Source organism: Elephas maximus, chromosome 10 (assembly GCF_024166365.1).
Source record: "Elephas maximus indicus isolate mEleMax1 chromosome 10, mEleMax1 primary haplotype, whole genome shotgun sequence".
Classification (NCBI taxonomy): Eukaryota; Metazoa; Chordata; class Mammalia; order Proboscidea; family Elephantidae; genus Elephas; species Elephas maximus.
In genome coordinates this window covers 26,894,353-26,966,441 of record NC_064828.1, presented here as the reverse complement: position 1 = coordinate 26,966,441, position 72,089 = coordinate 26,894,353, and the positions used below count along the sequence as shown (strand labels likewise).

The window sequence follows — 72,089 nt, the reverse complement described above, 5'->3', positions numbered from 1 at the left end:
CCCTGAATCAAAACTTGGTATAGTGGCATCTGTTTGGTGCAGCCAAGAGTACATTCCCATGCCTTAGTTGCAAAGAAGCATGGGAGAACTAATACCTAGCAATATAAGCTCCAATTGTGGTAAGATAAGCTCCAAGACAGATAACATTGTAATTTCCTCAAATATAAAAGGAGATTGAAATACTAGCCAGCAAAAAAAGAATAATATCGACTCTAACAACTCATTCATTTTTACTTTACCATAATATCCCTGGGTTATGTTCCCTCTAGAGGTTATACAAGGTAAAAACTCAGCTAAATGATCCACCTATAGAATGGCAGAGAAGTGGGAGAGGAGGAGAAAAATTAATAAATGACTCCATGTGTAGTTAAGGAATTCACTATCTCTTGATTTAAAAGAAAAAAAATGTTGCCATTGAGTTGGACTCATAGGGATGCTATGGAACAGAGCAGAGCTGCTCCATAGGGTTTCCAAGGAGCAGCTGGTGGATTCAAACTGCTGACCTTTTGTTTAACAGCATAGCTCTTAACTAATGAGCCTCTGGGGCTCCATCTCATGCTAAGTAGTGTTAAAAGATGCTGTGCTGCCTATAGTTTATTGCTCCGTTTTCTGGAGTTCTAAGAGAAAAAAAAGTTCCGGGAAAGGAAAAGAAATCATCCATCACTTGAAAACGCCTCTAGTAGCTACAGTGAAATTGAATGTTGCCTGTTCTTCCTTCCTTTTTAGAACTGTAGTGGATCAGGAAAACTCTTCAGTTACTCTTCAACGTGAAGCCAAAAATTCTTATCTGGGTCCATGGATCTCCAACTGTGTGCAGAAATATATGCTTATGTGCATGAAAGCATTTTTCTCATAGAAATTCCAGAGTTTAATGCACAGTCTCACACACACACACACCAAACTTGAAAACTTTCTTAGCCCTTATGAGAGCTCCTGGAACCCCTAGAGGTGCTGTGGTTGAGCACTTGGCTGCTAATCAAAAGATGGGAGTCTGAAACCCACCTGCTGTGCTGCAGGAGAAAGCTGTGGCAGCATGCTTCTGTGGAAAGATTTACAGACTTTGAAATTGTGTTCTATAGGGTCACTGTGAGTCAGAATCCCTCAACGGCAGTAGGTCAACAGGTTATGAGAGTCCCGCTATACAGTCCTTTTAATTGCTCTTGTTACAGCATCTTATATCCCATAAGGCAAGTTCATCATCAGGGCCATAGCACAGCTTCTCCCTGGACCAAAATTAACCAAATAATTAAGATCCTCATTTCCATATAGGCTTTCAGAGTGTTCGAAAAAGACTTTTGTATGTAAAACTAAGGTACCTAAAGATAAAACATTTTTGGTTTGATCTAAATGTTGTGTACGTAGAGTTTTCAATAACCAGAGCTTGGCTATTCTAGGATGAATTATATTCAATTTTAACTATATTTTTTTGTTTTAATTACACAAATAACTTATTTTACAATGAGTAAATTTTCATCGTAAAAAGACAAAACTGTACAACTATACATACAGAATAATGAAAATCCCCAGGTCTCTACACACCTACTTGTCTCCTCATCAAAGTGTTCAGTTTAGTGAGTATATTTCTAGATCTTTCTCTGCGCATTTACACATAAAAATATAAATTGTGAGTTGAAGGGGTATATAAATTGGTTTCTACTTAAGTGTTGTTCTACAACGGGCTAAACTTCCCACCTCCCTACTCTCAACTAAAAAACTAAGTGTGAGGGAAATTTCCTTGAGCCTTTTCAAGGGCTTCTAACTTTGAGTCTGGGAAAAATAAGGACATAGGAGCAGAAGATACAAGTCTTCAGGACAGACTCTTTCCCAAGAGGTGTTTCATGGATTTCTGAGGTCACTAGCACCACCACGTGGCCTAGGCAGTGGGCCCTTTTCCTACCTGAATCAGAATTTAAACCAGGAAAACCTATGAAATAAGAGGATAATTTTTTGCTCTCTCCAGGCAAAGAGACTTTATTCTGGAAAATTAAGGCAATTCCCCTCTTTGCTTAACCTGTAAGCATTGTTTGAGCTCTGTAATTAATCTTCAGGTGTCTTCCCTGTTGGGCTGTGTTGTCCTATACAATAGCTACAAGCCACGTGTGGCTATTGAGTACTTGAAATGGGACTCATCCTAATTGAGATATGCTGTAAGTATAAAATAATTACAAATGTTGAAGATTTAGCATAAAAGAATGTGAATATCTCATTAATAATTCTATATTGAGTATATGCTCAAAAAATATTTTGAATATGTTGGATTAAATAAAATACTAAAATTAATTTCACACCTTTCTTTTTTACCTTTTTTATTGATAGATAATTATATTTTAAGTTATTTAATTGCATTTCATTTTTTTAATTGTACTTTAGATGAAGCTTTACTGCACAAACTAGTTTCTCATTAAACAGTACACATATTGTTTTGTGACATTGGTTAATAACCCCACGATATGTCAACAGTCTCCCTTCCCGACCTTGGGTTCCCTATTACCAGCTTTCCTGTCCCCTCCTGCCTTCTAGTCCTTGCTCCTGGGCTGGTGTGCCCCTTTAGTCTTTTTTATGGGCCTGTCTAATCTTTGGCTGAAGGATGAACCTTGTAGTGATTTATTACTGAGACAAAATGGCAGTGGGTGGTAACATGACAACTACAAAGTTTAAAATAATATCTGTGGTTCATATTATATTTCTATTGGGCAGCACTGATTAGACTGATCTCAAAGAGCCCAGTAGCTTTAAATACCATTGATAGGTTGATAATTCTTAGGTTTTTTGTCTCCACTGCTAACCTCGTTCCTTACCTCCAAACTTGCATACCCAATCACTTATTAAAATATCCATTTGGATGTTTATTAGCCAGTGCAAACGTTAAGCATACATTCCCATCACGGAGAGCATGAGTGGTGCCTAAAAATGGGCAAAACATAAATACAACAGTTTTAAGCTCAGGTTGTAAAATGAAACTTGTAATGCATTGGCTGGAGATAGTGAGTCAACTGAAGTATTGGAGCACATATTTAGTAAGGTAGAAATAAAGTTTGAGCACAGGTTGAGAAAAACCTTGAATTACAAACTAAGAAATTTGGTACTTATCTTACATGTAGGTGTGGAGACTGGTAGAAAGAATGTTTAAGAAGATGATTCTGGAATTTAATATAGGGGATGTCAGAGACAGAGAGGCCATTCAAGTTGTTATTACACCATTACACTTATGGAGTACTAGGACCTGAACAAAACTGATGAGATTGCAGGGCAGAATTTAACGACAAGCTCAAAGTGGGGTGAGAAGATGAGGAATTATAAATGCTTAGATTTCAAATCTGGTTCATACAAATCAGCAGAGCCATTGGAGAATAAGAATGGGAAGAGCCAACTAAGACTAACAAATTTAGTCTTAGGCATTTGGATTTGAAGTAGATATTCATGTAAAAATACATAACGGGAGTCTGTGGTTGTTTGACTAAAGTTTGGAAGTAAAGCTACTGCTGGGGTTACCCTAGAACCAAGCTTTAGCTCAAGACTTCCTCATGAAAGTCAGTACTGTAAATTAAATCAATGTGCTAGAAAACAAGAACTAGAGAAGAAACTCCCTCTGAGGGAAAATTATCCAGAACTACATAAGAATAAGTACACCTAAGGCCTGGTTAGCAATGATCTCACACATTCTGTAGCTCTTTGGCTTAGAATATACACTGAGTATCAACCTTCATGCGTCTGCATATGGAAGATTTGGACCTACTGAATAAAATGATTAAAAGTCCCCACGTGGTGCAGACAGCTTGTGCTGAACTATTAACGTAAAGGTTGGAAATTCAAATCCACCCAGTGGCACCATGGAAGAAAGGCCTGACAACCTGCTTCCACGAAGATGAAGTAAATAAAAGTCTATGGTTCAGTTCTTCTCTTTAACATATGGGGTCACCATGAGTTGGAATTGCCTTGACAGCAGCAGGTTTGTTTTTTCAGGAAAGTGATACTATTGGCAAAACGTGGAAAGTTAATCAAGTCAACAGAATATTACTGAGGAAACTTGTTTGTGTCCAAAACTACCTTTGAGAGATATACTAGTAGTGCTAAAAATAGTTTGTGATATTGAAGGTTTTCTTCGGTGTGATTTATTATTGGTAAACTATTTGTGTATTTGCAATACATTCACTTGTTGCTAGCTCTGAGAAAGAACAATTTGCTTTGATAAAGACAGAATTTTAGGATGTTGAAACACACCAGGCAGTATCTAATGAAAACCAAGAGAATAGCCAGGAAGGAGCTCATTTATACAGAGATATATGAAAATCTTTTTAAATTGGATTTCAGTGGAGAATTCTATGTAATTCCAGACATATCTGGAACATAACAGTAGTAGTTTCCTAAAACTAAATCATGAACCTAATGAATTCTTCTAAACCGCTTTCCTAATGAATGAATATAGATTAAAATGAAGGAAAACAGCATGATCTCATTTGTCTCATGATCTTTCATCTTCCTAGATATCAGTGATGTGTTATTGAACTCAACTCTTGAATCCTTTAGAAATTTCCCACAAAAATACATATAGAATGTTCTTTAATGCCTCCTTCATATCTTTCTTCTGGAAGTTATAGATCAACGGATTAAAGAATGGTGTTGCCAAAGCATAGGACAAGGTCACAAATTTCTGCATCCCAAGATGGTCTCCAGAACCTGGGCTAACATACATCACCATGACTGAGCTCCATAGAACACGGATGCCACGGCAAGGTGGGAGGTACAAGTAGAGAAAGCCTTATGCCTCCCGCAGCCTGAGGGCACCTGCAACACCACTCTGAGGACACAGAAGTAAGTGCCAAGGATGTACAGGAAGGTGAGGATGACAATGAGAGAGCTAGTAATACAACAGGTCAGAGTAGTTCCAGATACTGGAGCACAGGACAATGCCAGTAAAGGTGCCAGATCACAGAGAAAATGGTCAATGGTGCCTGAGATATTAGGGTCAAAGATGTCAGTAACCAGAGAAAACCACCTGCCTAGCAGAAACCCACTAACTGGGCACATAAGTCATGGGTCATTATGGTGGGATAGTGCAAAGGTCTACACATAGCAAGAAATTGATCCAAAGACATCACCGACAGAAATAAACATTCAGCAGCACACATGGAGAAGAAGTAGAACTGGAGCAGGCAGCCAGCATAGGAGATGCTCTTGGTCTGGGAGCTGATGATGGCCAACAATTTGGGCACATCAGAACTGACGTAGCAGATCTCCAGGAAGGAAAAGTTAGCCAGGAGTTTGTACATGGGCTTGTGGAGTTCCCTGCTTGACCACACTGCAGAGATGATAGACAAGTTCCCCATGAGGGTCAGGAGGTAGATGAGGGAGAAGAGCACAAAGAGGAGGATCTGGATCTCTCTGCGGCAGGGGAAGCCCAGGAGGATGAACTCACTCACAGACCCAGAGATATTACTGGTCTTCAGGATCCTCATTGGTCTCACCTGTGAAGGCGACAGGATAGTAGTAACCACAGAAATAATTACAGTATTTTTCTTCCTCCTGGTAAAGAGATATGTGTTTCTTTTCCCCAGTTTGAGTTTGTGAGGTTAGAAGGGTTGGCTGCCCTTTCTTCTGTATTCCTCATTTATTCAATAAACATTTATTGAACGTACAATATTTCCAGGCACTGTACTGGGAGATGTAGAAAGAACAATAAATAAAACAAGCTAAGCCCTTGATCTTATGGAGCACGTTTCAAATACCCTTTGTTCAAAGCTACCTTAAAGAGTTACAAGGTTGCTGTAGGATTTCTATATGGAGGGATTTTAAGAGTTTAAATCTAATTGGAAGAAATGCTAGAACTTTTTCCTTGAAACCTACTTTGTATAGCAAGGAAAATGTTTTATATGTTTGTGTCAACTTCATGGGGGGCTGCTAGAGATTATGGGCTGCGTGTTAACATCCCTCCACCTGCATTATGTGCTTCCACTGACACAGTAACAGCAGGATGTGAAAATTCAAAACAAAATTTTCTGTTGTCATTCAGAGACATGGACATTATATTCAGTTGGAAAAAATTGGGGAAGGCTTTTGAGTGGGTAATGGACCTTGGTAGCAAAGGATAGAATTTTCCAAAGTAAAATAAGGAGCCAAGAAAAGATTTGATACAAGAAATAATGTTCAGGGAAGAGTCCAAAAGAATGAAAGTTAAAATACTTGTAAGAGAAGGGTGAAGTATAAGTGACAAAGATAAAGCCACATGGCAGAAAACTCCCTGCCAGTCTGATTAGTTCAGCTTTAGCTTGTCAGTCAATGGAAAACAGATGATCTAGAAGACAAAGATAATCAGAGCTTTATCTAAGTAGCATTTCACAAGACTATTTGGTACAGGGCAAAAAAATAAGCAAGGATTCTCTTGGTGGTTCAAGTGGTTAACAAGTCCAATTGCTACCCAAGAGGCTGGAGGTTTGAGTCCATCCAGAGGTGCCTTGCAAGAAAGGCCTGATGATCTACTTCCCAAAAATCAGCCATTGAAAACCTTCTGCAGCAGTTTTATTCTGACACAGAGGGGGATGGCCATTAGTTGGAATAGTTGATTCCCCATCTCCCTACTTTTTTAAAATCATTTTAATTTAAATATGTCATGAAATGAAGTAGGTACTACTTACAAAGTTTTCGTCTCCTGTAAGTCACATACAATCGCAGGTTTGCTATGCAGATATCTGTGTGAAACAGAACAGTAAACAATCCAGTTAGTCTTCTCAATTATTGCCAAGTCTTAGAAAACAAAATTCCCTATTTTTCCATCTTCTAGAAATACAATTCTTTTGAAGATGATCTGCACAGACCAAATGAAAATTAGACAAAAGACATTTTATTTATCCCATGCCTAATAAGTGTTGTGTAATAGAATATTCATGAAGTTTTATATTTCTTTTTCATATCAATATATGAAACAAAATGGACCCTGAGACTTAGGAGAGAAGTTACTACTCCATGTGCCCATGTATCCTAAATGCAGCCAAAGGGTCTGAGATGTTAGCTCTTTGGTAAAGCACTATTTGGTTCCTTTCTTCATGGACGTCCCTTTGTGATTTGACTTAGGGAATACAACCTGCCAAGCATCTCTCCATTACCCATCATTTATCCCTTCCAGATTATGAGGTCCTATCTCTAGAGACCACAACCCCAGGAGCAATTAACATGCATCACATAGACCTGAGTATGTTTCCTCTTCAGTGATTACCACGTTGAAGATGAAAATATGTGTGTGCATACATACATGTGTGGACTCACACACACACGCACACACATGCACATTGTGGATTGCTAACACCGTAGTGCTTCCTCCAGAGTTACTTCTCCTGACCAGCATAATTTACCCTTTGGCTAACAAAGCTTTTCCACATGAGATGCATCTTTGCTTTCAAGCTTTGTTAAGCTTGGCATTCTACACCCAGAGTCTCCCATTCCTATTGTCCAAATGGCAGTTTAAAGACCTCGTCCACTACATCCAGAATGATCCTATACCGAGACATCCACAGTGCTACCTAATTCCATTCCTTAGAAACTCCTATTCCCATATATACATCAAATAGTAGGGTAGATATTTGTCAACCAAGGAGTTAAGAAATCAGTTGTGTGACATGGACATGTCCATTTCCTCTTCCTCAAGTCTAGGCTACATTTCTAAGCCTCGCTTGCAGTTAGGTGTGATCATGGTACCGAGTTCTAGTCAGTAGAATGTAATGAAAATGGATGTGCAATGCTTCTGGTCTTATTCACACACAGTCCTTGATAATCTCTGATGCAACTGAGCATGGTGACGGTGAAAGTCGCAATTAAATGTGGTAAAGCCAAAGGTGGAGAGAACGTGAGTTCCAGAATCACAATCTGAAGCATGATTACCTGCTGATCAAGAGTATCCATTTAGATTTTAAATGAGCAATAAATTGACTTCTTTTATGTTTGATCCACTAAAAAAAACTATTTTACTTGGAGAAGAGCAACATGACCAATTGAGACAAATGTTTACATTTTGAAAAATGTATAAAGAAACAATCTGTGAGTGAATATATAAAAATTTATATATTTGGGGGTTGTTCTCTTGAAATATCTAATTTTAAAACAGCAAGAAGAAATTAAAGAAATTATTTTTATGAAGACCATGCATCTACCAGCAGGGAATAGAAAGTGAACGCCAGCAAATAAATTTACCAATAAATCACCATTAGGTTTTATTCAGAGATGATTTACTTAAAAATTGTGATCTTTGATGATCCGCATTCACAGCAAGCATAATCATTCTTCCTTTAGCTTGAGCCGAAACCTGTGGAGCAGGAGAGGAAGACAAGGCGATATAAAGAAATCAAAGTTAGGTTTAAACTTAGAAATATAGGGGTAAATATTAAGGTAACCACAAAGGAGACTAACAATCCTACTCATCAAAATAAAACACAAGAAAAGAATACAAATTCAGCAGAAACAAAATCAACAACAAATAAGAGGACAATATATAAACTAATCAGCACAAAAAACTAAGCAGGAAAAAGAAACTGTCAACAATATACAAAAACAGACAACAAAATGATGGCACTGAACTCATATCTATCCATAATTATGCTGAATGTAAATGGTCTAAATGCACCAATAAAGAGACAGAGAGTGGCAGAATGGATTAAAAAACATGATCCGTGGATATGCTGCCTACAAGAGACACGCCTTAGAATTAGAGACACTAACTAAAACTCAAAAAAAAAAAAAAGGATGGGGAAAAATACATCAAGCAAACAACAATCAAAAAAGATCAGGAGTGGCAATATTAATTTCTGACAAAATAGACTTTAAAGTTAAATTCACCACAAAGGATAAGGAAGGACACTATATAATGATTAAAGGGACAATACACCAGGAGGATATACCCATATTAAATATTTACACACCCAATGACAGGGCTGCAAGATACATAAAACAAACTCTATCAGCATTGAAAAGTGAGATAAACAGCTTCACATTTCCAGCAGGAGACTTCAACACACCACTTTCGGTGAAGGACAGGACATCCAGAAAGAAGCTCAATAAAGACACGGAAAATCTAAATGCCACAATTAACAAACTTGACCTCATAGACATATACAGAACACTCCACTCAACAGCAGCCAAGTACACTTTCTTTTCAAGTGAACATAGAACCTTCTCTAGAATAGACCGCATATTAGGTAATAAACAAGCCTCAGCAGAATCCAAAACGTTGAAATATTACAAAGCATCTTCTCTGACCGTAAGGCCATAAAAGTAGAAATCAATAACAGAAAAAGCAGGGAAAAGAAATCAAACACTTGGAAACTGAACAATACCCTGCTCAAAAAAGACTGGCTTATAGAAAACATGAAGGATGGAATAAAGAAACTCATAGAATCCAATGAGAATGAAAACACTTCCTATCAGAACCTTTGGGTCACAGCTAAAGCAGTGCTCAGAGGTCAATTTATATCAATAAATGCACACATCCAAAATGAAGAAAGGGCCAAAATCAAAGAAATGTCCCTACAGCTTGAACAAATAGAAAGAGCAACAAAAGAAACCCTCAGGCACCAGAAGAAAGCAACTAATAAAAATTAGAGCAGAACTAAATGAAATAAAAAAAATAATAATAGGAAGCAGAAAAACAACTGAAAGAGTTAACAAGACGAAAACCTTGTTCTCTGAGAAAATTAACAAAACTGACAAATTATTGGCCAAACTGACAAAAGAAAAACAGGACAGGAAGCAAATAACTCGAATGAGATATGAGATGGGTGATATTACAGCAGACCCAACTGAAATTAAAAGAGTCATATCAGATTACTATGAAAAATTGTACTCTAACAAATTTGAAAACCCAGAAGAAATAGATGAATTTCTAGAAACACACCACCCAGCTAAACTAACAGAGACAGAGGCAGAGCAACTAAATAGACCCATAACAAAAGAAGAGATTGAAAAGGTAATTAAAAAACTCACCCCTGCAAAAAAAAAGCCCTGGCCCAGAGGACTTCACTGCAGAGCTCTACCAAACTTTCAGAGAAGAGTTAACACCACTACTACTAAAGGTATTTCAGAGCATAGAAAAGGACGGAATACTTCTAAACTCATTCTGTGAAGACAATATATCTGTGATACCAAAACAAGGTAGACACCACAAAAAAGGAAAATTAGAGGCCTATATCCCTAACGAACTTAGATGCGAAAATCCTCAACAAAATTCTAGCCAATAGAATTCAACAACATAAAAAAAAAAAAAAAAAATTCACCATGACCAAGTGGGATTCACACCAGGTATGCAGAGATGCTTCAACATTAGAAAAACAATTAATGTAATCCATCACGTGAATAAAACAAAAGACAAGAAGCACATGAGCTTATCAACTGATGCAGAAAAGGCATCTGACAAAGTTCAACATCAATTCTTGATAAAACACTCAGCAAAATAGGAATAGAAGGAAAATTCCTCAACATAATAAAGGGCACTTATACAAAGCCAATAGCCAACATCATCCTAAATGGAGAGAGTCAGAAAGCATCCCCCCTGAGATCGGGATCCAGACAAGGATGCCCCTTATCACAACTCTTTTTTTTTTTTAATAATTTTTATTGTGCTTTAAGTGAAAGTATACAAATCAAGTCAATCTGTCACAATCTGTCTCCATACTCCCACTTACTCTCCCCCTAATGAGTCAGCCCGCTCCCTCTTTCCAGTCTCTTCTTTCGTGACAATTTTGCCAGTTTCTAACCCTCTCTACCCTCCTATCTCCCCTCCAGACAGGAGATGCCAACACAGTCTCAAGTGTCCACCTGTTACAAGTAGCTCACTCTTCGTCAGCATCTCTCTCCAGCCCATTGTCCAGTTCCTTCCATGTCTGATGAGTTGTCTTCGGGAATGGTTCCTGTCCTGGGCCAGCAGAAGGTTTGGGGACCATGACCACCAGGATTCTTCTAGTCTCAGTCAGACCATTAAGTCTGGTCTTTTTATGAGATTTGGGGTCTGCATCCCACTGTTCTCCTGCTCCTTCAGGGGTTCTCTGTTGTGCTGTCAGGGCAGTTCTTGGTTCTGGCCGGGCACCATCTAGTTCTTCTGGTCTCGGGATGATGTAAGTCTCTGGTTCATGTGACTCTTTCTGTCTCTTGGGCTCATAGTTATTGTGTGACCTTGGTGTCCTTCATTCTCCTTTGATCCAGTTGGGTTGAGACCAATTGATGCATCGTAGATGGATGCTTGTTAGTATTTAAGACCCCAGACCCCACATTTCAAAGTGGGATGCAGAATGTTTTCATAATAGAATTATTTTGCCAATTGACTTAGAAATCCCCTTAAGCCATAGTCCCCAAACCCCCGCCCTTGCTCCGCTGACCTTTGAAGCATTCAGTTTATCCCGGAAACTTCTTTGCTTTTGATCCAGTCCAATTGAGCTGACCTTCCCTGTATTGAGTATTGTCCCTTCCTTCACCTAAAGTAGTTCTTATCTACTAACTAATCAGTAAATGACCCTCTCCAACCCTCCCTCCCTCCCCTCCTCATAACCACAAAAGTATGTGTTCTTCTCAGTTTCTACTATTTCTCAAGATCTTATAATAGTGGTCTTATACAATATTTGTCCTTTTGCCTCTGACTAATTTCACTCAGCATAATGCCTTCCAGGTTCCTCCATGTAATGAAATGTTTCACAGATTCTTCACTGTTCTTTATCGATGTGTAGTATTGCATTGTGTGAATATACCACAATTTATTTACCCATTCGTCCGTTGATGGACACCTTGGTTGCTTCCAGCTTTTTGCTATTGTAAACACAGCTGCTATAAACATGGGTGTGCATGTATCTGTTCGTGTAAAGGCCCTTATTTCTCTAGGGTATATTCAGAGGAGTGGGATTTCTGGGTTGTATGGTAGTTCTGTTTCTAACTTTTAAAGAAAACGCCAGATAGATTTCCAAAGTGATTGTACCGTTTTACATTCCCACCAGCAGTGTATAAGAGTTCCAATCTCTCTGCAGCCTCTCCAACATTTATTATTTTGTGTTTTTTGGATTAATGCCAGCCTTGTTGGAGTGAGATGGAATCTCATCATAGTTTTAATTTGCATTTCTCTAATGGCTAATGATCGAGAGTGTTTTCTCATGTATCTGTTAGCTGCCTGAATATCTTCTTTAGTGAAGTGTGTATTCATATCCTTTGCCCACTCCTTGATTGGGTTGTCTTTTTGTGGTTGAGTTTTAACAGAATCATGTAGATTTTAGAGATCAGGCACTGCTCGGAGATGTCATAGCTGAAAATTCTTTCCCAGTCTCTAGGTGGTCTGTTTACTCTTTTGGAGAAGTCTTTAGATGAGCATAGGTGTTTGATTTTTAGGAGCTCCCAGTTATCGGGTTTCTCTTCGTCATTTTTGGTAATGTTTTGTATTCTGTTTATGCCTTGTATTAGGGCTCCTAACTTTGTCCCTATTTTTCCTTCCATGATCTTTATCGTTTTAGTCTTTATGTTTAGGTGTTTGATCCACTTGGAGTTAGTTTTTGTGCATGGTGTGAGGTATGGGTCCTGTTTCATTTTTTTGCAAATGGATATCCAGTTATGCCAGCACCATTTGTTAAAAAGACTATCTTTTCCCCAAATAACTGACACTGGGCCTTTGTCAAGTATCAGGTGCTTATATGTGGATGGATTTATATCTGGGTTCTCAATTCTGTTCCACTGGTCTATGTGCCTGTTGTTGTACCAATACCAGGCTGTTTTGACTACTGTGGCTGTATAATAGGTTCTGAAATCAGGTAGAGTGAGGCCTCCCACTTTCTTCTTCTTTTTCAGTAATCCTTTACTTATCTGGGGCTTCTTTCCCTTCCATATGAAGTTGGTGATTTGTTTCTCCACCACATTAAAAAATGACATTGGAATTTGGATCGGAATGCATTGTATGTATAGATGGCTTTTGGTAGAATAGACATTTTTACGATGTTAAGTCTTTCTATCCATGAGCAAGATATGATTTTCCACTTTAGTAGGTCCTTTTTAGTTTCTTGCACTAGTACTTTGTAGTTTTCTTTGTATAGGTCTTTTACATCTTTGGTAAGATTTATTCCTAAGCTATTTTATCTTCTGGGGGCTACTGTGAATGGTATTGATTTGGTGATTTCCTCTTCGACGTTCTTTTTGTTGATGTAGAGGAATCCAAGTGATTTTTCGATGTTCATCTTATAACCTGAGACTCTGCCAAACTCTTCTATTAGTTTCAGTAGTTTTCTGGAGGATTCCTTAGGGTTTTCGGTGTATAAAATCATGTCATCTGCAAATAGAGATAATTTTATTTCTTCGTTGCCAATCCGGATGCCCTTTATTTCTTTGTCTAGCCTAATTGCTCTGCTTAGAACCTCTAGGATAATGTTGAATAAGAGCGGTGATAAAGGGCATCCTTGTCTGGTTCCTGTTCTCAGGGGAAATGCTTTCAGGCTCTCTCCATTTAGAGTGATGTTGGCTGTTGGCTTTGTAAAGATGCTCTTTATTATGTTGAGGAATTTTCCTTCAATTCCTATTTTGCTGAGAGTTTTTATCATAAATGAGTGTTAGACTTTGTCAAATGCCTTTTCTGCATCAATTGATAAGATCATGTGGTTTTTGTCTTTTGTTTTATTTATGTGGTAGGTTACATTAATGGTTTTTCTAATATTAAACCAGCCTTGCATACCTGGTATAAATCCCACTTGGTCATGGTGGATTATTTTTTTGATATGTTGTTGAATTCTATTGGCTAGAATTTTGTTGAGGATTTTTGCATCTATGTTCATGAGGGATATAGGTCTATAATTTTCTTTTTTTGTAATGTCTTTACCTGGTTTTGGTATCACGGATATGGTGGCTTCATAGAATGAGGTTAGGTAGTATTCCGTCATTTTCTATGCTTTGAAATACCTTTAGTAGTAGTGATGCTAACTCTTTTCTGAAAGTTTGGTAGAACTCTGCAGTGAAGCCGTCCGGGGCAGGGCTTTATTTGTTGGGAGTTTTTTGATTACCTTTTCAATCTCTTTTTTTGTTATGGGTCTATTTAGTTGTTCTACTTCTGATTGTGTTACTTTAGGTAGGTAATGTTTCTCTAGGAATTCATCCATTTCTTCTAGGTTTGCAAATTTGTCCAAGAGTACAATTTTTCATAATAATCTGATATGATTCTTTTAATTTTAGTTGGGTCTGTTGTGATGTGGCCCATCTCATTTCTTATTCAGGTTATTTGTTTCCTTTCCTGTTTTTCTTTAGTCAGTCTGGCCGATGGTTTATCAATTTTGTTAATTTTTTCAAAGAACCAGCTTTTGGCTTTGTTAATTCTTTCAATTGTTTTTCTGTTCTCTAATTCATTTAGTTCAGCTCTAATTTTTATTATTTGTTTTCTTCTGGTGCCTGATGGATTCTTTTGTTGCTCACTTTCTATTTGTTCAAGTTGTCGCGACAGTTCTCTGATTTTGACTCTTTCTTCTTTTTGTATGTGTGCATTTATCAATATAAGTTAAGCTCTGAGCACTGTTTTTGCTGTGTCCCAGAGGTTTTGATAGGAAGTGTTTTCATTCTCATTGCATTCTATGAATTTCTTTATTCCCTCCTTAATGTCTTCTATAACCCAGTCTTTTTTCAGCAGGGTATTGTTCAGTTTCCAAGTATTTGATTTCTTTTTCCTAATTTTTCTGTTATTGATTTCCACTTTTATGGCCTTGTGGTCTGAGAAGGTGCTTTGTAATATTTCGATGTTTTGGGTTCTGCAAAGATTTGTTTTATGGCCTAATATGTGGTCTATTCTAGAGAATGTTCCATGTGTGCTAGAAAAAAAAGTGTACTTTGCAGCTGTTGGGTGGTGTTCTGTATAAGTCTATGAGGTCAAGTTGTTTGATTGTAGCAATTAGGTCTTCTGTGTCTCAATTGAGCTTCTTACTGGAAGCCCTGTCCTTCTCCAAAAGTGATGTGTTGAAGTGTCCTACTGTAATTGTGGAGGTGTCTATCTCACTTTTCAGTACTGTTAAAGTTTGTTTCATGTATCTTGCAGCCGTGTCATTGGGTGCATAAATATTTAATAGGGTTATATCATCCTGGTCTATTGTCCCTTTAATCATTATGTAGTGTCCTTCTGCACCCTTGGTGGTGGATTTAACTTTAAAGTCTATTTTGTCAGAAATTAATATTGGTACTCCTACTCTTTTTTGATTGTTGTTTGCTTGATATATTTTTTCCATCCTTTGAGTTTTAGTTAGTTTGTGTCTCTAAGTCTAAGGTGTGTCTCTTGGAGGCAGCATATAGACAGATCATGTTTCTTTATCCAGTCTGAGACTCTCTGTCTCTTTATTGGTGCATTTAGTCCATTTACATTCAGCGTAATTATAGATAAGTATGTGTTTAGTGCTGTCATTTTGATGCCTTTTTATGTGTATTGTTGACAATTTCATTTTTCTGCTTACTTTTTTGTGCTGAGATGTTTTTCTTTGTAAATTGTGTGTTTCTCATTTTCATAGTATTTGACTTTATGTTTGCTGAGTCGTTATGTTTTTCTTGGTTTTTATTTTGAGTTATGGAGTTGTTTTTCCTCTTTGTGGTTACCTTAATATTTACCCCTATTTTTCTAAGTAAAAAGCTGACTTGTATTGTCCTATATCGCCTTGTATCCCTCTCCATATGGCAGTTCTATGCCACCTGTATTTAGTCCCTCTTTTTGATTATTGTGATCTTTTACATATTAACTTCAATGATTCCCTGTTTTGAGTGATTTTTTCTTTTTAAAATTAATCTTAATTTGTTTTTGTGATTTCCCTATTTGAGTTGATATCAGGATGTTCTGTTCTGTGACCTTGTGTTGTGCTGGTATCTGATATTATTTGTTTTCTGACCAATTTCCTTTAGTATTTCTTGTAGCTTTGGTTTGGTTTTTGCTTCTCTAGGCTTGTGTTTATCTGTAAATGTTTTAATTTTTCCTTCATATTTGAGAGAGAGTTTTGCTGGATATATGATCCTTGGCTGGCAGTTTTTCTTCTTCAATGTTCTATATATGTCATCCCATTGCCTTCTTGACTGCTTGGTTTCTGCTGAGTAGTCTGAACTTGTTTTTATTGATTCTTCTTTGTAGGAGATCTTTCTTGTCTCCCTGGCTGCTTTTAAAATTTTCTCTTTGTCTTTGGTTTTGGTAAGTTTGATGATAATATGCCTTGGTGATTTTCTTTTTAGATCAATCTTAAATGGGGTTCGATGAGCATCTTGGATAGATATCCTTTCGCCTTTCATGATGTCCGGGAAGTTTTCTGCCAACAGATCTTCGACTATTCTCTCTGTATTTTCTGTTATCCCTCCCTGTTCTGGGACTCCAATCACACTCAAGTTATTCTTCTTGATAGAGTCCCACATGATTATTAGGGTTTCTTCATTTTTTTTTTTAATTCTTTTATCTGATTTTTTTCAGCTATATTGGTGTCAATTCCCTTGTCCTCCAGATCCCCCACCCTGCTTTTTAATTGCTCGAGTCTGCTCCTCTGACTTCCTATTGAGTTGTCTAATTCTGTAATTTTACTGTTAATCTTTTGGATTTCTGAATGCTGTCTCTCTATGGATTCTTGCAACTTATTAATTTTTCCACTATGTTCTTGAATAATCTTTTTGAGTTCTTCAACTGCTTTATCAATGTGTTCCTTGGCTTTTTCTGTTGAATGCCTTATTTCATTTCTGAGGTCATCCCTGATGTCTTGAAGCATTCTGAAAATTAGTTTTTTATATTCTGCATCTGGCAATTCCAGGATTGTATCTTCATTTGGGAAAGATTTTGACTCTTTAGTTTGGGGAGTTTTAGAAGCAATCATGGTCTGCTTCTTTATTTTGTTTGATATCGACTGCTGTCTCTGAGCCATCTCTAAGATATTGTAGTGATTTATTCTATATTTGCTCACTGAGTATTATCTTGTTCTGTTTTCTTTCAGTATACTTAGATGGGCTGCTAGATTGCACTGTCTTGATTGTTGTAGCCCTTGAATCACTTATGTCCTATTACCAGCTGGTCTGGGCTGTTAACAGATGTATAAGCCTAAGAGTCCATTCACTACTCTTTAGTAGAATCTGATTTTGGGTTATCAAGTGTGTGGTGCAGACTGTCACCTATCCACCTAGAGAAGTAGTGGTGATAGTTGTGTGCACCAGATTCTAGTAGCAGCAGGGATTCACACTCCAGGGGATCAGGATACTGACAGGCTTCCCCCAAGTGCCAGTGAGGTAGGTGTGTCTCTATTCCTAAAGCACTTTGGTGGGTGGGCTCTGCAGCTGTACCTAAGAGCCCCAGTGCAAGTACCTCTACAGATTGGTAGGTGTCACCCTCCTTAGACCCCTAAGGCAGGAGGCTAGGTGGTCTGGGGGAAGCTTCAGGCCTCAGTTCCCTGATGTGGGTCAGTGAGGGCTCTGTTGAAAGGCAGAGATATCAGACCTGGGAAACTTGTCTTTTCAGTAATCTGCTAAAACAATTACAGTCAGATGCCTATCAGAATTGCCTTTGCATTGTGATAGCCACCTTGTTCCCTGTAGGGATGAAAGCCCAAGACTGTGGATCACATATGTTTGGCTGGAGCTGGTTCTGTGTTTTTAGTCCAATTAGGGAAGGATTTTTGGTCCTTGGGTTTTTTGTAGCTGCTTCTCTCAGGCCAGGAGAATGGGTTAGGAAAAGACCAAAAAAAAAAAAAAAAAAGAAAGAAAGAAAAGAAAAACCGCAGCGCACTTTGCTCTCTGGCTCAGGAAATTCCAATGTTAATGAAGCCACCTGGGAAGGGGAGGGGAGGGTTCAGATAAACAGGAGAGAGTAGCACCCCGGAATATAGACAAAGTTACTTATCTTGCTTGGGATGACTGTTTTATCTGAGATTCCCGAGGGGTGTGTTGACTGTGTGGGCTGGCTGGGTAGAGATTGCCCCCAAGGGTCAGGTCCGTGTCCTGTGCTTGTGCTGTCTCAGAAGCCGTGGTCAGTTCCTCTGCTCCCAGTCCAAAGCCCAGCGTCAAGGTTCCCCGGCTGGGACTTCACACTCCAGGCTCCAAAACCAGTCGCTGCCTCCTGGTGACTCCTCCTCCTGTCAGCCGTGTCGCTGCACTGCCTGCATGTACTGGCTGGGCTTCCCCCGAGGTCACTTCTGGGGGCTAGGGCTGCATCCCGTGTTTGCACCGTCTTAGGATGCCATGCTCAGCTCCCCTGTGTCCAGTCCAAGGCCTAGTGCCAACGTTTCCTGACTGGGACGCTGGCTCCAGGCTCCGAAAACAGTCACTGCTTCCCCGTGGTTGTTTGTTCTCAGTCTCTGTCACTCACGTCAACGCTTTAGATCTGTGTTTGATGGTCAGGGTTCTTAGATTGTCATGTATGTGATCGATTCACTTGTTTTTCCGAGTCTTTGTTGCAAGAGGGTTCTGAGGTAGCTTCTACCTAGTCAGCCGTCTTGGCCCTGCCTCAAGAGGAATACCTTATCACCACTTTTATTCAACACTGTGCTGGAGGTCCTAACCAGAGCAATTAGGCTAGATAAAGAAATAAAGGGCATCAGATTTTAAATAAGAAGTAAAAATATCTCTATTTTCAGATGACATGATCTTATACCAGAAAATGCTAAAGAATCCTCAAGAAAACTACTGAAACTAATAAAAGAGTTCAGCAGAGAATCAGGGTATAAGATAAATTTACAAAAATTGGTTGGATTCCTCTATGCCAACAAAAAGAACATCACAGAGGAAATCAGTAAATCAATATTATTTACAATACCCCCCAAGAAGATAAAATACTTAGGAATAAATCTTACCAGAGAAGTAAAAGCTATACAAAAAAAAAAAAAAAACTACAAGACACTACTGCAAGAAAGCAAAAGAGACCTACATAATTGGAAAAACATACCTTGCTTATGGATAGGAAGGGTTAACATTGTAAAAATGTCTATTTTACCAAAAGTGATCTATAGATACAATGCAATTCTGATCCAAATTCCAAGGACATTTTTTACTGAGATGGAGAAACAAATCACCATCTTCATATGGAAAGGAAAGAGGCCCTGGAAAACTAAAGCATTACTGAAAAAGAAGAACAAAGTGGGATGCTTCACCCTACCTGATTTTAGAACCTATTATACCACCATAGTAGTCAAAACTGCATGGTGCTTGTATGACAACAGATGCATAGACCAATGGAACAGAATTGAGAATCCAGGCATAAATCCAACCACATATGAGCAACTGGTATTTGACAAAGTTCCAAAGTCAGTTCAATGGAGAAAAGACAGTCTGTTTATAGATGGTGCCCGGCTACAACTGATGACTGCCCTGATGGTGAGCGCAACAGAGAACCCTTGAGGGAGCAGGACAGCAGTGGGATGCAGACCTCAAATCCTTGTAAAAGGACCAGACTTAATGGTCTGACTGAGATTGGAAGGACTCTGGAGATCATGGTCCCCAGACCTTCTGTTAGGCCAAGACAGGAACCATTCCCAAAGCCAACTCTTCAGACAGGGATTGGACTGGAGTATAGGATAGAAAATGATACTGCTGAGGAGTGAGCTTCTTTGATCAAGTAGACACATGAGACTTTGTGGGCAGCTTCTGTCTGGAGGGGAGATGACAGGTCAGAAGGGTGAGAAGCTGGCCAAATGGACACTAAAATAGAGAGTGAAGGGAAGGAATGTGTAGTATCATTGGGGGAGAGCATCTAGGAGTATATACCAAAAAATATAGCAAGGTGTGTATAAATTTTCGTATGAGAGACTGACTTGACTTGTAAACTTTCACTTAAAGTTCAATAAAAATAAAAAAAATTGAAAAATTGTAAGGACAAATTGAAGGATGAGAGCAACTGCAGAAAATATCTCAATGAAAAAGAAAATGTGAAATGTGAGGCTGCTTTGAAAAGCCACAGTGGTGTCTGAGAGAAGGCAGAAACCAGGACATACTTTCATCGGAGAACTGTTAATGCCTACAACTGAGGAGCAAGCAGTACAGATAAATGATGGGCATGGGTACACAAAGAAAGGGCCAAGGAGGCCATGTTAGAGAGAGATGGGAGTTGTGGGGTCATTGCTTCAAAGTGACTGAAGGAAGTATGCTGCAAGGGCAGCGTGTGTGCTCAGACATAGTTACAAAGACTTCATAGAAATTGACTTAGCTAAAAGTGAAAGCTAAAACTTTCAAACCAGAGATCTCTGCTTTTGTAGAAACTAGAGCGTGGGTACTGTCTGAGTTCTCCAGTGCTGCCATCACACGAATACCACAAGTGGGGAGCTTTAAAGGGTAGACATTTAAAAAAAAAAAAAAAATTATTTTTATTTTTATTTTTACATTTACTTTCTCACAATTCTGGAGGCTGAAAGTCCAATTTAGGATCTCAGCCACATCCATTCTTTCCATGTAGGTAGTCCAGGGCATTCCTTGGATCCTTGGTGATTTTCACATGGCACCTGTCTTCCCCCAGTGTCTGTGTCTCATCTTTTCTGTTTATAACTCAGTAGTGATTAGATTTAAAACCCACCATACTTGGGTATGGTCTAATTAACATAGCAAAAAAACCCTATTTCCAAACAGGATGATATCCACAGGTGCAGGGTTTAGGATACCAACACATATGGGGGGAGGGTGGAGGGATGCACAATTTAATCCATAGTAGGTTCAACCAACCAGACACCCAAACATAGACACAGGAGCCAGGGAGACAAAGAAATTGGCACTGTGGGGCATTCTTCTTAGAGATGGTATTTGTGGTGCAACGTCAGCTTCCAGGGACAGCAGTGCTGGGATGGCCAGTAGTGGGGAAATGCAGACTCAGCTCGAGAATCCAGGCTTCAGCTTTGAGGTCAGTGATGTCCTCCACAAAGTTGGTCTGAGGAGTAATTTTGGATGTGATTCTGGCAGTATAGCTTCCCTTTGTTTCCGCCATTTGCCTGAGTCTCATTCTCCACTTTTCACAAAGAGTCTCTGGGTTGCCAATAGCAACCAATCCTGTAGAAAAGGATGGGGAAACCTAGTACTGTTATCTGGCCTGACTGGTGCTGAAGACAGTAACACTGGGTAGTATATTAAGTGATGGGACTCAGCATCTTATAGCATGCAATGACTAAAAAGTTCATCAAATGATCACCTGTGGTCACTCTGGAATAACAGATCTATTAATATAGCAAAGCTTTGGGTGAACCATGTGGCAAGTAATATTTGAAGACCATGAGAAATTTGAAGACTGTGAAGTGGGTGGCTATGTCTTATAGTACTGGACAGTACTGAGAATGACAGAGTGGAATTGCTAAGTCCTTGGCCAAAGGTACAGGGACTTTCCACGGGCTGCGCTAAAAAAAAGCTTTTTTTTTTGTAGCCTTTAGCTTATAGCTATAAAAAAAAAAAAAAAAATAGATCCCCAAAAGCCAAACCAAACCCACTGCCATTGAGTCGACTCTGACTTATAGCGGCCTCACAGGGTTTCTAAGGCTGTAAATCTCTACAAAGTAGACTGCCACACCTTTCTCCTGCAGAACCACTTTTGAACCAACAACCTTTTGGTTAGGGGTAGAACTGCTCCATAGGGTTTCCAAGGCTGTAGTCGTTATGGAAACAGCCTGCCACATCTTTCTCCCTTGGAGCTACCGGTGGGTTTGAACTACTAATCTTCCAGTTAGCAGCTGAGTGCTTTAAACACTGTGCCACCAGGGCTCTTTATAGTACGGAATAACCCCCATCCATTGCCTTGGAGTCAATTCCGACTCAGAGCAACCCTAAAGCACAGAGTAGAGCCACCCCATAGGGTTTTCAAGGCTGCAATCTTTACAGGAGAAGACGGCTATTGCCATCTCCCTTGAAGTGGCTGGTGGGTTCGAACCACCGACTTTTGGTTAGCGGCCAAGTGCATTAACCACAGTGACTAGGAAGTATAATTTGTAATGAACTTTAAGATAAAACTTTGGATTTCAAAGAATTGTTGTTCCCACGCCCCGTGTTCTCTGACCACTGTTGACAAGAGTGCATTGGCGGAAAGGTTGAGAAACACCATGCTGGAGCATTTCTTCCCTTGGCACACAGAAGGTCCTTCCTCCTCACCCACCTCATTTCAGCCCCTGGGGGTTCTCTTATTTTAAGTAGGTTGGCCTCTCAGCTGATATTCTTCCTGTTCAGTATGGGGTTTGGGCACAAACATGGAAATCTTGGAGTTGTTTTCTTTGCACACTTTTCTGTCTGAGGCTTTGCCCTACATCCTTCTGAGAGGCATACATTGCTCTGTGGATGACATGGAAGTCTCTGCACACAAATAAAATATGCTTAGGTTATTGACTTCTATATATACTCCAAGTGATATTAGAGTTGTCATAGTCAGTTTGGGGAGGATGAGTTCTACGTATTTCCTGGCACATCTAGGAGAGAACCATCCGTGAAGGAGGCCTGAAGGGCTGCGGGGCGGCCTCATGTCTTCTGTGGTTGCCGTCTGATGGATTTGCTTCTAGTTTCAGTAAGCTTTGTCAGGCAAACTTTAAAATTCCTCTGACCAAAGTTAATTTACCACTTGTTTCTGTGCTGTAAAAGTGGAATATTATTAAATAGGCAGAAAATGACTGTCACACCTGGGAACGTAGGGGTAATCTCGGTATAAATGTAATCTTTAGTCAGTGACAACATGAAAGAATTCAAGAATTAGGAAAGCTGAGGAAAATTTTACGCCATTATATGAATTATAAAACATTGTTTTAATCTCCAGAATATATGGTATATAGAACTCAGTCTGAGCTCGTATACTCAAAGCTTCTCATATTTGTCTGCAATTCATAAGTACCTTCAATCCATATGGAGTGGATTGACATCTCAATTATTATCACAGGTTATCATCAAAGGAAATTTCAAAGTGATTGCTGCTCCAATGTCGTGTTAATCCAACAGTCTAGCAGAACTTTGCTACATGTATCACATTAATAATTAAGCTCCTTTTGAAGAACTAGTATGAGCCGAGCAACCAGGAGACTATTACAGTTCACAGTCCAAGGTGTATTGACATAAAACAATTAGGAAGCAATGTAAGATTGAATCTAGTAGAATTGACTGCTAGATTTTGTGGTATTCTTCTCAGTGCTGAACAGCCTGCCCTCAAAACCTGCCTTAGAGTCCCCTTTCCCATGGACACATTCTAGTACGACTTATCGAGTTTTCTCCTGGAGGTGATTAGGCCATTTAAAAAGATTCCAATAAAGTTAGGACCCAATTAAGTACATGTGAAGAATAAATTAATGTTTATTTATATGACTGTACTCTGCATGAATAACTTGCAGGATTAGAAATCAAATTGAGGAATTTAGATATACATTTGGCTAGTCTTGATGATAGAGTCAGTACCCTAGATATTTATTAATTTATTTATAGGTTTTTGGTTTGTGTCTATTGTGTACATTGCCCTGGCTTGGGCATTGAGGGAGGAAGCAAAAGATATCTAGGTTTTAGACTTGCTCATAAAAGAACAGCTAAGCAGCTCTATGAAATAGTATGCAATTAAATGGCCAAATTGCAGATAAAGAGAAGTTTCAGGGAAGGGAGAGTTCAAGGAGACATCAGGTATTATCTCATGGAAGAGAAAGGGTTGATTAAGATTTACTTCAGTAGATAGAAACCCTGGTGGTGTAGTGGTTAAGTGCTATGGCTGCTAAGCAAGAGGTCAACAGTTCGAATCAGCCAGGCACTCCTTGGAAACTGTGTGGGGCAGTTCTACTCTGTCCTATAGGGTCACTATGAATTGAAATCGACTCGACGGCAGTGGGTTTGGATTTTTGGTTTTCAGTAGATAGACGGGGCAAGTCTCATGGTCAGGAGAAGCACTATGATTAAAACACCCAAACTCAAAACCAAACCTGCTGCCATCAAGTCAATTCTGACTCCTAGCAACCCTATAAGACAGAGTAGAAGTGCCCCATAGGGTTTCCCAGAAGCAGCTGGTGAATTCAAACTACTGAACCTTTTAGTTAGTAATCAAGGTCTTAACCACTGTACCACCAGGGCTCAGTTGGGAATAAATATGTTTAAAAGAAGTAAGAAGGCTGATCATTGTGAAGTACAGGGTCATACAGTGGATAAGTGGGAGGGAAGACTGGACCTAGCAGTCTATTGAATAGACTTTGAATGGCAAATGAAGAGTTTGCGCTTCATTCATAATTGATAGAGATATGAAGCACACTCTGTTTTTGGTGTGAAAGAGAACCTCAAACAATGAAAGATGTCCATTGCTATTTTTTTATTTTTTTTTGAGGCTCCTTGGCCCATTGTCTTTAAGAGTATTTATTTTCTGAAGTTAGAAGATTCCTCCCTCTCTTGAAAGGCTTCAGGAACATATGCTATCGATTCCTTCTGCCAGTCAAGATTAAAACCAGCAAAAACACATCATAGAAAAAGTACATATAACATACATACAACAAACCTACATAATTACTCAGTGAGCTATGCATATTTAAAATGTTTTACTGAATATATCATCAGTGAACTGAACTTGAACTGCCAAAAACCAAACCAAACCCAGTGCCTTTGAGTTGATTCTGACTCATAACGACCCTATAGGACAGAGTAGAACTACCCTATAGGTTTTCCAAGGCTATAAATCTTTAGAGAAGCAGACTGCTACGTCTTTCTCCACGGAGTGGTTGGTGGGTTCTAACAGCCGACCGTTCAGTTAGCAGCTAAGTGCTTTCATCACTGTACCTCCAGGGTCCACTGAACTGTTAAGGAACAGTGAAAGAGAATTCTCTCTCTTAGATATGAGCCAGAACATGATGTACTGATGCCATTCTCTATGGTTATTACAAATAACACAGGCCAGAAGTGACAAACTCAGTTTCCCTTCCAAAGTTGTCTCAATTTTGGCTAATTCATAATCTCAGGACTTTCTTTAGAGCATCTTTCATGTCCTTGTTCCTGAGACCATATATAAGGAGATTTAGTAGGGGAGTCAGTGCTGAGTACACCAAAGTGACGATCTTCTGCATCCCTGCTGGGTTCCCTGATGTTGGACTCACATACATAACCATAAGACTTCCACAGAATAGAGACACCACCATCAGGTGGGACCCACATGTGGAAAAAGCTTTAGTTCGACCAGTTCCAGAGGGAACACGAACAGCTCTGAGCACCAGGGTGTAAGATCCCAAAATGGAGAGAAAGAGCCCAAAGATGGTCATTGAGTTGAAGGTGTAACAGATAAGCTCAGTAGAAGGTGCAGGGACACAGGCCAGTGCCAACAATGGGCCTGGGTCATACACTATCTGGTCAATGATATTGGGTCCACAGAAGGGAAGTTGGGAGATTAGGACAATGGGGACTGGATAGCAGAGGAATCCACTCACCCAGCAATCATAGACCAGGATCACACAGAACTTTGCAGTCATGATAGAGGGGTAGCGCAGTGGGTGGCAGATGGCCAGGTACCGATCATAGGCCATAACTGATAAGAAGAAACACTCAGTTGTACCCAATGAAAAAAAGAAGTAGAATTGGAGGAAGCAGCCAGAGAAGGTGATGGTCTTAGTCTCAGAGAGGATGTTGACCAGCATGTTTGGGATAGTGGAGGAAACACACCAGATCTCTAGGAAGGCAAAGTTTCCCGAGAGTATGTACATGGGTGTGTGGAGCCGTCTGTCCCATTTCAATGTACAGGCAATAGCCCCATTCCTCAGCAGGGTCAGGAGTTAAACCACCAGGATTAATGCAAACAGGAAGTTTTGTGTCTCCCTTGGACCAGGGAAACCCAGAAGGACAAATTCAGTCACGACATGTATCGTTCTGTTCTGGGCTCTCAAAGCTGTTTAAGAAGCAGAAGAGACCAAGGAATGAGTAATAATGAACATTAGTAGGATAAGCTAATAATTGGTTGAAAATGTACTAAGCATTTTCACACATTATCTCATTTGGTCTTCCTCGTGGCCCCTTGAGCTATAGGAAAGTGTGTTTTATTGTCTTTTTTTTACAAATAAGAAAACTGAGGCTCAGAGAGATTTAAGGAGTTTATTTGAATATGCAAGGCCAATAATTCCTAGATACACTGGCCTTTTCGGAGGATGGGCTGGAATAAACACCAGTTCATTTAAAATGTTCCTGCAACTCGAAGTCTCTGTTTCAACTTTAATGGTAGACTCAGGGCCTCTTGATAGCCTACATATAAATATAAACTCTGGACCCACTCCTTCATTTTGAAGCAAAATTGAGTGTAAATCTGAAACAAAAATATCTGTCAAGTTGCCTTCTTACTCAGAGTTTCATATGCAGACATCCAATATAAGCAGATGGGAATGGAGCTAGGTGGTAACCTTGAGCTCCCTTGCCTTCACTGCTCCCAATGAGATGCTGCAGAACTCTTAGGGTTCTGTAAAGCAGTTCCCAAATCACCAATCTGGTTCCCTCTAGATCACATCTCTCAGGTGGCATCTGGATTTGCTCAACATTTCAACCCATTTCCCACTTAAGGAAACCTGGTTCTCTCAAAGCACTTCCTTATATTGCACAAACTCTGTTTCCCGTATTACTTCTATACACTGATGCTGGGTCTCCTCTTTGTAGCTACACAAAATGAATCTAATTCCTCATCCATGGGGGCAGGGGGATTAAATTACTGAAGACAGCCGTTATGTGTCCTGTACATTGTTTCCTTCACCACCATTTCCCGGGGCTTGTTTATTCCAGCAGCTGTACTATTCCACAACCCCGCAGTCACAGCTGGGCACCTGAAGCACCTTGGTGTTTTGCTGCTGCTAAGTCAATTTCTCTAGGATATACAGCCATGTGCCTTCATTTTGGCCAGGAATTAAGCCCTAAAGACAACAATTTACGTTGCTTCATAATCTTGCTTTTACCTAAATTCAGTAATGTTCAATAATGAATAGAGGGATCTCCTTAAGATGTGCACAGACCAAAAAGATCTTTCTGACGATGGCTGAATCAGGAGTTGAGACAAACCTATAAACCTGGATATTTTGCTAGCAAAGTTCTTGAAATTATTGGTCCCAGTTGATTTCTGTGTCCTAAACTTTGCCAGCTAAAACTCAGAATGTTTTGCTAGGTAAGTCAGGGTCCATATTTTTAGTTCAGCCATATATTGACTTTAAAACTAGAATAAATGACCATATTATTTATTTAGGTCATTGTTAAGATACTCACTGATAAACATCCTTATGCCATTTATACCATCTGCAGAGAGCTAGGGGCCTGCTTCTTAGCACTTGATAAAACCTGGAGCAAACCCAGAAGGATAAATGTCTTATGGCCAAGGTTACTTTGGATATTTGCATTAACGTTTGTATTTAGAATGATGAAAAATATTATCTTTAATAAACATGATTTTTGTGAAAATGTAAATTTTGTCCAAGAGATTTGTTTCATTGGAATGTAATTGTAATGACCTGTGCACCCAAATTTCTAGCAGAGAGATAATTTCCAATATACTTCCTACAACTATACTTATATCTGTCAGACCGCATGCTGTCATTGTTGGTTTGAAAATATAGTTACCGGGCTTGTAATAATAATAAAAAAAATTAAATGCCAAATATAGATTTCAGAATTTCCTCCATTTACTTATTAATTCCCTAAGCTAAGGTCTCTAGCTTTTCCCCCTCCCCAAAAATATATTCTCAAGGGCAGGTGAAAGATAGAAATTCCTTTAAGAAGAAACAACTTTTTTTGAACGCTAGAAATAAAAATTTTAAAATAGAAATACCCTAGAGAGTAGACACATTGGCATGAAAGCCTTCTAGGAAAACTTATAAATGATGATAGAAAGTTCTTTCTGAATTTGTAATAGAGAAGGAACCAGATGCTAGAGGGTAGGGTGGGGAAACAAGAATAGAATGAGGCATAAAAACTAACTCAAAATGGATCAAAGACTTAAATATAAAACCTAAAATGATAAAGATCATGGCAGAAAAAATAGGGACAATGCTAGGGGCCCTAATACATGGCATAAATATAATACAAACGATAACAAATGAATGCACAAACACCAGAAGAAAAACAAGATAACTCGGAGCTCCTAAATATTAAACCCTTAAAACCTCATCAAAAGTCTTCGCCAAAAGAGTAAAAAAAGAACGTACAGATTGGGAAAAAAAATTTGTCTACAACACATTCAACAAGGGTCTAATCTTAAATTCTACAGAACACTTCAACACCTCAGTAACAACAAGGGTCTAATCTTAAATTCTATAGAACACTTCAACACCTCAGTAACAAAACACAAATAATCCAGTTAAGAAATGGGTAACGATATGAACAGACACTGCACCAAAGAAGGCATTCAAGAGGCTAACAGACACATGAGGAAATGTTCACTCACATTAGCCATTAAAAAAAACCCGTTGCTGTTGAGTCCATTCAGACTCATAGGGACTCTATAGGACACACTAGAACTGCCCCATAGAGTTTCCAAGGAGCACCTGGTAAGCTCGAACTGCTAACCTTTTGTTTAGCAGTTGTAGCTTTTAGCCACTAAGTCACCAGGGTTTCCACTAGCCATTAGGGAAATGCAAATCAAAACTGCGATCAGATACTGTCTCACTGTGACATAACTGGCATTAGTCAAAAAAAGCAAAACCAAACCAAAACAAAACAATAAAAAAAACATACCCTGAAAATAACAAATGTTGAAGGGGTTTCAGGGAGATTGGAACTCTTATGCACTGCCGGTGGGAATGTAAAAGGTACAACCACTATGGAAAACGATATGGCACCTCCTTAAAAGCTGGAAATAGAAATACCATACAATCTAGCAGTCCCACTCCTAGGAATATATCTTAGAGAAATAAGAGTCATCAAACGAATAGACATATGCACACTTATGCTCATTGCAGCATTATTCAGAATAGCAAAGAGATGAAAACAACCTAAGTGCCCATCAACAGATGAATGGATAAATAAATTATGGTACATACATACACTGGAATACTGCCCATCAATAAAGAACAATGATGAATCTTCGAAACATCTAAAACATGGATGAATCTGGAGGGTTCAGCATAATGCTGAGTGAAATAAGTCAATCATGAAAGGACAAATATTGCATGAGACCACTCTTATAAATATACAACAAAAGTTTTACGCATAGAAAAAAACAATCTCTGACGGTTACCAGGGAGGGGATGGGTGGAGAGAAGAAACTAGATAATACACAAGTGTTAATTCTGGTGAAGGGTAAGAGAGTACACATTATACGGGAAGTCAGCACCACTTGACCAAGGCAAAGTCATAGAAGCTTCCTAGACACATCCAAACAACTTGAAGGACGTAGTTACTGGGGCTGAGGTCTGGGGACTATGCTCAATTTATACAATATAGTTCCTAAAGAAAACATTCTACATCCAACTTTTGTGAGCAGCAACTGGAGTCTTGAGAGCTTGCCAGTGGCTGTCTAAAATACATCTATTTGTGCCACCATTTTGAGAGCAAAAGAGAATGAAGAAAACCAAAGGTACAAGGGAAACACTAGTCCAAAGGACTCAGGGACCGCATGAACCACAACCTCCACCAGCCTAAGTGCAGAGGAACTACATGGTGCCTGGCTACCACCACCAACCCCTGTGACAGAGATCACAATGGAGGGTTCAAGACAGCGCAGGAAAAAAACATAGAACAAAATTCAAATTCACAAACACACACAAAAGACCAGATTTACTGGTCTGGCAGAGACTGGAGAAACCCCCAAGAATGTGGCCCTCGGATACCCTGCTGACTCAGAACTGAAGCCACTCCCAAAGTCCACCTTTCAGCCAAAGATTGGCCAGGCCTATAAAACAATAACAAAGGTGAGGAACTTGCTTCTTGGTTCAATCAAGTACAGGAGACTCAATGGGCAACACCTGCCCAAAAGCAGATGTGAAGGCAGGAAGGGATAGGAAAACCGGACGAATGGGGTGGAAAGGGAAAGAGGGAGAGTGCTGACACCTTGTGGGGAGCTACCAATGTCAGAAAAGCCTAAATTTTTGAATGAGAAACGAATTTGTGCTGTAAACTTTCACCTAAAATGCAATAAAATTTTAAAAACTTATAAAACATTACTTTAGAAAATCTGTGAGAGAGGAAAACAAGTCTACGTTGTATAAACCAAATCCAAACTAGCTATCATTGAGTCGATTCTGACTAATGGCGACCCCACGTGTCTCAGTTTAGAACTGTGCTCTGCTCCACAGGGTTTTCAACGGCTGATTTTCTTGGAAGTAGGTATGTCTTCCAAGATGACTTTGGGTGGATTCGAAATTCCTTTTTTGTTGTTTAGGTGAAAGTTCACAGAGCAAATTAGTTTCTTGTTCAAGAATTCCTACACAAATTGTTTTGTGACATTGATCGCAACTCTTGTGATGTGTCAACACTCCCACACCCCCATCTTTCCTGGTTTCCATTCGTCCATATTTCCTGTTCTTCCTGTCTTTTCATCTTTGCTTTTGGGCAAGTAATGCCCATTTCATCTCGTATGCACGATTAAACTAAGGAGCACTTCCCTTACGTGTGTTATTATTTTTTTAAAACTGTGTTATCTTTGGGTGAAAGATGAACTTCAGGAGTGGCTTCAGTTCTGAGTTAAAAGGGTGTCTGGGGAGCTATAGTCTTAGGAGTTCCTGTAGTCTCTGTCAAACCAGTAAGTCTGATTTTTGTTTTTGGGTTTTTTTTTTTTTTTTTTTGGTGAAATTGAATTTTGTTCTACATTTTTCTCCAGCTGTGTCCGGGACTCTCTATTGTGAATCCTGTCAGGGCAGTTGATGGTGGTAGCTGTGCAGGGTCTAGATGTTCTGCGTTCAGGGTGGTGGAGGCTGTGGTTCATGTGGCCCATTAGTCTTTTGGACTAACATTTCCTTTATGTCTTTGGTTTTCTTCATGCTCCGTTGCTCTGAATGGGATGGGACCAAGAGATGTATCTTAGATGGCCACTCGCAAGCTTTTAAGACCCCAAAGTTGAATGTAGAATATTTTCTTTATGAACTATGTTATGCCTATTGAGCTAGATGTCCCCCGAGACCATGGTCCCCAGTCCTCAGCCCCAGTAACTCAGTCCCTCAGGGTGCTTCAATGTGCCTAGGAAGCTTCTATGGCTTTGCCTTTGTCAAGTTGTGTTGATTTCCCATATATTGTGTACTGTCTTTTCCTTCATCAAAGTTTTCACTTGTCTGCTATCTAGTTCTTGGTTGATGTTCAATCATTTCAGTAGGTAGCATATGATCAGGATCTGATGCTACTGACAGAAGAAGTCCAAGCTGCACTGAAGGCATTGGCAAAAAACAAGGCCCCGAGAATTGATGGGATAGCAGTTGAGGTGTTTCAACAAATGAATGCAGCGTTGGGAGTGCTCACTTGTCTATGCCAACACATTTGGAAGACAGTTACCTGGCCAACCAGCTGGGAGAGATCCATATTTATGCCTATTCCCAAGAAAGGTATCCAACCAAATGAGGAAATTTTGGAACACTATCATTAATATTACACACAAGCAAAATTCTGCTGAAGATCATTCAAAAGCGGCTGCAGCAGTACATCAACAGGGAACTGCCAGAAATTCCGGATGGATTCAGAAGAGGATGTGGAAACAGGGATATAATAGCTGGTGTCAGATGACTCTGGCTGAAAGCAGAAAATACCAGAAGGATGTTTACCTCTGTTTTACTGATTTTGCAAAGCATTTGACTGTGTGGATCATAACAAATTGTGCAGAAAGGGAATTCCAGAACACTTAATAGTGCTCATGAGGAATCTGTACGTAGATGAAGACACAGTTGTTCAGACAGAACAAGGTAATACTGCAAGTTTTAAAGTCAGGATAGGTGCGCATCAAGGTTGTATCCTTTCACCGCACGTATTCAATCTGTATGCTGAGCAAATAATCTGAGAAGCTGGACTATATGGAGAAGAATGCAACATCAGGATTAAAGAAGACTCATTAACAACCTGCGTTATGTAGATGACACAACCTTGCTTGCTGAAAGTGAAGAGGACTTGAAGCACTTATCGATGAAAATCAAAGACCACAACCTTCAGTATGTATTACACCTCAACATAAAGAAAACAAAAACCCTCAGAACTGGACCAATAAGCAACATCATGATAAATGGAGAAAAGATTGAGGTTTTCAAGGATTTCATTGTACTTGGATCCACAACCAACACCATGGAAGCAGCAGTCAAGAAATCAAAAGAAGCATTGCACTGGGTAAATCTGCTGCAAAGGACCTCTCTAAAGTGTTGAAAAGCAAAGCTGTTACCTTGAAGACCAAGGTGCACCTGACCCAATGCATGGTATTTTCAAACGCATCATATGCATACGAAAGCTAGACAATGAATAAGGAAGACCGAAGAAGAATTGATGCCTTTGAGTTGTGGTGTTGGCGAAGAACATTGATTATACCACGGAGTGCCAAAAGAAGAAACAAATCTGTCATGGAAGAAGTACAACCAGAATACTCCTTGGAAGCAAGCATGGTGAGACAGTGTCTTACATACTTTGGACATGTTGTCAGGAGGGGTCAGTCCCTGGAGAAGGACATCATACTTGGTAGAGGGTCAGTGGAAAAGCGGAAGAGTGTCAATGAGATGGATTGACACAGTGGCTGCAACAACGGGCTCAATCATAACAAGGATTCTGAGCATGGTGCAGCGCGGGGCAGTGTTTCGTTCTGTGGTACATAGGGTCGCTTTGAGTTGGAACTGACTCGAAGACACCTAACAACAATTATCTAGTTAGTTATTTTCCCTCCCCAGCCCTTCCCTCCCTCTTAACTATCAAAGATTGTTTTTTTTCTGTGGATAAACCTTGCTTGAGTTTTTATAATAGTGGTCTCATACAGTATTTGTCCTTTCGTGATTAACTTATTTCACTGAGCATAATATTCTCCAGATTCGTCCATGTTGTGAGATATTTCATAGATTCATTGTTGTTTATCATTGTATAGTGTTCTGTTGTGTGTATGTACTATAATTTGTTTATCCATTCATCTGTTGATGGACGTTCAGTCGTTTCCATCATTTTGCTATTGTGAATCATGATGCAATGAACATGAGCGTGTGTATGTCTGTTTGAGTGACGGCTCTGATTTTCTCTAGGGTAAAAAAAAAAAAAATTTTTTTTTTTTTTTTTTTTATATTCCTAGGAATGGGAAGCCTGGATTTTATGGTATTTCTATTTTTAGTCTTTAAGGAAGCACCATATCATTTTCCATAGCAGGTAGCCTCCAAACAAGTGTCTTAACAATTTGCACAACAAAGGGACTCTGTGCATGGTATAATGCGTGGGGGTGAGGGGGAAGCGATAAATGCAATTTAGAGTAAAATAATCTGTATTTTCTACTTATCAACTATTATAAAGTACAAATATTGAAGAAAAAAAAAGAACAGAAGGAGGTAGAGATGCTGGATATACTAAAGGAAACTTCCAAAGCATCACAATTTTGCTGAGTGTGCTCTCTCCCCCTCTTTTGTCATTATCTATGCAGGATATGTAGAATCACAGGGTAGAACTTCTTCACATACTGCATTGCTGTTTAAACGCTATTCAAACTACTGTTCTAACACAGAGGTTTTTTTTTTTTTTTGGGAAAAAAGCAAAATCGACTGTATTATAAATTTATATCTCACTTTTACATTTAAGATAATGGTTTAGCTTAAGCTACTCTGCCTGGTTTCACCCAGCATTAGATGACAATTTCTTGAACAGCAGGCATAGTGTTTAGGAAAAATTACTCAACTTCTAGGTCAGAGTCCTGGATCCCTGGGTGGTGCAAGCAGTTTGTGATTGGCTACTATGGAGCAGTGGTTAAGAACTCAGCTGCTAACCAAAAGGTTGGCAGTTGCAATCTACCAGCCCCTCCCTGAAAACCCTGTAGGACAGTTCTACTCTGGCTATGAGTAGAAATCAACTCGACAGCAATGGGTTCGGGCTTTTGTTTTTGTTTTTTATACTACCCTGATGTTTGGTGGTTCACAGCCACTCCGAGAGCTATGGAGGAAAGGTCTGATGATCTGCTTACCTATAGATTACAGCTAAGAAACCCCTATGGAGCATTTCTACTGTGTGATGCATGGAGTCACCATGAGTTGGATCACCTCAACAGCAACAAGTTCCAGGTTAGAGTTATGCAGGATGTTTCAACAGTACAGTTCATCATAATCAGAAACCTCTATGTATGTGGATCACATGATGTAAAAAAAAAAAAGGATAAAAATCATGAAAGAAAGGATCGTTAATCAACTGTATTGCTTAGGTATTAAGGAGTAGAATGTGAGCCATACATACATGCAGGCTTTGTTCATACCAATTTTCCTGTTGTAGTCCTTCATAATAACACCATTTCATGGGGCAGTTTTAGTTGACCCAAACTAGAATGATTCAAATTGCAAAATTATTACATTATGTTCATTATCAATGAAAGTTGATATTTTATCTAATCTTGCTAGCAGGACATTAGGACTTAGTCGTTTTTCAGTAGAAATAATAGTAAAATGGGGTCCTTAAGATCCTATGTGGGTTTCATTTCAGATTCAATCTCACATAAACTCCAACCTGCAGTTTACTATCAACAAAACATCCAAGGAGTTGAACATTTGTAATATAAATATGATTATGTTACTCTGTTGCTCAAAACTTTTGAAAAGCTTCTCATCTCATGCAGAAATAAAAGTTCTTAAAATGATTTATAAGGTCCTGAACAATTTGCCTTCCTGGTCACTCTCTGACTTCATCTCCAATAGCCTTTCCCTTATTCTCTCTACTGCCAAGCCAACCTCCTTGGTGTTACTTGAACACACTCTTGCCTCAGAATTTTGTAGAGAGCTTGCTTCTGCATGAAATACTCTTCCTTCATCTGTCTACATGGCTCACTCCCTCACCTCCTTCAAGTTTTTGCTTAAATCTTGACTTCTCATGGTGGCCTTCCCTGGCCACCCTATTTAAAATTTCAGCCTTCTCTCCTACACTCACCAACCTCTTTCCCCTTTCTCCATAGCACTTATCTCTCTCTGATATGCTATATATTTTACTTATTTACTTTTTTTCTTTGCCCAACTAGAATGTAAACTCCATGTGGGTCAGTGGTTTTGACCATTTTGGTTATAGTGTCTGTCTAGTGCCTAAACAGTGCCGGGAACATAGTAGTTGCCCAGTAATATTTGTTGCCCAGCAAAAGAATGACTACTACTTTATCCAATGTTAAAACATTTACTACTTATGTAAGCATGAAAATTTCAGTTTGTTCCTAGTCTGGAAGACTCTCAACCATCAAGAACCAAGGAAATTAGAAAGTTGTTCTGTTACTAAGTCCTTTAGTTCTGTAGTCATTAGGCATTAAAACTTGTTCTGTATTCACTTTTTAAAATATTAGACTGTGTTAAGAAATAACCTTGAGTACACCAGTGATGATCCACCTGGGATAACAGCTCTCCAACGTTCTACACCCAATTCCTCCAGTAATCAAAGCTCAAACATTGAGAAATATCACAGATATAATGCCCTTATAACTGCTGGGATTGCCCATGTTGAAAATATAGTTGTTACATTGAAGTCAATTATAATACAGCTCTTCTTGGTTAGCTGAAGAATATATCAATGAAGGGCCCCACTGAGAAAATATCTTCTTTAAAGTGTGCATTGGCAGCTGAAATCAAGTCTTTCTTAAGTGTGGACAGTGGTCTGCTTTGTCTCACATAGATTACTTTATGCTCATTGTATCCTCAAGACTTTCTTCAATGCGGCCTTCATCTCCTTGTTACGTAAGGTGTAAATTAGAGGGTTTAAGAAGGGAGTGACCACAGAATAGAACAAAGTAATAATCTTCTGAAGTTCAGCTGGGTTTTCAGATGTGGGGCTCACATACATTGCCAAGAGGGCCCCAAAGAATAAACACACCACTGTCAGGTGCGATCCACAGGTGGAAAAGGCCTTTTGCCGGCCAGCTGCTGAAGGGACTTTTAACACAGCTGTCAATAAAAGGGCATAAGAGCCAAGGATGTATAGAAGGGTAAGGATGATATTCAGGGAGCTCAGGATATAGAAGACAATCTCAGTGATAGGAGCTGGAGCACAGGACAGAGACATCAGTGGGTCCATGTCACACATAAAGTGATCAATTATATTGGGCCCACAGAAAGATAATTGGGAGAGTTGCACTGTGGAGACTGAGTAACTGAGGAACCCAAATACCCAGCAGAGAAACATCAAGAGATAGCAGAGTCGCAGGGTCATGATGGTTGGGTAGTGCAATGGGCGGCAGATGGCAAGGTACCGATCATATGCCATGACACAGAGAAGATATGTTTCAGTTGCAGCAAGGGAAGTAAAAAAATAGAACTGCAGGAAACAGCCAGCAAAGGAGATGGTTTTTGTCTCTGAGAGGATGCTGGCCAGCATACTGGGCACAGTGGAGGTAATGTACCAGATTTCAAGGAAAGCAAAGTTCCCAAGGAGAATATACATTGGGGTGTGGAGTCGTTGGTCCCACCTCACTGCACAGACGATGGTGCCATTTCCCATCATGGTAAATATATAGGCCCCAAAGAACAATGAGAAGAGGAAAATTTGCATCTCCTGGCCACCAGAGAAGCCTAGGAGGACAAACTCAGTCACAGTGCTTTTCTCTGAATTGTTCATGAATCCCAGGGCTGCAGAGAAGACATAGAACACCATTACACAAGTTGTTTTACTTTCTGAGAAACCTGTAGGAAACCTATGCGTGGCACATATGTTGGCCGTTTGGCAATTAGTTTGAAATAATCCATCCTCTGACTCTTCCTTAAAGCCACCAATCAATGATCCCAGTGATTCTAAATTTCAGTAAAATTGGGTTCACAGCAATAGGAGCTTTTTATTTTATGGATTTTCTTTATCAATGAGTTAGATTTTTTCAAAATTCTTTCTCCCCTTTGAAATTTTGAAAACTCAGAAACATCACCCTCTCTTACCTCTGTGAAAGGCAGCAGAGTAGCCATCAGTTTGTGTTTCTTTTTCACACCCATAGTTATTTATTTTGATAGGCCCACTCTTAGTCTAAGTTACTTTTTATTAGGAGTGGAATGACTACGTTTTTTGACATCTCTCACCCAAAGGAAAGTAGGTGACACACTTCTCAGATAACCTGGAGCTGTGAATGCCTGTTCATCACTTGTTTCTCTGTGTTGTTCACATCAGAATAATTTTCTCTTGTAACATATTAGTGAAGTATAAATTTTAACACAAAAGCCAAAATGAAAGGTCATAGGAATATTTTCCTGGAGAGTAGAGAGCTAATAGTGACCTCAGAACATTCCTTGAATTTGCTTTACTTCAAGCTTTTATTTTAAACCCCTCTAATTTATGAACTGAATCTGTGCTACCCTAAACAAATACAGTGTTTTAAATAATTTTACCATAAATCTCATTAAAAAAAATTCTTTTCAAAATACATAGCTTGGCTACTTACAAGTAATCATCCTTGTGCTATCCAGATATTGCACAAGATAGGTTTCCACATTTCTGACTGTAATTCCGCCTGCAGGAAACTCAGAATCTTAACTCATAGAGATCATTTATCAAAAATCAAACAAATGGATAAGCAAACATAACACTATCTCTAAATGTTGCTAAAGATCATTTCTTTTTGCTGAGCACACACAATAATTTTCTTTTCTTTCAGTTTGATGATGCACAAAACGTACATGTAAAAAATATTCAACAGGCTTTATCCAAATGCAAGGTTGTTTTTTATATTATTTGGTACAAAATTTCAAATAATCTAAAGTGCTCATTCTTTGTCATTTTAGTTTATTAATAGCACACTATTCAAAATTTACTTTTCTGAAATAGAAATCCCTCTTTTTAAAAATTAAGAGCATAAAAAATATGGAAACAGGCAAAGAAAAATGAGAAATAACCTCACTCCCAGGAGAAAACAATTTTAACTCTTTGGAGAATTGTGTTCCTCTCTTGAAAAAAACTAAAATGACATTTTCAAAATACATTGTTTTATAACTTAATACGTTTTGTCTTCTTTCCATGTAAAACTCTGTGGCTGTACGTCATCATTTCAATCACTGCATTGTCTTCTATTCCATAAATGGAATCAACACCTAGTGATAGGTTTATGTGTGACCTATGAAATGAACTTAAGATTATTAGAATATTTAATGATTAGTCAGTGTAGAGTGTCGTAGTTTTTGATGACGAATATGTTAGGTATGCTTTTGATGCCTATCATACACTGAAGCCAGCCAGATAAAACCCTATTACACATAAAATGAACTTCCCATAGAATATTTCCATACATGTTCTAATATGTCCACTAGGGCATGTGATGTAACGTCTAAATTATATGCTTCTATATTTCACTGTCTAGACTGAAAGCTCCTGTAATTCTTGGACGATGTAAATTCATCTTTATATTCTCAGTTGACTCAGTTTCTGGTGCACAGTAGGCATTAGTTGAAAGAATTAATGAATATATGAATTCTAGGCTTGCCACCCTGTCACCAAAAAGCTGAGTTTCTGAACATCACCATTAGTGGGTTTCCAATGTGAACATTGTTGGGCAGAATCTTGTGCGACTCTGACCAAACTTGCCAGCAGGGCCACATTTAGACCTTGTGGCCCACTAATCCCACCTTGCCTCATGTCCCTATCATCCTTTAGGGTCCACTCTAAATGCAAGCCTCTCCAGTCATTTATTCTGTTTCATGTTTTCAACCCTATTATTGACATTTTAACCCTGGTGGCGTAGTGGTTAAGTGCTAAGGCTGCTAACCAAAGGTCGGCAGTTTGAATCCACCAGGTGCTTCTTGGAAACTCTATAGGGCAGTTCTACTCTGTCCTGAAGCGTGGCTATGATTGGAAATCGACTCGACAGCAATAGGTTTAACTGACATTTTGCTTAGTCTTTCTCCTTATTCCATCTTTTTCTTCCTAAGTGCCCCCGCCCGAACTTGCTTCTTCGTGAATGGTTCTTCTGTCCTTTCATCAATCCATTTAGCATTTACTAAGCAGGAAACTTGACACTCATTCAAGGTACCTTCTAATTCTGTCGCCTTCCATGTGTAATTAATTGCCAAATCCTGTTGATTTTCCCTCCCGAATGTTTCTCAAATCTGTCTTGAGCACATGGAAAATCAATGTAAGCGTGCTCTCCTTGTTTGGATGGTTCAGTAGTGGAGTGCAGCAGCCACACATATAACCTAGAAAGAAAAATGGGCCACTTTTTAGGAAGTATGTAGAGTTTTTTTAGGAAGGAAGCATGTGGTTTGGTGAGAAAGGAAGAGGAAACCCACTCTGGCAATCTATGGGGTGTCCTACCACAGCTGAGACACATTCAGAACTGATTGACTATATCTAGTAATACTTAACTCAGCAGTCTTGTTATGCCACACACTTAAAGGAAAATAAATAAAATCAAATTAATTTGGGTTCAACTACTGTATGACCTACTGCGGAACCTTGGGCAAGTTGACACCTATCTTGCTGAAGAATTCTTGTGAAAATAGCATTGAACGTGTATGCCTAGCACAGCGCTTGGAGTATATGAGGACCTAAAAAAAAAAAAAAAAGGTAGATGTTATTGTTAATACTACTACTACTAACAGGAGCCCTGGTGGTGCAGTGGTTAAGAGCTACTGCTAACCATAAAGGTGGACTGTTCAAACCCACTAGCTGCTTCTTGGAAACTCCGTGGAGGAGTTCAACTCTGTCCTTTAGGGTCCCTGTGAGTCAGAATCAACTCAACAGCAATGGATTTTTTTTTTTTTTTACTACTACTAATAAATGTGATTAGAAAGTAATTGGGATAACATTTAGCATAATCACTTAGTTTAAAAATTACTTAAAAATCCAGATGACAAACAATAAATTTAAGTTAATTTAACAGAAGGGATTAAGAAGTTACCCCATTTCAATGTATCACATAAGAAAGCTACAGGCAGCTCTCTAGGTTGCTCCGATTTATCTTATTAATCTTCTTGCATATTCTGGCACTCGGAAACATACAGCTTGATATGACATAAGGACCCACCCAAAACAAAACTTTTTGGGTGGGTCCTTATGTCCTGTCAATCTGTATGTTTTTAAAAGGACATCAAAACGCACTAGCGTTCACAATTCAATATGCAGAAAATGAATGATTAAAGGAAGGGCATTTCATTAGCTGGGGTGTGCATAAGAGTAAATAAGAATAAGCTGTTTAACTGAGGGCTTTCTAAAAGCTGAGTTATGCACCACACTGAATGGTCTTCTGACATCAAATATGAAATTTATCAATTTTATGAATAATGAGACATTCCTTTGTGAATCATGAGGCAAGAAAGTTTAAGAGAGTGTTAAGCTGAGGAACATCTGAGTAACTGGGTCCTCAGTCATCTGCTCATTATAACATACCTGATTATTATATTACTAGATATGCAGTTTCCTGTGGATAAAACCACATATCCAGAATTATAAAACCCATGAAACTTTGCAAAACTATATTAATAGTGAAAGGGGATTCCACTGGAGCTAGTGTCTATGTCTAAGGAAAAATCCAGTGAAGCCTAGATAGGGAGAAAAGTTACTTACCCCTCATGATAGGACTAAGTGTGGACAGTGCTGGGTATACTCACTGATGGTTTTCAATCCCTTACATGGAATCTGGACCCAGGGGTCTGAGCCTTAAGAGTTCTCCTGATCACTGGTGCACACTTAGATGTTATTCCAAATCCTAGGAAATACAAAGACTGAACCTCTCTTTCCTCCCTTCCTGAGGAGCTCAAAAAAGAAAGTTATAGCAACAGTGTACTTCTGTTGGGCAATAGTGATAGCTAATGGAAAGAAGCACAGCCCTATATCAGTGCTTGAGGCATGGGCCTTAACTGCCAGTTTGGTATTTTCCTCAAGAGCTCAGTCAACCACAGGCACCCAAATCTTTCTTCTGTCTGGCCCGGCAGAGAAAGTTCATCAGATGTTTTTTATAGATTAGTTACTTATACTGCAGAGTTGATGGAAACACTGAGGTATGAACTCATGAGGCAATTTCAAAAAGGGGGTGCAGTGAACGAAGGGGAAGAGAGTGTTGTTGAGACTCTCAAGGGGTACAATTAAAGGTGCATCTTAGAAATTATTGTGAAGTCTTCAGTCTCCCCTTGGGATGGTTTGTGCTCAAGAGTCCTTGGTGTAGCATCCTTTCTTCCATCCACTGTGTTCGTATAGTTTAGGGTAAGTTGGTCCCTAGAGTGAAGACAGGAAGAGTGTCTTAAAAAGGCAATGGTGAGATGTCTGTATGGGTTTACAGGGAACTTCTTTTTGTTTTCAGGGGAAGTCTTTTTCACTGTGAAGTCTAGAGAATGTTGAAAATGTACATTGTTTATATTCTCTGAGGGTGTGTTTGCTTCACACAATAGACTTCTCTAAGTTTTTGCTTCCAGGCTTTAATTACTGATAGGCTATTTCTCTTCTATTTGTCCTATTTGTTCTGTGTTCTTTCTTGTTTTGAATTATTCAAGTAATTTTATTATTTCATTTTTCCCTATTGGCTTTTTAGTTATACACTCTTGAATAATTATTCTAGTGATTACAATACACATCCTTGAATTATTACAGTATGTAGCTATAATTAGAGCCCTGGTGGTGCAGTGGTTCAGTATTAAGGCTGCTTGCCAGAATGTCAGCAGTTCAAATCCACCAGCTTCTCTTTGGAAACCCCATGGGGCAGTTCTACTCTGTCCTATAGGGTTGCTATTAGTTGCAATTGACTGAAGGCAATGGGTTTGGGTTTGGTTTTGGTATACCTTAAATTAATACTTTCACCACTTCCTGAACAGTTTAAGATTGTAACAGTGGTTTAAATCCATTTGTTCATACATTTTATTTCTTCATATGTTATAAATCCCACAAGATATCATAATTATTAAACAGTGTTTTATTTATCCACATATTTATCCTCCCTAGAGTTCATTCCTTTTTTCGCTTTCAGACCATCCCTTTGTAACTGCACTGCTCTGTTACTTTTGTCATAAACCAAATGATTTTATATCTTTGGGTCTTTTATTGGACTTGCTAACTGTGGTGGCACAGTGGTTAAGAGCTACCACTGCTAACCAAAGGGTCTGCAGTTCAAATCCACCAGCCGCTCCTTGGAAACTCTATGGGGCAGTTCTACTTTGTCCTATAGGATTGCTATGAGTTGGAATCGACTGGACAGCACTGAGTTTTAATTGGTTCCATTGGCTATTTAATTACCTTTGCCCTAATATCACAATGTCATTCCCTTTGTAATAAGTCTTGATGTCTAGAAATATGTCATCCACCTGTACTTTTTTTTCTTCCTTTCATATTTCTCTTTCCCTTCTCCTCCTTTTCCTTTTACTTCACTATTGTTCTTTTAAATAGGTATTAAGCATTACATTGTATGAATATACTGCAATTTATTTGCCCATTCTCTGTTCATGATTATTTCAATTATTTCATTTAAAATTAGGACTAGCTTGTTAAAGTTCCCAAAAATAACTGCTGGAATATTGGTTGATATTTTGTTAAAACTATAGAGCAATTTGGAGAGAATTGATACCTTCACAATACTGAGTTTCAACTCATGAAATAATACAAACCCAGTAACCTCCATTTATTTAAATCTTCAACAATATTTTTTCTGTCATGAGGCCTTTTGCCTCTTTTTTTAGATTTATTTTTTGGCATTTGATAATTTTTTTGATGCCATTATAAGTGGTACCATTAAAATATTTTATAGCTTTTGTTGCTGATATACAGAAATAAAATTAATATTTATATATTGACATATTCAATGATTTTTAAAAATTCACCTGTTAGATGTGACATTTTCTTTGGAGATTATTTTGGATATAATACATATACAATTATACCATTTTAATTTCTTTTAGGTATTACACAAAAATATATAAATTTTTTTCAATTTTATATCCTAACTTTCCACTCCTGGTAACTTCAATTTATTTTTCCTGCGTAATTGCACTGGCTAGAACCTGAAGTACAATGTTCGGCACTAGTGTTTGTAATCAACATCCTTGTCTCCATTGCAAATCTCAAAGCGGAAAATTTTCAAATTATAAAACAGTAAGTGCATTTAAGGTAGGTTTATTTATTTTTTAAATAAGACCTCTTCATCAGTTAAGAAATAATTCTTTTATCCCTATTTTACTAAAATATTTTTAAATGGATTATATTGAGTTTTAATATGTGTTTTGCTATATGTTTTGAAAAGATGTAATGTTTATATGCTTTAACTTTGTTAATGTGATGAATTACATTGATTTTCTAATGTTAAATCAAACATACAGTTTTCAGGTATAAATCCAATTCAGTCTTGAATTTTTTTTTAGCGTATCTTTCCTGGTTATGGTCATGACTTAGCAGCTTAGCAACTAACCTTTCTGAGGGAAGTAACTATAAAATCTGGACAAAATACAAGCAACCATTTGAATGTACTGGAGAGGAATCTACACAGGTAAAAGTTCAGGGACTATAATTCCTGGAAGAAGGCAAAAGCAGGGAAGTGGGTTCTATATTCACCTTCCCCTCACCCCTCAGGATATATGACAATTCACTAAAACAAAACCAAACAAAACAGCAACAACAACAACAAACCATTGCCTTGGAGTGGATTCTGACTCATAGCGATCCTTTAGGACAGAATAGAACTGCCCCATAGGGTTTCCAAGGAGCAGCTGGTGGATTCAAGCTGCCAGTCTTTTGGTTAGCAGCTGTAGTTCTTAACCACTATGCCACAAGGGCTCCGAGAATTCTCTAGGTGGGGGAATATAGAGATGTGGAGGCATGGGAACAGACTGGTGGTTGGGGGATGAAGGAATAAAATCTGAGTAGAAAGCAGTTGTTTTACTGAACTGAAGAGATAGAAGAGTTGGAGTTTGCAGCTGCCTAAGCAGCAGGTGCTTGAAGAACAAATTCTTTTTTTAACTTTTATTGTGCTGTAAGGGAAAGTTTACAAATCAAGTCAGCCTCCCATACAAAAATTTATATACACCTCGCTATATAGTCCTAGTTGCTTTCCCCCTAACGAGACAGCACACTCCTTCTCTCCATCCTCTATTTTCGTGTCTATTCAGCCGGCTTCTGACCCCCTCTGCTTTCTCATCTCCATCCAGACAGGAGTTGCCCACATAGTCTCATGCGCCTACTTGATCCAAGAAGCTCACTCCTTACCGGTATCATTTTCTGCCTTAAAATCCAGTCCAATCCCTGTCTGAAGAGTTGGCTTTGGGAATGATTCCTGTCTTGGGCTAACAGAAGGTCTGGGGAGTATGACCCTCGGGGTCCTTCTAGTCTCAGTCAGATCATTAAGTCTGGTCTTTTTTCAAGAACTTGGGGTCTGCATCACACTGCTGTCTTGATCCATCAGGAGTTCTCTGTTGTGTTCCATGTCAGGGCAGTCATCGATTGTAGCCGGACACCATCTAGTTCTTCTGGTCTCAGGCTGATGTAGTCTCTGGTTTATGTGGCCCTTTCTGTCTCTTGGCCTCATAATTCTCTTGTGTCTTTGGTGTTCTTCATTCTGCTTTGCTCCAGGTGGGTGACCAATTAATGTATCTTAGATGGCTGCTTGCTAGCATTTAAGACCCCAGACGCCACTCTCCAAAGTGGGATGCAGAATGTTTTCTTAATAGATTTTATTATACCAATTGACCTAGATATCCCCTGAAACCATGGTCCCCAAATGCCTGCCGCTGCTACGCTGGCCTTCGAAGCAATCATTTTATTCAGGAAACTTCTTTGCTTTTGGTTTAGTCCAGATGGGCTGACCTCTCCTGTATTGTGTGTTGCTTTTCCTTTCACCTAAAATAGTTTTTGTCTACTATCTAATTTTTTTTAATCTAATTAGTGCATACCCCTGTCCCTCCCTCCCCACTGTCATAACTATCAAAGAATATTTTCTCTCTGTTTATCCTATTTCTTGAGTTCTTATAAAAGTGGTCTCATACAATATTTGTCCTTTTGCAACTGACTAATTTCATTTAGCATAATGCTTCCAGATTCCTCCATGTTTTGAAATGTTTCGTAGATTCATCATTTTTCTTTATCAATGCGTAGTATTCCACTGTATGAGTAAACCATTATTTATCCATCCAACCGTTGATGGGCACCTTGGTTGCTTCCATCTTTTTGCTGTTGTAAAAACAGTGCTGCAGTGAACATGTGTGTGCATGTATCTGTTTGTGTAAAGGCTCTTGTTTCTGTAGGATATATTCCAAGGAAAGGGATTGCTGGATCCTATGGTAGTTCTAGCTTTTTAAGGAAGCACCAAATCAGTTTCCAAAGTGGTTGTACCATTTTACATTCCCACCAGGAGTTCCAGTCTCTCCACGACCTCCTCAGCATTTATTATTTTGTGTTTTTTGGATTAATGCCAGCCTTGTTGGAGTGAGATGGCATCTCATTGTAGTTTTGATTTGCATTTCTCTAACGGCTAATGATTGTGAGCATTTCCTCACGTATCTGTTAGCTACTTGAATGTCTTCTTTAGTGAAGTGCCCGTTCATATCCTTTGCCCATTTTTTAATTGGGTTATTTGTCTTTTTGTAGTTGAGTTTTTGCAGTATTGTGTATACTTTAGAGATCAAACTCTGATGGGAAATATTATAGCTAAGAACTCCCAATCTGTAGGTTATCGTTTTACTCTTTTGGTGGTCTTCGGATGAGCATAGGTATCTGATTTTTAGGAGCTTCAAGTTATCTACTTTTTTTCTGCAATGTTAGTAATGTTTTCTATACTGTTCATGCCGTGTATTAGGGCTCCTAGCGTTGCCACTATTTCTTCTCCCAGGATCTTCATTGTTTTACATTTTATATTTAGGTCTTTGATCCATTTTGAGCTCAATTTGGTGCATGGTGTGAGGTATGGGTCTTCTTTCATTTTTTTGCAGATGGATATCCATTTACACCAGCACCATTTGTTAAAGAGACTTTTTCCCATTTAACTGACTTTGGGCCTTTGTCAAATATCAGCTGCTTGGATGGATTTATATCTGGATTCTCAATTCTGTTCCATTGGTCTATGTATCTGTTGTTTACAGTACCAGGCTCTTTTGACTACTGTAGTGGTATAAGAGTGAGGCCTCCCACTTTATTCTTTTTCAGTAATGCTTTACTTCACAGGGTCTCTTGTCCTTTCATATGAAGTTGGTGATTTGATTCTCCATCTCATTGAAAGATGTCTTGGAAATTTAGATTGGAATTGCATTGAATCTATAGTTCCCTTTTGGTAGAATAGACATTTTTACAATGTTAAGTCTTCCTATCCATAAGCAAGGTATGTTTTTCTACTTATGTAGGTCTCTTTTGGTTTCTTGCAGTAGTGTCTTGTAGTTTGCTTTGTATCATTCTTTTATGTCTCTGGTAAGATTTAATCCTAAGTATTTTATCTTCTTGGGGGCTACTGTAAATGGTATTGATTTGGTGATTTACTCTTTAATGTTGTCTTTTTTGGTGTAGAGGAATCAAGCTGATTTTTGTATGTTTGTCTTGTATCCTGATACTCTGCTGAACTTTGTATTAGTTTCAGTAGTTGTGTTGAGGATTCCTTAAGGTGTTCTGTGTATAAGATCATGTCATCTGCAAACAGAGATACTTTTACTTCTTCCTTACCAATCCAGATGCCCTTTATTTCTTTGTCTAGCTTAATTGCTCTGGCTAGCACCTCCAGCACAATGTTGAATACGAGTGGTGATAAGGGGCATCATTGTCTGGTACCCTTGACCTCAAGGGAACTGCTTTCAGGCTCTCTCCCTTTAGGATGATGTTGCCTATTGGCTTTGTATAAATGCCCTTTTCCTTCTATTCCTATTTTGCTCAGAGTTTTTATCATGAATGAGTGTTGAGTTTTTTTCAAATGCCTTTTATGCATCAATTGATAAGATCATGTGGTTCTTGTCTTTTGTTTTATCTGTATTATGGATTACATTAATTGTTTTTCTAATGTTCAAGCATCCTTGCATACCTGGTATGAATCCCACCTGATCATGGTGAATTACTTTTTTGATATGTTGTTGAATTCTCTTGGCTAGATTTTTATTGAGGATTTTTGCATCTAAGTTCATGAGGGATAGAGGTCTGTAATTTTCTGTCTTTGTGGCGTGTTTACCTTGTTTTGGTATCAGGGATATGGTGGCTTCACAGAATGAGTTTGGGAGTATTTCATCCTTGTCCTTGCTCTGAAATACCTTGAGTAGTAGTGGTATTAACTCTTCTCTGAAAGTTTGATAGATCTCTGCAGTGTAGCCTTCCAGGCTAAGGCTTTTTTGGTGTTGTTGTTTGGAGTTTTTAATTACCTTTTCAATCTCTTCTTTTGTTGTGGGTTTATTTAGTTTTTCTACCTCTGTTTGTGTTATTTTAGGTAGGTAGTGAGTGTCTAGAAATTCATCCATTTCTTCTAGCTTTTCAAAAGGAACAAATCCTTGAAAGAGGTGGACCACAGAGAATGACACTCAAAATTTGGTGAAATCTTTCCTCAAGGCATTTTTTGATTCCTTTGGGGTCTACTTGATGGTAACAGGTTTGGTTTTTGTTCTTTTTAACTTTTCATGGAGTGCTGGTAGGGTAGTGGTTAAGAGCTTGGCTGCTAACCACAAGGTCAGCAATTAGAATCCACCAGCTGCAACATGGAAATCCTATGGGGCAGTTCTACTCTGATCTCTGGGATTGCTATGAGTTGGAATCAACTCAATTGGTTTGGCTTTTTTTTGAAGCTGTTAATATGCAAGATGATACTTCAAGAAATCTAGCAGAAAGCAGAAACCGAGAGTCTGAAGAGATAAGCAGAGATTTCAGGAATCACACGGTGGAATAGGAATCAGGGCACACTAAACAGGAGCAGCCCTGGTATAGTCCAAGCTTCAGCTGAGATCTCATGAATGCCATGTTCCTGAGTAAGGGCCGTACCCCAGCAGAAAGAGCACTACTGACATGGATCATCTTTAAAACACATAAAAATAACTTTTAAATGGGATTAAAATTATCTACCTCTACTCTGTCTACCTGCTAAAAGAACACCTTATCTTGGCTGGGTTGCTACACACAATGTCTGCAGAATTCTTTAAATGCAATGTCCTGCATTCATTAAAAAAAAAAAAAAAAAAAAATTGAGGCATGCTAAGAAATAGCTCTAAATGATCAAAAACTCAGAGAAGAAATAGTAGAAGCAGGCTCACAGGTGATTAAGGTTTTGGATCAATACTAGGATGAATAGTTATATGAACTATACCAGTTTTTTTTTTTTTTACCTGAAAAAGAGATTAAATATGAGTTTAATATTCCTCAAGGGTCTTATTGATTAACACTGTTTTTTGTATTCCCAGAAATTTCTGCAGGGGTCTTTTCATGTCTTTGTTCCTAAGGCTGTATATCACTGGGTTAAGGAGCGGGGTCATGGCAGAATAAAATAGCGTCACAATTTTCTGCATTCCATCTCCTTGCTGAGATGATAGACTCCCATACATGACCAGTACTGAGCCATAGAAAAGTGAAACCACAGCCAGATGAGACCCACAGATAGAGAAGGTTTTTCTTCGTCCAGCTGCTGAGGGGAGTCTTAGTACAGCTCTTAGGACCAGAGTGTAGGATCCCATGATGAAGAAAAAGAGAATAATAATCAGGAGATAATTTAAGGTGGAGAAGAGAAGCTCCATCACAGGAGTTCTTTTGCAAGTGAGTGCTAGAAGAGGACCTGGGTCACATAGGAAGTGATCAATTATCCTGGATCCACAAAAGGACGTTTGGGAAATGATGATAACAAGGATCAAGAACCAGAGGAAAGCAAATATCCAGCAACTGACCACAAGATTGGTGCAAAGATGTCCAGTCATAATGGTTGCATAGTGTAGAGGCTGGCAGATCGCAAGGTATCTATCAAAAGCCGTAACCACAAAGAAAAAGCTTTCTGTACAAGCCAGAGAGAAGAAAAAGTAGATTGGTGAAAGCACCCAGAGAAGGAGATGACTTTGGTCTCAGAGAGGAAATTGGTCAACATGCTGGGGATAGTGGAGGTGACAAAGCACATCTCCAGGAAGGAGAAGTTGGCGAGTAAGGTGTACATGGGTGTGTGGAGTCTCTGATCCCAGCGCACAGCACAGATGATGGAACCATTTCCCATGAGGGTCAGGGGGTAGACAATAGAGAAGAGCACAAAGAGGAGGATCTGACCCTCCCTGGGGCAAGGGAAGCCCAGGAGGATGAAGCCATCGATGGTGTTGGAGTTGTTGAGGGTGTTGAAGATTTTCATGTGTCTGTGAGCTGTAAAAGTCCAGCAAATACTGAATAACAGTGTAAAGACAGATGGGGACCCAGATACATATTTAAGGCATCTTGGGAAAGAAAATAAGAAATAAGTATCAATTGCTATGCTTTTTATTCAACACTGAGAGATTTCCTACCTTGCTTTTTTGCTCTCATTCCCATTTTCATTGTGGGCTCAAGTAAACTTTTGGTCAGAACTGATAAGCTCTTGAAGTAGAGTGTTGTAGAGGTATTTATATTAGACTTACACTTAGTAGAATATATATATATATATAACCTGACAATGTTCAGTTTTACCTGAGTTCTGTTATCCTGGATAACAGCCATTGTTAAAGAAATCCCTTTGTCTTTTGTGTTCAGGAAAATGGCTCACTGCAAGTAACAATCCTTCATATGTCTTAGATACAACTCTTGGATGCTCCCTTGTGTATCTCTGACAAGGTCAGACACAGATCCTCCAAATTCACATCTTTACCTCATAATTACTTAACTGAGCTTATGAACTGCTTGTCCCCACTGATCAATAGAAATGAATTGCTTTTTAACAAAGCTTTTGCTAAGCTTCTCCTATCTACACTGCCTCCACCCTAGTTCGAGTCATCTTTTATCCCATGGACCACTGTGATGGTGTCTTAATTGGCTTCCATTCTTACCTCACAACAGACTGCCCTCCATGCCAGGGCCCAAGTGACGCTTTAAACAAAGAAAATCTGATCATTCCTTTCTTTTGTACATAGATATTGGTAGCTTCTGAATTCACTTAGAATAAAATAATATATCTAGACCTTGGGTTTTGATTTAGCACCTCTAAAATCTCCACAATAATTCCATAATAAACATCTCCATAACAAATTATGGATGACATTGCAATGAATGGGAATTCCAGAACATTTAGTTGTGCTCCTGTTGACCCTGTACATAGACCAAGAGCCAGTTGTTCGAACAGAAGAATGTGATACTGCATGGTTTAAAATCAGAAAAGGTATGTGTCAGGGTTGTATCTTTTCAGCACACTTATTCAATCTGCATGCTGAGCAGATAATACAAGAAACTGGACTATATGAAGAAGAACATGGCATCAGGATTGGAGGAAGACTCACTAACAACCTGCGATGTGCAGATGACACAACCTTGCTTGCTGAAAGTGAAGAGAGCTTGAAGCACTTACTGATGAAAATGGAAGACTACAGCCTTCAGTATGGATTACACATCAATATAAAAAAAAATAATCCTCACAACTATACTAATAAGCAACATCATCATAAATGGAGACAATATTGAAGTTGTAAAGGATTTCATTTTACTTGGATCCACAATCAATGCCTATGGAAGCAGCAGTCAAGAAATGAAATGACGTATTGCATTGTGCAAATATGCTGCAGAAGACCTCTTTAAAGTGTTATAAAAGAAAGGTGTTACCTTGAGGACTATGGTGTGTCTAACACCAAGCCATGGTATTTTCAATCACCTTATATGCATGTGAAAGGTAGACAATGAGTAAAGAAGACCAAAGAAGAATTGATGCCTTTGAAATATGGTGTTGGTGAAGCATATTGAATATACTATGGAGTGCCAGTAGAATGAACAAAACTGTATAGCCAGAATGCACTTTAGAAGCGAGGATGATTAGACTTCATCTCATGTACTTTGGACATGTCATCAGGCGGGACAAGTTTCTGGAGAAAAATATCATGCTTGGCAAATTAAAGGGTCAGTGAAAAAGAGGAAGACCCTCAACAAGGTGGACTGATACAGTGGTTGAACAATGGGCTCAAACAAAGCAAGAATTGTGAAAATTGCTCAGGACCAGGCAATGTTTCATTCTGTTGTGCATGGGACTGTTATGAGCGGAATCAACTCAATGGTGCCTAACAAGAACAACAACAAATATGTCCAGCCTCATCTCACAGTTCTAGCAATCAAACGCTCTCTCATGCACACAGTGTTGTACAAATGGGGTGTGCATACGTGCTCTACTAATATAAGCTCTGCACATATAAAATAGGCTTTATTACACAAAAACTGACAAGCTGAAAAGTATCTTGAGCTTTCATAATCCCACTGAGAGGTGTGAATATTTGGAGTGTACTCACGAAGGCCTGCCTTTCAGTAGAGAAGGACTCCCCCACCCCAGTAACACCCTGTACCAGGGGTGGGCAAATTTTTAATAAATATTTTAGGCTTGTGGACCATATAGTCCCTGTCATAAGAGCTCAACTCCATTTTTGTAGGGTAAAGTAGCCATATATAATACCTAAATGAAAGAACATAGCTGTATTCTAATAAAAATTTATTTATGTCTACTGAAATTTGAATTTCAGATAATTAACATCACATATGTCTAACGTTTTATGAAATGTTACTCTCCAGTGAATTTTTCCAACTGTTTAAAAATTAACAGAAGCGTTCTTAGCTTGCTGTAATATAAAAACAGGCAGCAGGCCAGATTTGGCCCATGAACCATTGTTTGCTCACTCCTGCTCTACATATTTATAGGGACAGGAAAGCAAGGACCATCTAGTTGATTACTGAACAATTGAAGTTCCTTGGTTGAGCAAGTGGCCTTGTTAGAAAACAGGGGCGTCTATACGCCAGCAGCTGGAATCAGCCTGTTCTTCTACTGAGCTAACTCTGACCTGCTGGGCCAGGTTTCAGCTAAGTTAATGAAATGAGTTTCCAAAGTCATCGGGATATGTCTCTACACACAGACACTCACAGACTACACACACACACAATGACACACTCATACACTCATAGCCTTTCCCAACACAATGTTTCAGTAATATAACTTTGTCCTTTTTTTCTGTTTCTAAAAACAGCCAATTTCTTTCCTGAATCAGGTCTTTGCTTTCATGCTCACTGTTTATGCCCATGTGCAGCAGAGTCTGAGGAAGAAAGTAGGTATTATGTAAATATTTGTTAAAGATCATTGTCTACACTGTCACAAACACAGAAAATATGTATACTCTCTTTCTATATATACATATCTATATATATAACATATATATATATACATACACAACAGAGAGAGAGAGAGAGAGAAGGAGAGAAAGAGATAGGTAAGTAGATAGATATGTACCAGTTACTTCATATGAACTTTACAAAACCTGTAAGATGAAATTTGAGTAGGTGGCATATACAAGAAAGTTTCCAAATGACTTGAGGCTACTAGAGAGTTCACCCAGACTTCAGGGGAATTCCTTTTAAAGGAAGCAACGGGAAACTGAATGTTCTGGGTGGTAGAACATGCTCCACCCTAGATGGTTTCCTGTGCTGCGGCTACAGCTGATTAGGATCCCAGAGTCCTGGATGTAGGAGTAGGAGAGAGGGTAAGGTGGAGATTCTACGTTCAGCATTGCAGTACAGTTGCATAGTCACTCCAGTGGAAACTTCTAACCTTTATGAAGTATAAGAGAGATTATATGATTCTTAACGCTTTTTCAATATAAAACGCTTATTCTTATTCCAAATATATGACAACTACACAATATCAAGGCTTTATGGATATAGATGTTTTAGTTACATTTATCTCTCAGACAAAGACATTGGTTGGAGAATTTGTCACTTATAATCGAAAGCAAAAGATCCAGGCCAGCTCCCTCTTGGGGCAATTCTCCAACTTTGAGAGTCTCACAAAGCTGCCCTAGAAAACAAGGTGTGAAAAATGATTCTCTGTGTACCCACAGCCTTTTACATTCAATCTAACTAAATTAATAGTGGGTTAAAAAGCTATTTCTAACAAGACTATTGTTGCTCACCTTTTACTACTTAGCTCCACTGTACAGAGAGCAGCTGTGGTGTTTACCCAGAAGAAGTCTGTGCTGGAACTGTCATATGGGTTAACCAAAGTTCCCTGAACCAGCACAGAAGATGCTGTGCAGAGGGAGTGAGAATATGGGTACAGCGGCGTTAAAGCTGTGTGTATGTACATAGGCTGCTCAGAACGAGTTTATGAGCAAAGCAAAACAAAACAAACTCCAACCCTCCTCTCATTATATCTCAGGAAGGTTGGGATAGATCAGAGCCAAGTGAGGCAGATCCTGTGCTATACATGAGAGAGAGATGTTTCTCTGATTTTCACTTTTTCCCTAAGGCTGGTCCAAGAAGGCACAGTAATTAGAAGCATTATTGCTGTGCCCTCTCTCACAGCAGCATAACCATCTATTTCATTTGATCTGGACGTTTGGTCACATCCATCCCATTTTGCAAAGCCCTTGAAATGAACAACAATTTTCCCATTTGTGGTAAGTGGTAGCCAGCTAAGGTGTAGTAGAGAAGCAATGGATTTGGAGTAAGGATCCTAAGGTTTGAATTACAACTCATGATTTACCAACTGTGAGAACTTGGTCAAGTCAATTATGTTAAATATTACCCAATTTTTCTGACTGTAAAATGCACCAGTAACCCTTTCATCAAAGAGCTGAGCACTCTGAATGAGGTAACATATGTGGAAGTGCCTTCTCTAGGTCTGACAGATACTAATGCTTAGGAATTGATAGCTGTACAATGTATAGCTGAAGCAGAGTAAGCAGATGTCTTTTTAGAGAGCAGTTTATCCAGCTCTATTACAGTTATCTTGTCCTCTAAGTATTACACAATCTCATTTTCTGGGCAAGAGGGAAGTGAATCCAAATCTGAAGTTTCTCTGACAATTTCTGATCTTCCTGGAATGGAGAGGTGTTCCCCTCTACAATAACCACCAAAGAGCGAAGCAGTAGCAATGGGTTTGGGGTGAAGCTTTCTGGTGTTTGTTGGAGGATGGAAGGATTACAAACCTAACCTCCAGGGATTGAGTCCTATTTCCCTGCTCCATGAGGATCAATTTACCACTTCTAGAAGGAGAATGGTGTCAGGAGATTGTTTCTTGCCGATTCTTCCCTTCCTCTGGGGCCTCCCTTCTCTGGAGACATTGATGCCTTCTGGGTTTATTTTCCTTTCCAGAAGAAATTAACTCTTCCAGTCCCAAAGTTTTCAGGGTTGTCATGAGATATAATCAATCAATTTTTAAACTCAGTCAGTGTGCCTACCAGATGTCTAAGGGAAAAGTCTGTCAAAGTGACACAGGCTGAGATGGCTGAGATACAGGAAGCTATTCACTGGAACTCTAGTGAGTGGTTTTGGGGACAGGACCTCTTCTGATTTTCCAGAAAGAAGAGATGATGGGTGGAAGGTGTGATTTTTAAGCTTTCATTTTGAAATAATTTCAAACTTAAAAAACATGAAAAAGCAGTACAAAGAATTCACATATGTTTTCCACTGAGACTCCCCAAATATGAACATCTTCAGTAGGCACAATATAATTATCAAAATCAGGGAACTAACTTTGACAGCATGCTATTAACTAGAGACTTTTTTTGACTGTTGCCAATTGTCCCACTTTTCTTTCTAATAAACATAAAAACAAAACAACAAAACAAACAAGCAAACAAAAAAAGGAAGGTCTTTCAGGAAATCCATTTAGCCATAACAGCATGGAAGCAGAAGACCTCTGGGCTACAGTTTTCCTGGCCGTGTGCATAGCTATCCTGGAAATGAAACAAGTTCTTACTCCACATCTACTATATATCTTCCTCTGTCATATGTTTTGAATAAATATATGTAGGTAAAACAGAGCAATACAGGCAAGCATATTCCCAAGCCACAAGAGATTTCAGAGCTGAAATTGGCATTAATATTTTGGAAGGGAATTTTATTGTTATTATTTCATAAAATGAGCTTTTTCTGAATTATTTGTTAAGGTCATATTTGCTGTTGTAGGAGTCTGTCTCAGTTATCTAGTGCTACTCTAAGAGAAATACCACAAGTGGATGGCTTTAACAAACAGAGATTTATTCCCTCAGAGTCTCGGAGGCTAGATGTCTGCATTCAGGGTGTCAGCTCCAAGGGAAGGCTTTCTCTCTTTTTGGCTCTGGGGGAAGATCCTTGTCATCAAGCTCTCCCTGGTCTAGGAGCTTCTCAGCATAGGGACCCTGGGTCCAAAAGATGCACATGCTCTTGGCTCTTTTTGCTTGGTGGCATGAGGACCCCTTGTCTCTCCTTGCTTCCCTGATTTCTATCTCAAATAGATTGATTCAAGATACAAGCTAATCTTGTAGATTAAGTCCTCCCTCATTAACATAACTGTGTCTAATCTTGCCTTATTAACATCACAGAGGTAGGATTTACAACATACAGGAAAACCATATCAGATGACAAAATTGTAGACAATCTCAGAATACTGGATATCATGGATTGAATTGTGTCCCCCCAAAATATGTGTCAATTTGGTTAGGGCATCATTTTCAGTATTGTGTGGTTGTCCCCCATTTTGTGATTTTAATTTTATGCTAAAAATGATTAGGGTGCATTGTAACAGCCCCCTTACCCAGGTCATGTCCCTGATCTAGTGTAAAGTGAGTTTCCCTGGAGTGTGGCCTGCAGCACATTTAATCCCTCAAGAGACAAAAGCAAAGGGAAGCCAGCAGAGAGTTGGCAACTTTATACCACTAAGAACGCAGTGCCAGGAGCAGAGCGTGTCCTTTGGACCTGGGGTCCCTGTGCCTGAGGAACTTTCGACCAGGGAAAGGTTGAGGACAAGGGCATTCCTCCAGAGCTGACAGAGAGAGAAAGCCTTTCCCTTGAGCTGACAACCTGAATTTAGACTTTTAGCCTACTTTACTGTGAGAAGAGAACCTTCTCTTTGTTAAAGCCGTGTACTTGCGGTATTTCTGTTATAGCAGCACTAGATGACCAAGACAGTGGGAATCATGGCCTAGCCAAGTTGACACACATTTTATGGGGACACAATTCAATCCATAACAGAATTCATTTTCACTTAGTGAGGTGAATCAACTTAAAGGAATGTCATTTAAAGAAATTTGCTTTATAGTCAAATTTTTAGGAATACCCATACTCAGAAATATGAAGTATACATTACTGATAGCAGCAATCTCCTTCGGAAAAATCACTGGATCTGATCTTTGTCCCTTCGTTCATAACTTCCTTTATTTCTCTATTCCTTTTTTCTTCCTCAAAGGCAGAAGTTTATACAGCACCATAACACACCAGGATATATAGATTCATATCTGGAGTATGCGTGAAGGTGTTGCAGGAATAAAGGATTCATCAGATACATCACTGATTCTTTCCCCTAATTGGATATCAGCAATAAGCTTTCTAGTATGGAGAGAAGTGTCAGAAGATGATATTGCCTTCTGAGGCCACAGTTTGGTTGACACTTCCTACTGGTGTTCTCTTAGAAGCAGAACTGCAAAAATTGCTCTGCTGCTCACATTTTCTGATACCACGCAGTGGGAGTCACTTCTCAGATACAAAACCATTTTCTAGTGGAAAATGTGCAGGAGATTTCACCCCATTCTGACTATCATTTTCTGCAGCCAAGTGATTTCAGGTGAGCTCCCCTGTTGGGTTGTTGCAGATCTTCTTCCTAGACGTGTGTATCAATGGTTAGCTCAGGACTATCAATAACTACAGAATGACTCTACCTTTTTTTTTTCTTTTTTAATATTCTCTTCTGATATCAGGTTTGCCATCCTTATTTTCTGTTTTTAAATTCCATTGTTGCTTTGGCTAAGCCTTTCTTCCTCCTTCCCTTCTTCCGTGTTTGTGTGTGTGCGCGAGAGAGAGACTCTCTCTCCCTCCCATCCTCTTTTCTTTCCTTCCTTCTCTTCTGATATCGTTCTTCTTTCTTTTCCTCCTTCCCTTCCTTCCTCTCTTCCCCCTTCCTTTCCTCTCCTCTTCTGGCTGTCCTTTGCCTTTTTAGCCTTCTTAGAGGATTTTCTTGCACTTCTGGAAAAAATTCATGTGTGAAACTTGAGCATTTTCAACATCAGTCATTTAAGCCTGAGTTTGTACTAAAATTTTACTTTGAGTATTATCAGAACTTCTCCATTACCCTACTGTCATGACTGAGTGGCTCTTGGCATACTGGTGTCCCCCTGATCCCTCATTGGTGTCCTTATACACTTAGTTGTCATTTTCATCTTTTTCTAAATATTATTGATCACTTTCTGTGTGTCACGAACCAATTGACAGCTCTGTCCTGAGCCATCATCCCCATCATAGAATATCTATTCCATCCCCTGAGTCCCACATTTGAGGGTTTACTTAAAAAAGGCAGACATTCACTATATTATCACAAGAGTACACTCTGTAGTGACACCAATCTCAAGCCCTTTTGTCCTTAGCCTACTTGACAAGGATCTGAATTTTGCCCTCAGTCATGTCTTTTGTGGAATGAGAATTAACCAAACTCGTGAGTTGCCTTTTTATGGCCCAGTGGTACCAACTCTTCCCGTTTTGGTGAAGAGGGACATTTAAGTATAATCCTCTTCTGCCGATCCAAATCAACCTGTCTTTAGTCTTTATAAATCTCTAACTTCTAGTGTAAAAAAGTTCTGTACCTGTAATCAAATTTTCATAAAAATACCACAAACAAAATCAAAAGGCAAATGATGGATTAGAGAAAAATTTTATATGTATGGCAGATAAAGAGTTTATCTCTAAAATATAAAAGATTTCTTAGGAAAAATATAAATAATTTAAAAATGGATAAAAATATTAGAGGAAAAATTATAACAGTGGTAATTCCAATGGTCAATGAGATAAGAAAAAAATTCTCAACATTATCACTAGTAAAAGAAGTGTCAATTACATTACCAGTTAGCTATATCTTCTGGCCTACCAGGGGGCAGAATTTAAAGTGGTAATACACATATTGTTGGTGGAAATGTGAATGTGTCCTGCCTCAAGGGAAGGTAATCTGATAATATCTATTATATGCATTGGCCTTTGTCCCAAAAATACATTGAGAGTCTATCCTATAATATAAAAATGCAAGTATATATATACACACACACATATATTTATATATGCATGTGTATTGCATCATTGTTTATAGGGACAAAAGGACAAGAAATGAAGTTAATACATTTAAACAGAGAATAGTGAGCAAATGTGGTAAAGGAACTATTAAATAGCTAATAAGAGGAATCAGTTAAAATCTAAACCATTTTATTTTCAAGGAATCCATCAATGGAATGTTAAGGGAGAAAAAAAAACAAAACAAGCTTGAGAAATTTACATTATAATATGGAAGCTTCCATATATATTTTTTAATTTTTATTGTGCTTTAAGTGAAAGTTTACAAGTCAAGTCAGTCTTTCACACAAAAACTTATATACACCCTGCTACATGCTCCCAATTGCTTTCCCACTAATGAGACAGCCCGTTCTCTCCCTCCACTCTCGCTTTTCATGTGCTTTAAGCCACCTTCTAACCCCCTCTACCCTTTCATCTCCCCTCCAGAGAAGAGATGCCAACATAGTTTCAACAGTCCACCTGATCAAAGAAGCTCACTCCTCACCAGCATCCCTCTTCAATCCATTATCCAGTCCAATCCCTGTTGAAGAGTTGGCTTTGGGAATGGTTCCTGTCTTGGGCCAACAGAAGGTCTGGGGGCCGTGACCACTGGGGTCTTTCTAGTCTCAGTCAGACCATTAAGTCTGGTCTTTTGAAGAGAATTTAGGGCCTGCATCCCACTGCTCTCCTGCTCCCTCAGGGGTTCTCTGTTGTGGTCCCTGTTAGGGCAGTCATCTGTTGTAGCTGGGCACCATCTAGCTCTTCTGGTCTCAGGCTGATGTAGTCTCTAGTTTATGTGGCCTTTTCTGTCTCTTGGGCTCGTAATTACCTTGTGTCCTTGGTGTTCTTCATTCTCCTTTGATCCGGGTGGATTGAGACCAATTGATGCATCTTAGATGGCTGCTTGCTAGCATTTAAGACCCCAGACACCTCTCTACAAGGTGGGATGTCGAATGTTTTCTTAATAGATTTTATTATGCCAATTGACTTAGATGTCCCCAGAAACGCTGGTCCCCAAACCCCTGCCCCTGCTGCGCTGGCCTTTGAAGCATTCAGTTTATTCTGATAGGAAGTTTCCATATTTTAAGACAATTTGCAAAATCCAAATTTATGTGAATCTGTGTATGTATAAGTGTATATTTGTGCATGAGTGTGTAAATATACATGTGTGAAAGTGTGTGTGTACATGTATATACGTGTGAAATTACATGCCCATGGAAGATGATGAAAGCTATTCATTATTGACACTGTTTATCTAGCTAGAGTGTGAGGTGGTTGTGGAGATGGAAGAGAAGGAGTGGAAGAAGGGAGATGAAAGGAAAAAACGAAGGGTGGCTTCTATAGAAACATCATGTCTGCTGTGATCATATAGGTAAATATAGATATATGTTGTAAACCAAAACCATACCCACTGCCACTGAGTCGATTCTGACTCAAAGTGACCCCGTAGGACGGAGTAGAACGGCCCCACAGGGTTTCCAAGTCTGTGAATCTTCATGGAAGCAGACTACCACATCTTTTGTCCTGTGAGTGGCTGGTGGTTTTGAGCCACCGACCTTTGGGTAGCAGCCTAGTGCTTAACCACTGCACCACCAGGCCCTTATACATATATCTAATAAGTATATGTTGTTGTTGTTACGTGCCGTTGAGTTGGTTCCGACTCCTAGCGTCCCTATGCACAACAGAATAAACACTGCCCGGTCCTGAGCCATTCTTACAATCCTTATGCTTGAGCTCATTGTCGCAGCCACTGTGTCAATCCACCTCATTCCGGGTCTTCCTCTTTTCTGCTGACCGTACTCTACCAAACCTGATGCCCTTCTCCAGGGACTGATCCCTCCTGACAACATGTCCAAAGTATGTAAGATGCAGTCTCACCATCCTTGCTTCTAGGGAGCATTCTAGTTGTACTTCATCCAAGACAGATTTGTTCGTTCTTTTGGCAGTCCATGGTATATTCAATATTCTTCGCCAACACCACAATTCAAAGGCGTCAGTTCTTCTTCGGACTTCCTTCTTCATTGTCCAGCTTTCACATGCATATGATGTGATTGAAAATACCATGGCTTGGGTCAGGTGCACCTTAGTCTTCAGGGTGACATCTTTGTTTTTCAACACTTTAAAGAGGTCCTTCACAGCAGATTTACCCAACGCAATGGGTCCTTTGATTTCTTGACTGCTGCTTCCATGGCTGTTGATGGTGGATCCAAGTAAAATGAAATCCTTGACAACTTCAATGTTTTCTCCATTTATCATGATGTTGCTCATTGGTCCACTTATGAGGATTATTGTTTTCTTTATGTTGAGGTGCAATCCATACTGATGGCTGTGGTCTTTGATCTTCATCAGTAAGTGCTTCAAGTCTTCTTCACTCTCAGCAAGCAAGGTTGTGTCATCTGCATAATGCAGGTAGTTAATGAGTCTTCCTCCAAGCCTGATGCCCCGTTCCTCATCATATAGTCCACCTTCTTATATTATTTGCTCAGCATACAGATTGAATAGGTATGGTGAAAGAATAGAACCCGGACCCACACCTTTCCTGACTTTAAACCAATCAGTATCCCCTTGTTCTGTACGAACAGCTGCCTCTTGATCTATGTACAGATTCCTCATGAGCACAATTAAGTGTTCTGGAATTCCCATTCTTCGCAGTGTTATCCATAATGTGTTATGATCCACACAGTCGAATTCCGTTGCATAGTCAATAAAACACAGGAAAACATCCTTCTGGTATTCTCTGCTTTCATCCAGGATCCATCTGACGTCAGCAATGATATCCCTGGTTCCATGTCCTCTTCTGAAACCAGCCTGAATTTCTGGCACTTCCCTGTCAATATACTGCTGCAGCCGTTTCTCAATGATCTTCAGCAAAATTTGGTTGTGTGTGGTATTAATGATATTGTTCTATAATTTTCACATTTGGTTGTATCACCTTTCTTGGGAATAGGTATAAATATAGATCTCTTCCAGTCAGTTGGCCAGGAAGCTGTCTTCCATATTTCTTGGCATAGACGAGTGAGCACCTCCAGCGCTGCATCTGTTTGTTGAAACATCTCAATTGATATTCCAACCATTCCTGGAGCCTTGTTTTTCGCCAATGCCTTCAGAGCAGCTTGGACTTCTTCCTTCAGTACTATCGGCTCCTGATCATATGTCACCTCTTGAAATGGTTCAATATCGACTAATTCTTTTTGGTATAATGCCTCTGAGTATTCCTTCCATCTTCTTTTGATGCTTCCTGTGTCATTTAATATTTTCCCTATGGAATCCTTCACTATTGCAAGTTGAGGCTTGAATTTTTTCTTCAGTTCTTTCAGCTTGGGAAACTCCAAGCGTATTCTGCTCTTCCGCTTTTCCATCTCCAGCTCTTTGCAGCTGTCATTATAATACTTTGTCTTTTAGAGCTGCCCTTTGAAATCTTCTGTTCAGTTCTTTTACTTCATGAATTCTTAGATGGCCACTTGCTAACATTTAAGACCCCAGACACCACTCTCCAAAATGGGGTGAAGAATATTTTCTTAAAAGATTTTATTATGCCAATTAACCTAGATGTTCCCTGAAACCATGGTCCCCAAGCCCCCATTCCTGCTAAGCTAGCCTTCGAAGCATTCGATTTATTCAGGAAACTTCTTTGCTTTTGGTTTAGTCCAGATGGGCTGACCTCTCCTGTATTGTGTGTTGTCCTTCCCTTCGCCTATATTAGTTCTTGTCTGCTATCTAATTAGTGAATCCTCTTCTTTCTCTCTCTCCCTCCCCCCCTCATAACCATCAAAGAATATTTTCTTCTCTGTTTAAACTGTTTCTTGAGTTCTTATAATAGTGGTCTCATATATTATTTGTCTTTTTGCAACTGAGTAATTTCACTCAGCATAATGCCTTCCAGATTCCTCCGTGTTATAAAATGTTTCACAGATTCATCATTGCTCTTTATTGATGCATAGCACTCCATTGCGTGAATATATCATAATTTATTTATCCATTCATCCACTGATGGACATCTTGGTTGCTTTCATCTTTTTGCTACTGTAAAAACAGTGCTGCAGAGAACATGTGTGTGCATGTATCTGTTTGTGTAAAGGCTCTTATTTCTCTAGGATATGTTCCAAGGATGGGGATTGCTGGATCCTATGGTAGTTCTATTTCTAGCTTTTTAAGGAAGCGCCAAATCAATTTCCAAAGTGGTTGCACCATTTTACATTCCCACCAGCAGTGTATAAGTGTCCCAGTCTCTCCAAAACCTCTCAAACATTTATTATTTTGTGTTTTTTAGATTAATGTCAGCCCCGTTGGAGTGAGATGGAATCTCATTGTAGTTTTGATTTGCATTTCTCTGGTGAGCATTTCCTCATGTACCTGTTAGCTACCTGAATGTCTTCATTAGTAAAGTGCCTGTTCATGTCCTTTGCCCATATTTTAAATTGGGTTATTTGTCTTTTTGTAGTTGAGTTTTTGCAGTATCATGTAGATTTTAGAGATCAGATGCTGATCGGAAATATTATAGCTAAAAACTTTTTCCCAGTCTGTAGGTGATTGTTTTACTCTTTTGGTGAAGTCTTTGGATGAGCATAGGTGTTTGATTTTTAGGAGCTCCCAGTTATCTAGTTTCTCTCCTGGTGTTTCTGCATTGCTAGTAATGTTTTGTATGCTGTTCATGCCATGCATTAGGGCTCCTAGTGTTGTCCCTATTTTTTCTTCCATGATCTTTATTGTTCTAAATTTTATATTTAGGTCTTTGATCCCTTTTTAGTTAGTTTTTGTGCATGGTGTGAGGTAACGGTCTTGTTTCATTTTTTTTTGTAGGTGGATATCCAGTTCTGCTAACAGCATTTGTTAAAGAGACTGTCTTTTCCCCCATTTAACTGACTTTGGACCTTTGTCAAATATCAGCTGCTAATATGTGGATGGATTTATGTCTGGATTCTCAATTCTGTTCTTTTGATCTATGTATCTGTTGTTGTACCACTACCAGTCTGTTTTGACTACTGTGGTGGTATAATAGGTTCTAAAATCAGGTAGTGTGAGGCCTCTCACTTTACTTATCTGGGGTGTCTTTCCTTTCCATATGAAGCTGGTAATTTGTTTTTCTGTCTCATTAAAAATGTCGTTGGATTTTGGATCAGAATTGCATTGTATATATAGATCGTTTTTGGTAAAATAGACATTTTTACAATGCTAAGTCTTTCTATCCATGAGCAAGGAATGCTTTTCCACTTATGTATGTCTTTTTTTTGTTGTTGTTGTTCTTGCAGTTGTGTCTTGTTTTCTTTGTATAGGTTTTTTATGTCTCCGGTCAGGTTTATTCCTAAGTATTTTATCTTCTTGAGGGCTGCTATAAATGGTGTTGATTTGGTGTTTTCCTCTTCAATGTTCTTTTTGTTTGTGTAGAGGAATCCAACTGACTTTGGTATGTTTATCTTGTATTCTGATACTCTCCTGAACTCTTCTATTAGTTTCACTAGTTTTCTTGAGGATTCCTTAGTGTTTTCTGTATATAAGATCATGTCATCTGCAAATAGAGATGCTTTTACTTCTTCCTTACCAATCTGGATGCCCTTTATTTCCTTATCTAGCCTAATTGCTCTGGCTAGGGCCTCCAGCAGAATGTTGAATAAAAGTGGTGTTAAATTTCATCCTTGCTAAACCAAAAGCAAAGATGTTTCCTGAAAAATCTGAAAACTTCAAAGGCCAGGGTAGCAGGGTGGGGGTTTTGGAGGCATAGTTTCAGGGGACATCTAAGCAAATTGGCATAATAAAATCTATTAAGAAAACAGTCTGCATCCCACTTTGGAGAGTGGCATCTGGGGTCTTAAATGCTAGCAAGCGGCCATCTAAGGTACCTTAATTGGTCTCAATCAACTTGGAGCAAAGGAGAACGAAGAACACCAAAGGCACGAGGTAACTATGAGCCAAAGCGGCAGAAAGGGCCATGTAAAGCAGAAACTACATTAGCCTGAGACCAGAAGAACTTGATGGTTCCTGGCTACAACTGATGACTGCCATGATAGGGAACACAACAGAGAACCCCTGAGGGAGCAGGAGAGAAGTGGGATGCAGGCCCCAAATTTTCATAAAAAGACCACACTTAAGGTCTAACTGAGACTAGAAGGACCCTGGAGGTCATGGTCCTGAGACCTTCTATTAGCCCAAGACAGAAGCCATTCGCAGAACCAGCTGTTCTATGGGATAGACAATGATACTGGTGAAGAATGAGCTTCTTGGATCAAGTAAACACATAAAAGTATGGTGGCATCTCCTTTCTAAAGGGGAGATGGGAGGGTACAGGGGGTCAAAAGCTGACGAAATGGACATGAAAAGAGAGTAGAGGGAAGGAGTGTGCTGTCTTATTAGGGGGAGAGCAATTAGGAGTATATAGTAAGGTGTTTATACATTTTTGTATGCGTGTCTGACTTGATTTCTAAACTTTCCCTTAAAGCACAGTAAAAATTAAAAAAAGAAAAAAAAAAGTGCATCCTTGTCTGGTTCCTGATCTCAAGGGGAATGCTTTTAAACTCTCTGCATTTAGGATGATGTTGGCTGTTGGGTTTGTATAAATGCTTTTTATTATATTGCGGAATTTTCCTTCTAATCGTATTTTGCTGTGAGTTTTTATTGTGAATGGGTGTTGAAGTTTGTCAAATGCCTTTTCTGCATCAGTTGATAAGATCATGTGGTTCTTGACTTTTGTTTTATTCATATGATGGATTACATTAATTGTTTTTCTAATGTCGAACCATCCCTGCATCCCATCAATATGAATCCAACATGGTCATGACGAATTATTTTTTTTGATATGTTGTTGAATTCTTTTTTTTTTTTTTCATGTGGTTTTTGTCTGTTGTTTTATTTATGTGATGGATTACATTAATGTTTTTTCTGATATTAAACCAGCCTTGCATACCTGGTATAAATCCCACTTGATCATGGTGAATTACTTTTTTGATGTGTTGTTGGATTCTATTGGCTAGAATTTTGTTGAGGATTTTTGCATCTATGTTCATGAGGGATATAGGTTTGTAATTTTCTTTTTTTGTAATGTCTTTACCTGGTTTTGGTATCAGGGAGATGGTGGCTTCATAGAATGAGTTGGGTAGTATTCCGTCATTTTCTATGCTTTGGAATACCTTCAGAAATAGTGGTGTTAACTCTTCTCTGAAAGTTTGGTAGAACTCTGCAGTGAAGCCATCCGGGCCAGGGCTTTTTTTTGTTGGGAGTTTTTTGATTACCGTTTCAATCTCTTTTTTTGTTATGGGTCTATTTAGTTGTTCTACTTTTTTTACTTCTGAATGTGTTAGTTTAGGTAGGTAGTGTTTTTTCAGGAATTCATCCATTTCTTCTAGGTTTTCAAATTTGTTAGAGTACAATTTTTCATAATAATCTGAAATGATTCTTTTAATTTCATTTGGTTCTGTTGTGATGTGGTCCTTCTCGTTTCTTATTCGGGTTATTTGTTTCCTTTCCTGTATTTCTTTAGTCAGTCTAGCCAATGGTTTACCAATTTTGTTAATTTTTTCAAAGAACGAGCTTTTGGCTTTGTTAATTGTTTCAATTGTTTTTCTGTTCTCTAATTCATTTAGTTCAGCTCTAATTTTTATTATTTGTTTTCTTCTGGTGCCTGATGGATTCTTTTGTTGCTCACTTTCTATTTGTTCAAGTTGTAGGGCTAGTTCTCCGATTTTGGCTCTTTGTTCTTTTTGTATGTGTGCATTTATCGATACAAATTGGCCTCTGAGCACGGCTTTTGCTGTTTCCCAGAGGTTTTTATAGGAAGTATTTTCTTCATTCTCGTTGCTTTCTATGAATTTCCTTATTCCCTCCTTGATGTCTTCTCTAACCCAGTCTTTTTTCAGGAGGGTATTGTTCATTTCCCAAGTATTTGATTTCTTTTCCCTAGTTTTTTGTTATTGATCTCTAGTTTTATTGCCTTGTGGTCTGAGAAGATGCTTTGTAATATTTCGATGTTTTGGACTCTGCAAAGGTTTGTTTTATGACCTAATATGTGGTCTATTCTAGAGAATGTTCCATGTGCGCTAGAAAAAAAAGTATATTTTGCAGCAGTTGGGTGGAGAGTTCTGTATAAGTCAATGAGGTCAAGTTGGTTGATTGTTGTAATTAGATCTTCCATGTCTCTATTGAGCTTCTTACTGGATGTCCTGTCCTTCTCCGAAAGTGGTGTGTTGAAGTCTCGTACTATAATTGTGGAGGTATCTATCTCACTTTTCAATTCTGTTAAAATTTGATTTATGTATCTTGCAGCCCTGTCATTGGGTGCATAAATATTTAATATGGTTATGTCTTCCTGATCAATTGTCCCTTTTATCATTATATAGTGTCCTTCTTTATCCTTTGTGGTGGATTTAAGTCTAAAGTCTATTTTGTCAGAAATTAATATTGCTACTCCTCTTCTTTTTTGCTTATTGTTTGCTTGATATATTTTTTCCATCCTTTGAGTTTTAGTTTGTTTGTGTCTCTAAGTCTAAGGTGTGTCTCTTGTAGGCAGCATATAGATGGATCGTGTTTCTTTATCCAGTCTGTGACTCTCTGTCTCTTTATTGGTGCATTTAGTCCATTTACATTCAGGGTAATTATAGATAAATAAGTTTTTAGTGCTGTCATTTTGATGCCTTTTTATGTGTGTTGTTGTCAATTTCATTTTTCCACATACTTTTTTGTGCTGAGGCGTTTTTCTTAGTAAATTGTGATATCCTCATTTTCATAGTGTTTGACTTTATGTTAGTTGAGTCGCTACGTTTTTCTTGGATTTTATCTTGAGTTATACAGTTGTTATACCTTTTTGTGGTTACCTTATTATTTACCCCTATTTTTCTATGTAAAAACCTAACTTGTATTGTTCTATATCGCCTTGTATCACTCTCCATCTGGCAGTTCAATGCCTCCTGTATTTAGTCCCTCTTTTTGATTATTGTGATCTTTTACCTATTGACTTCCATGATTCCCTGTTATGTGTATTTTTTTTTCAATTAGTCTTAATTTGTTTGTTTTTGTGATTTCCCTATTTGAGTTGATATCAGGACGTTCTGTTTTGTGACCTTGTGTTGTGCCGATATCTGATATTATTGGTTCTCTGACCAAACAATATCCTTTAGTATTTCCTGTAGCTTTGGTTTGGTTTTTGCAAATTCTCTAAACTTGTGTTTATCTGTAAATATCTTAATTTCGCCTTCATATTTCAGAGAGAGTTTTGCTGGATATATGATCCTTGGCTGGCAGTTTTTCTCCTTCAGTGCTCTGTATATGTCGTCCCATTCCCTTCTTGCCTGCATGGCTTCTGCTGAGTAGTCTGAACTTATTCTTATTGATTCTCCCTTGAAGGAAACCTTTCTTTTCTCCCTGGCTGCTTTTAAAATTTTCTCTTTATCTTTGGTTTTGGTGAGTTTGATGATAATATGTCTTGGTGTTTTTCTTTTTGGATCAATCTTAAATGGGTTTGATGAGCATCTTGGATAGATATCCTTTCATCTTTCATGATGTCAGGGAAGTTTTGTGTCAGGAGTTCTTCAACTATTTTCTCTGTGTTTTCTGTCCCCCATCTCTGTTCTGGGACTCCAATCACCCACAGGTTATCCTTCTTGATAGAGTCCCACATGATTCTTAGGGTTTCTTCATTTTTTTAAATTCTTTTATCTGATTTTTTTTCAGCTATGTTGGTGTTGATTCCCTGGTCCTCCAGATGTCCCAGTCTGCATTCTAATTGCTCAAGTCTGCTCCTCTGACTTCCTAGTGCGTTGTCTAATTCTGTAATATTATTATTAATCTTTTGGATTTCTACATGCTGTCTCTCTATGGATTCTTGCAACTTATTAATTTTTCCACTATGTTCTTGAATAATCTTTTTGAGTTCTTCAACAGTTTTATCAGTGTGTTCCTTGGCTTTTTCTGCAGTTTGCCTTATTTCATTTGTGATGTCTTGAAGCATTCTGTAAATTAGTTTTTTATATTCTGTATCTGATAATTCCAGGATTGTGTCTTCATTTGGGAAAGATTTTGATTCTTTTGTTTGGGGGGTTGGAGAAGCTGTCATGGTCTGCTTCTTTAAGTGGTTTGATATGGATTGTTGTCTCCGAGCCATCACTGGGAAACTAGTTTTTCCAGAAAATCCGCTAAAAAAAAATGCAGTCAGATCCCTATCAGAGTTCTCCCTCTGGCTCAGGCTATTCAGATGTTAATGAAGCTGCCTGGGGAGGGTGGGGGAGGGAACAGAGAGATAGGAGAGTGACACCTCAGAATATAGCCAGAGTTGCTTGTCTTGCTTGGAATGACTATTATATCTGAGATTCCTGCGGGCGCGTCGCCTATGTGTGCTGGCTGTGTGGAGATTGCCCCCAGGGGGTCTGGCCCGCTGGAGTCACGGTCAGATCCTCCGCTTCCAGCCCCACGCCCAGCATCAAGGCTCCCCTACTGGGACGGTGCACTCTCGACTCCAATACCAGTCGCTGCCTCCCGGGGACTTCTCCTACCGGCTGTGTCCCACGCCGCCCGCGGAACCGGCTGGTCCCCCTCCCGGGGTTAGTTCAGGGGGGTGGAGCAGCTCTCCATGTTTATGCCGTACCTGCGTCCAGTCCAAATCCTGGGCGGGATGGTTCCCCGGCTGGGATGCTGCTCTCCCCGTTCCAAGACCAGTCACTGCCTCCCGGGGACTTCTCCTACCGGCTGCTTCCCACGCCTCCCGCAGAACCGGCTGGTCCCCCTCCTGGGGTTAGTTCAGGGGGGTGGAGCAGCTCTCTGTGCTTGTGCCGTACCTGACTGGTACGCTGGCTCCAGGCTCTGGAAACAATCGCTGCTTCCCCATATTAGTTCGTTCTCCGTCTCTAAATCTGTGTTTGTTGTTCAGGGTTCGTAGACTGTTATGTATGTGATCGATTCACTTGTTTTTCCGTGTCTTTGTTGTAAGAGGGATCCGAGGTAGCGTCTGCCTAGTCCGCCATCTTGGCTCCGCCTCGATATGTTGTTGAATTCTATTGGCTAGAATTTTGTTGAGGATTTTTTCTTCTAAGTTCATAAGGGATATAGGTTCGTAATTTTCTTTTTTTGTGGTGTCTTTACCTGGTTTTGGTATCAGGAATATGCTGGCTTCATAGAATGCATTTGGGAGCATTCCATCCTTTTCTATGCTCTGCAATACATTTCGTAGTAGTGGTGTTAACTGTCCTCTGAAAGTTTGATAGAACTCTCCAGTGAAGCTGTCCAGGCCAGGGATTTTTTCTGGGAGTTTTTAATTACCTTTCAATATCTTCTTGTGTCATGGGTTTATTTAGTTGTTCTACCTTTGTTTGTGTTAGTTTAGGTAGGTAGTAAGCTTTGAGAAATTCATCCATTTTTTTCTAGGTTTTCGAAAGGAACAAATTCTTGAGATAGGCATACCACAGAGATGGGTGAAATCTTCCCTCAAGGCATTTTTGGATTCCTATGGGGTGCACTTGTTGGTAATGGGTTTGCTTTTCATTTTTTAACTCTTCATGGAGCCCTGGTGGAGTAATGGTTAAGAGCTTGGCTGATAACGAAAAGGTCAGCAATTCGAATCCACTAGCTGCTACTTGGAAACCCTATGGGGCAGTTCTACTCTGACCTCTGGGGTTGCCATGAGTTGGAATCAACTCAGTGGGTTTGGGTTTTTTTTTTTTTTTTGAAGCTGTTAATATGCAAGATGAGACTTCAAAAAATCTAGCAGACAACAGAAACCGAGAGTCTGAGGATATAGCAGAGATTTCAGGAGTCACAGGGTGAAATAGGAGTGAGGGCACACTAAACAGGAGTGGCCCTGGTACACAGAACAGGCTTCAGTTGAGATCGCGGGAAGGCCATTTTCCTGAGTAAGGGCCATATCCCAGGAGAAAGATCAAAACTGATATGGACCGTCTTTAAAACACATAAAAATAACTTTTAAGTGGGATTAAAATATCTAACTCTACTCTATCAATCTGCTAAAAGAAAACCTTTTCTTGGTTGGGTTACTACACACAATGTCTGTGGAATTTTTTAAATGCAATATCCTGCATTCAAAAAAAAAAAAAAATGAGGCACACTAAGATATAGTAGTAAATGCTCAAAAACTCAGAGAAGAAAGAGACAGTAGAAGCAGACTCACAGGTGACTAAGGTTTTGGATCAATACTAGGATGAACAATTATATGAATGACACCAGTTTTTTTTCTTTTTTAAATCTGAAAAAGAGGTTAAATATGAGTTTAATATTGCTCAAGGGTCTTTTTGATTAACATTGTTTTTTGTATTCCCAGAAATTTCTGCAGGGCTCTTTTCATATCTTTGTTCCTAAGACTGTATATCACTGGGTTAAGGAGTGGGGTCATGACAGAGTAAAATAGGGTCACAATTTTCTGCATTCCGTCTTCTTTCTGAGATGATAGACTCCCATACATGACCAGTACTGAGCCATAGAAAAGTGAAACCACAGCCAGATGAGACCCACAGGTAGAGAAGTCTTTTCTTTTCCCAGCTGCTGAGGGGACTCTTAGTACAGCTCTTAGGACAAGGGTGTAGGACCCCATGATGAAAAGAAAGCGAATAATGAGGGGCAGAGGACTTAAGGTGGAGAAGACAAGCTCCATCACAGGAGTTCTTTTGCAAGTGAGTGCTAGAAGAGGACCTGGGTCACATAGGAAGTGGTCAATAATCCTGGATCCACAAAAGGACATTTGGGAAATGATGATAATAGGAAACAAAAACCAGAGGAAACCAAATATCCAGCAACTGACCACAAGATTGGTGCAGAGACATCCAGTCATAATGGTTGGATAGTGTAGAGGCTAGCAGATTGCAAGGTATCGATCAAACGCCATAACTGCCAAGAAAAAGCTTTCCGTAGAACCCAGGGAGAAGAAAAAGTAGAGTTGGAGAAAGCACCCAGAGAAGGAGATGACTTTGGTCTCAGAAAGGAAATTGGCCAACATGTTGGGCACAGTGGAGGTGACATAGCAGATCTCCAGGAAGGAGAAGTTGGCGAGTAGGATGTACATGGGAGTGTGGAGTCTCTGATCCCAGCGCACAGCACAGATGATGGAACTGTTCCCCACAATGGTCATGAGGTAGACAACAGAGAAGAGGACAAAGAGGAGGATTTGACCCTCCCTGGGGCAAGGGAAGCCCAGGAGGATGAAGCCAGTGATGTTCTTGGAGTTGTTGGGTGTGTTAAAGATTTTCATGTGTCTGTGAGCTGTAAAAGACCAACAAATACAGAATAAGAATGTAAAAACTTATAGGGACCCAGATTTATATTTGAAGCATCTTGGGAAAGAAAATAAAGACTTAAGTATCAATTGCTATTCTTTTTCTTTAATAGTGAAGTATTGCCCTGGCTTGCTTTTTTGCTTTCATTCACATTTTCGCTGTGGGCTCAAGTAAACCTTTGGTCAGAACTCATAAGGTCTTGAAGTAGAGTGTTGTAGAGGTATTTATATTAGACTTACACTTAGAGGAATACATATATATATCACCTGACAATGTTGAATTTTACCTGAATCTTGTTATCCTAGAAAATAGCTGTGGTTAAAGAAATCCCTTTGCTCTTTGTGTTCAGTTAAATGGCTCACTGCAATTAATAATCCTTTTTCATATGACTTAGATATGACTCATGGATGCTCACTTGTGTGTCTATGACAACGTCAGAAACAGATCTTCGAAATTCACATCCTTGCCTCATAACTACTTAACTGAGCTTATGAACTACTTGTTCCCACTGATCAATCAGAAATGAAATGCTTGTTAAAGAAACTTTGGTTAAGCTTCTCCTATCTACACTGCCTCCACCCTAGTTCAAGTCATCTTTTTTTTCCCATGGATCACTGTGAGGGTGTCTTAATTGGGCCCCTCCTTACCTCACAACAGACTTCCCTCCATGCCAGAGCCCAAGTGACTCTTTAAACAAAGAAAATCAGATCATTCCCTTCTGTAGGTAGCTTCTGAATTCACTTAGAATAAAATAAAATCTCTAAACCTTGGTTTTTGGTCACTCTAACGACCTCCACAATAATTCTGTAATAAACATCTCCA

General features: G+C 39.1%; 1 protein-coding gene and 3 pseudogenes across 1 annotated transcript; all 4 read right to left on the bottom strand.

Moving 5' to 3' along the window:
- Positions 1-24,842: 24,842 nt before the first annotated feature.
- On the bottom strand, positions 24,843-27,443 carry LOC126084585 (olfactory receptor 11H6-like; annotated as a pseudogene).
- An 8,212-nt stretch (positions 27,444-35,655) lies between these two features.
- Positions 35,656-36,588, bottom strand: LOC126084584 (olfactory receptor 11H4-like). The gene has a single exon (XM_049899179.1). The coding sequence runs from the start codon at positions 36,580-36,582 to the stop codon at positions 35,656-35,658; it is 927 nt and encodes a 308-aa protein (XP_049755136.1). The 5' UTR covers positions 36,583-36,588.
- Positions 36,589-48,218: 11,630 nt separating this feature from the next.
- LOC126084583 (olfactory receptor 11G2-like) lies at positions 48,219-49,533 on the bottom strand (annotated as a pseudogene).
- Positions 49,534-70,267: 20,734 nt separating this feature from the next.
- LOC126084582 (olfactory receptor 11G2-like) lies at positions 70,268-71,337 on the bottom strand (annotated as a pseudogene).
- Positions 71,338-72,089: the final 752 nt, after the last annotated feature.

Excerpts from the sequence above, each read along its gene's own strand:
- LOC126084584 (XM_049899179.1), bottom strand. The coding sequence starts at position 36,582 with ATGAACAATTCAGAGAAAAGCACTGTGACTGAGTTTGTCCTCCTAGGC.